General features: G+C 44.8%; 1 long non-coding RNA gene across 1 annotated transcript; it reads right to left on the bottom strand.

Moving 5' to 3' along the window:
* Positions 1 to 20045: 20045 nt before the first annotated feature.
* On the bottom strand, positions 20046 to 35163 carry LOC129337784 (uncharacterized). Its single transcript, XR_008597858.1, has 3 exons — positions 34919 to 35163; positions 31499 to 31580; positions 20046 to 20202 (listed from the first exon to the last, which is right to left on the bottom strand). It is a non-coding gene; the product is annotated as an uncharacterized LOC129337784 (long non-coding RNA).
* Between the last annotated feature and the right edge of the window lie 36926 nt (positions 35164 to 72089).

Below are 72089 nucleotides of genomic sequence, written 5' to 3'. Positions count from 1 at the left end.
GAAGAGAACTTGATTCTCAGAAGCCTATGCCACAATAAAATTGGATAGTTTTAAAGGTGCTATGGGACCCTTTTTGAATTCGCTACCACAGGCTAACACGGCTAACTCCCCTGCATCTATGGCCAGGTAGAGGGTTGGGGCGGGGCATGTGAGCGGGGAGGGGGATCAATCCCCGGTGGGGAGAATAGCTGGCACCCGATAAGCAAGGGAGAGGGTGGTGCGAGCTGCCGCTGCAAGGGAGCGGGAGATGGCAGGGGAAACGGTCCACTCGCGGGAATCCTAGCCCCCACCAATGGAGAATCCAGGGTGGTGGCAGGCGGATGCCATATCCCGGGCAGGAGGTCTCGCGCGCCTGGGGAGGGTCGCCCCCATCGCAGCCGCAGCCCCAGCAACACAGTCCCATGAGCGGCCGCCTCCCAGAGTGGGTCCAGCCCCTCGGGCGTCTGCAGCAGCCCCATTGGTCATTCCACCCCAGGGCGTCCTGCCTCGCATCCAATCCCGTGGAGCAGTTGCCAGCCTCCCACGCCAACAGGCCATGGTTGTTGGGAGGGGTGGGGTGTGTCCGAGGCTGCGCGTGGCTCCGCCCTGGCTCGGCGCCGTCTCCTGCGTTCAGCAATTGTGGCCACTCGCGTTGCCCTGCCGGGGGGGGGAACCACTCCGAGGCTGCCAGCCCCGCCAATCCTGCAGGGAAGGCCGCTGGCCCCGCCCACAGGGGCAGTGGAAGAGCGCATCAGCTGCGCAAAGTGGCTAAAATGCGGGAGCCCGAGGCCTCCCGGCTGGCTGCCACAGCGTGCCCCTTCCCCGGCCGGGCCATGCAGGCTGGGTGGCCACCCCAGGCCCGGGAGGGCCCCCTGATGGCAGGTTGCGTGACTGCCCCAGCTCAGGGCGGCATGCCAGGCAGGGCAGGTGCGTTAGGGCAATATGGAAGACATGCCAGAGCGGCCCCTGGCCAGTCCTTGTGCATCCTAAGCCCCCCCCCCCCCTTGGAAGGGATGCGCTGTCACCGCGGGCCTGGTCATGCACTCATGGTGCCAGGGCAGGATATGGCTGGCAGTTCACCAAACTATCGCAGGCAGACACGGGTCCATGTGTAGATGAGCTTTATTCCCAGTCCCACGGCGCAACGTACAGCCAGGCCCAAGGGTTCACGTCCCGCAAGGATGCACTTGAGCAGCACAGCATCCCCGCAAGGGAAGAGGGCCCTGGGGCCATAGGAAGCCAACCACCACGGCCCCCTCCCCTCCAACCCACAGGTCTGAGACGGGGGGGGGGCCTGTGCTGAACCTATCCATGAACTATGCAGCTGCCAGACAGAAGATAGGGAATTGTTACATCTCAGACCCTCCAAGGTCATGCCGGCGGGCGGTGTAGTTCGGTGGGCAGCACAGAAACACTATACCCACAGCGGTCCCGGCTGCATGGAGGGCGACGGGTGGCGGGAGCAGTGGGCGGCCAGGCTCGGGGCCCAGCTCATTGCCAAGGCTGCCGGGAATGACCTCCTGGCAGATGAGGGTGCAATGACTGCGCGGCCAGTTTACCTGGAGGAGCTCTTCCCTGGCCGTGCGGAGGAGGCCCACCTCATACGAGCGTGGCTAGACACGGCGCTGTGCGAGGTGGAGCATGACCTCCTGGAAGAGGAGGTGGCTGCGGGCCCCGCGCGCAGTAAGTCAGGGTCCTCGGCGCCATCCAGGGAGCCTCCTCCGCTGCCACAGAGGGCAGGCCATAAGGGCCCGGAGGCGTCCCAGCCACTTCCGTCGAGGCGCAGGTTGCAGGTGCTTGCAGCAGATGCCGGGCTGCCACCAACGGGTGCCCCCCCTCCCTCTCTCCCCCCTCTGCAGGGACCATCAATGACAGGTGGATGGCTGCCATGGACCGGGTTCACGGGGCATTCCAGCAGGCGCGGGCAGCGGCACCATGTGAGTCTCGCCAACAGGAGGGGCACGGGCATGTGGGGTGGGGCGGCCTGCGGCCGCGACAACAACCCCAGAGCCCACAGGGGCCCTGACGCTCCCATCCCCCACCTCTTGCCCCCACAGCGGCGCCCGCCCGGAGCCCCTCGCCAGATGAGGAGGAACTTGGGAGGGGCTTCACCGCCTGGTCTCCACCCCGCTACCCGCCACCCGCTGAAGACCCAGACGGTGACCCAGTGGAGGGGCCTGGCAGGAAGCGGCCGAAGCTGGAGCCCGTCCCCGCAGACGGCCGGGCAGCTGCCGATATGCCATCCCAGGCACAGGCATCTTGGACCCCAGCCGGGCCCCTGCTCTGTAACGGGGATGCCGTGGCGGGGTCGCTGGCCTCCCCCTGCTCCGACGCGCTACCTAGCCCTCACCCTCCTGGCTGCTGAGGCCGGGGTTCTGGGTTGGCAAGCTGCTCTCTGGGCGCCTGATGCGGCCCTGGAATCGATTGGGAATAAAGCCAAGTTCATTAACCGCTTTTCCCGTGCAGCCCGTCCATGGGGGGCGGTGGCTGCTGGCCGGGGCGGCTTTCCCATGCTCTCTACATGCAGGGGTTGAGGGAGCGGGGACTCGGAGGGGCCGCCTGGGACACCATAGGGGCGTAAAGGGCGAGTGTTTGGCCGGCCGAGCCCCCCATGGCCAGGCATGGCCCTCAGCGCGCAGCATGCCACAGGTGCTCCGCGACCCTGTCTCGCACAGCTCGGTCATGCTCCTGGGGCTCTGCCGGGGCGTCAGGAGAAAGGCGACCGGCGGGCGGCAGCCAGGGGTCCTCGCCTGGGCCCTCTGTGGCTGGCAAGGGGAGCTGCTGGCGCACGGCAATATTGTGCAGCATGACACAGGCAGCCACGAGCTTGGCGACGGTGAACGGCTGCATGGCCAGGCGGCCGCCCGTGTGATGGAGGCATCTGAAGCGCATTTTCAGCTGACCGAAAGCACGTTCGATCACCATCCTCGTGCGCCGGTGGGCCTGGTTGTAGTTGGCTCTGTCGGCGGGCTCATCCGCAGGGTATGGCGTCAGGAGGTAAGGCAGCAATGGATAGCCACGGTCACCTGCAAGGGGAGGCGGAGTTAGGATCTCCCTTCCCATCCCCGTCCCCTCACAGCTCCCCCACCAACTCCTGACCTAGGAGCCAGCCTCTCCCCTCAGGCCATGATGACAGGAGCCTGTTCAGGCCGGAGGTGGTGAAGATCTGTGCGTCGTGGACGCTTCCCGGGAACTTGGCAACGAGGTCCGTGAAGATCCCCTGGTGGTCACAGGCTGCCTGGACATTGATACTGTAGAACCGGTGCCGATTCCTGTAGACCTGCGGCTCCTCTCTGGGAGCGCATATGGCCACATGCGTGCAGTCGACTGCTCCAATCACATTGGGGAAGCCTGCAAAGGAGGAGAAGCCAGCCCGGATGGGTGCCAACTCTGCCTCCGAGGTGGGAAAGTGGATGTGCTCGCGGATCCGACCAACTAGGGCGTCCAGGAAGGCATGCAGGCAGCGGCTGGCGGATGACTGGGAGACCTCCAAGGCCTCAGCCATGACTCCCTGGAAGGAGCCGGTCGCAAGGTAGCGGAGGGACAGCAGGACCCTCTGGAGGACGGGGATGCCCCGGGGAGCCGCAGCTTGCCCCTGAAGGGCGGGCGCGAGCTCCTCGCACAGAGCCTGTATGGCTGCCCTGTCCAGGCGGAAGCGGTCCAGGCAAGTCATGTCGCCCAGGAGCAGGGATGGCACCCTGGCCTGGAACCGGCGGCGGCGTCTGAGGCGGCGCCGCCTGAGGGCCGCTCAGACAAACACGGCTGGCAGGAGGTGGCTGGTCCGGATGGCTGGGAGCCGCGGCGGCAGTGGCGGGCACCAGGCGGGGATGATCAAGGTCCTGCCTGGAAGGAACGCAGGTTGAGTTTCAGCACCCTGAACCCCCCCCCCCCCACGCACAGCAGCAGGCCTACCGGTCTCAGCGGCCCGTTGCAAGTGGTGCTCAGGAGCAGGTCCTCTGTCCGCTGCATGGGCCGTCCCAGCCACCCTTCCCGGTCCTGCACCCCCTGTGCCCTCCTCCATCTTGCCGAGGGGATGGGTGAGCACATGACTAGGTGGCTGGTTCCCACCACTTATCTCGGGGACCGGACATTCCAGCGGGCACTACCCCCATGTCTGCTGAGAGCACTAGTGGCGGCGGAAGCCAGCGCCAGGCAAACTGGACAGAGGCCGAGAGAGTGCTGCTTTTTGGGCTCGTGGTGGAGAATGCGGAGGTCGCCCTGAGCACGCACAGGGGCGCCTCGTCCCGGTCTCGACGACGGGCATTCTGGCAGATGGCAGCTGACAGGGTCTCGGCTGTGGGCAACGCGCCCCGCACTGCTCACTCGGCAATGAAGCGCTGGAATGATTCTTTCGGGCCCGCGCGCAAACGAGTGCGCCTCCTCATGTCTCAGGGGGTTCCTTATGAGCGGGCCCTTGACGAGGGGCTCCCAGGCCCAGAGGCGGTCATGCGAGCGGTCATCCCGGAGGCGGTGGTGGGCGGCCTGGGCGTTGAGGTCCTGCCCGGTTAGTATTTGTGGATTCAGGGAGGCGAGGGGGGGGACGTATGGATCGTGGCACATGTGTGACAGGGCCTCTCCCGTGAGTAGGCACGGCCCCTGAGGGTCCAGACCCAAGCCAGGCGGAGGCAGAGGCGGCGGAGTCTGTGCCCCCCCTGGCAGAGAGCGGGGCCCAGGAACAGGCAGCCCTTCCACCGCCACAGCAAGCCCCTGCTGCCAGCGACGAGGAGCCTCAACCGGGCCCGTCGGGGGGCATGGATCCGGAGCACGGTATGTATCTGTGGCCCTGCTGCTGGTGGGGCCAGGGACCGGCTCGGCCGCCGGCCTCGGCCACACATCCAAGGCCACTCATGGCGCCGACCGGTCTCAAGACGAGGGGTTGCGGCCGCAGTTGGAATGGGTGTGCTTGGCCCGGCTCGGTGGCCTGTGGCAGCCCATGTTGGGCCGCTGCTCTTCCCTCCCTGGGGCCTCTTCCCACCCATGTCTCGCTCCAGCAGGGACCATGCGCCTGGAGATAGGCGGGGAGGTGATTGCCCAGCTGCGTGAGCTGCCACCCTCCCGGAGGACCTCTGCTGCCGGAGCGGCTCTCCTGCAGTCGCTCGGCTTCCCTGTGTCGGTGGAGGGTGAAGGTGGCCCTGGGACTCCGCCGGTTCAGGACACCTCATCGACAGAGCCGCTCGAGGAGCTGTCCCAGCCTGCAGCACCATCCCCTCCAGCCCCCCCGCCCCCGGGTGCCATGGGCCGTGTGCGGGAAGGACCTGGCTCCGCCTCTGAGGGGGAGGGGCCCATGGAGGGGATCCTTCCAGGCGCACGGGCTCGCGGCCCCCGCCCTGCCCAGCGGCTTCCCCCGACACTAGCCGCAATGTGGGCGGCGATCGAGAGGGAGCGGCTAGAGGTGCACGCTGCATGGGAGGAGGCGAACAACCGCGGCCGGGAGTTCATGGCTGCGGTACTGGAAGTGGGGGAAGGGGTCCGTGCCTCTCAAGTCCGTGCCGAAGCCCTGCTCGGGCGGCTCGTCGCCATCCTCGATCCTCCGGCCCCACCCGCTGCAGCAGCTCCACCCGCCCCAGAGGCACCCCTCCCTCGGGCCCAGTTGCGTGCGAGAGGCCGGGCCCGTGGACGGCCAAGGGGGTCCAGCCGCCGGCCTCGCCGGTGACCGCCGCTGCCGCCTTGGGGGTGGGGTGGGGTGTTTTGCTGCACAGACGGCTCTCCTACACGCCTCCCCTTCCTCACGTCTGCTGGGGGAGGTGGGATGATATAATAATAAAGGCTGATTTCTGTGCAATGGGTGTCTGTGTTCTTTGCCTTGGGATGGGGACGAGGGGGCAGGCCCGCTGTATCTGCCTCTTGGTGGCGGCCTCAGGCCAGCCCTCCCCTTCGGCGCCACTGGGGGGCTGTCCCCTGCTGCCAGAGACTGGCTGCTGACCTGGATTCCTCATGGCAGGGCGCCTGCCAGTCCCATGCCAACCTCTCTGGACGCGGCCGCCAGGGACTTGGTGCTACATTGGGCAAACGGGGGAAAGGCTTCTCAGACTACGCCCACCCCTCTCCTTCCCGACTGCGAGCCCCGCCCGACACACGAGCCGAGGCAGTCTGCCAGCATGGGCGCGGTTTGCCTGCTGCTCTGGGGCCTGGCCGGGATCGCGTGCTGCCCATAGGCTGCGCCTTTCCTGGCCCCTCCCCCTGACGCTTGTCAGGAACAGCGCCCTTTGGCTGTGCCTGGCGGCGGCCGTAGATCAGACCCGCCCACAACACTTTCTGGTTCTCCAAAATTGCATCTCTGCGCCGCTGCAGGCGCCGCTGCGGCCACACTTTGCTGGCACAGGATCCGGCCCGGCGGCGCCGCCACACCACCAGTGCAGCCGCGTCGGCGTTGGGGCCGGCCATAGGATTGCGCTGTTAGAGTCCATTGCACAGTTTCCTTTTGGAAGCAAAACATAGAAGGAAAAAGCAGGTAATGTCTTGAATGTTGGCACTGATCCCAGGTGTGTTTACAGTTTCACATTCAATAATCTAGTCCAAATTATGTTTTGGAGTTCAGAGTCCAAATAAGTCATACATAATTGAGTCTGACTTTTTTCTTTTTTTTTTTTTTAAATTTTTTATTGGGTTAGAATCCATTATTTTTACATTTACATTCAATTTTCCCCAATTTTTTCATCTCTAACCCCCTCCCTTTCCCCCCCCTTTTTGTTGACTTCCAACAGCTTTCCAACCCTTTGTCCCCTTTCCCTTACTTTTATTAGCTTCCTCTATCTAAAACAAATATATATTCTCCATTATTCTAAGCAGTACATCCTTAACTATTTTTAACATTGTATGCCCAAACTGTAAGTCTTTGTTTCCATCTTAGATAAACAATTTATCCCATTTTTCAATTTCAAATATTTCTATATATCATAAACCATATAGATCATACATTCATTTATATCAAACAATTTGACTTATTCTCTATATATTACTCATTCTATCTTTTTGTAATAATTCTATATATCTCTCATCACGTAGTCAATCAATTTGACTCATCTATATCTTCAGACATTCAGTTTGGTACAAAACTTACCAAAAAGAAAGAAAATATTGTTAGTTAATCAATCCTTATATTTAATCCTTATAGTTAATTATTTTCTATCTATGTTCTGTTTGTTAACCTATATGTATCTATATATATATCAATCTATTAATCTGACTGCTTATTAATTCACATTTATCTCTTCTCCCCCCGGTAAAGTCTCCCCCCTCTACTTCAGTGCTTCAGTAGTTCTCAAACTGCCACAGTTTTCCTCCCACCTCCCATTTCTTCTCCAGGTGTTGTTTCAGCTTCTCCCAGTCTGTGTTGAACTGCCCTGAGTCCAGATCTCTCAGTTTTCTTGTCATCTTATCCATTTCAGCCATATACAGCAATTTGTAAATCCAATCTTCAATAGTTGGCACTTCTTGTACTTTCCATTTTTGCGCATACAAAAGTCTAGCTGCTGCTGTCATATAAAATATCAACGTCCTGTATTGGGCTGGAATTCCCTCCATTCCCAAGTTCAGTAGCAGGAGTTCTGGGTTCTTATTAATTTGAAATTGTAAAATTTCACTCATTTCTCTTATTATTTCCCCCCAGTACTGCCTAGCTACCTCACACGACCACCACATATGATAGAGGGAGCCCTCATGCTTCTTACATTTCCAGCATTTATTAGAAGTATTCAAATTCCCTAGCGCAATCTTCTTTGGTGTCATGTACCAACGATAGATCATTTTGTAGATGTTCTCTTTGATATTAGTACATGTCGTTGTCTTCATTGTAGTTTTCCACAAGTATTCCCATGCCTCCATTGTTATTTCTTTATTAAAGTTTATAGCCCATTTCACCATTTGTGTTTTAACTATCTCATCCTCGGTATACCACTTCAACAGTACTTGGTATACCTTGGATATTCTTTTCTTATCTTCTTTAAGAAGGGTCTGCTCTAGTTCCGAATTCTCTATTCGTATACCTCCCTTTACAGAGTCCGAATTATATAAGTCTCTGATCTGTCTATACTGGAACCAGTCGTAGTTAGGTGATAGTGAGTCTGACTTTTTTCATTGAAGAGCTACAGATTTTGCTAGCTGTCTTCATTCAGAAAAATAAAATAAGATAGAAAAATGTAGCTGATTTTTAGTTTCTTGTAGGAGAAAAGAAGAGGTCAAAATAATTCTTGATTGCATCCAGAGACGAGAAAATAATGTAGAGAGATATTTACATGGTGAACTTACTGAATTTTTCAGCTGGTCTTGATGCTGTTCCTGCTTTGATGTTGCTGTGACTGAAGACATAGAAGATCATTAAGCCCTAATTAAAGGAGCTCAAAAATCCTCTGATATTCCCCTTAGCACAAGTAGTTTGTGCATCTTCTATCATTAGAGACAGGCTTTGGGTTTATTTTCACAACCCTGCCTGTCAATTAAGCCCAGGAAACTGAGCCGAAATAACAGAACAAACTGTATGTGGAGGAAAAATAATAAAATTACCAATCAAACACGCAAAACTACTTAATAGTAATGTATTTAAGTACAGTGAAAAGAAAAGTCAACAACATAATCCAAACATAGTCAAAGCATACATTCACACAAAGTAAGCTCTGTTCCAAAGCACTGAGAGTGCAAACGTGCAGTTAAAGTCCACCAAAAGAACTGGTTCTGAATAAAGATCAGTCCAAAAGGAAGTCAATAAGGTAAATAAATGTAGTAAAGCCAATAATAATTCTTCCGTTCTCTTAAGCAGATGTGAAGAATGTTGCAAAAAGCAGAATGTCCAGAAGATGTGCCTGGCTGCCCTACAACCAGGGCCGGTAGTATTGCCAAACATGGAAAGTCAACAAGAAGAAATGTGAATGGCATTTCTTCTTGTTGATTTTCCATGTTTGACTTGCCAAAAAGACTATCTAGGATGTTTCATTGGTGAGATGTGTTTCCACCCCTGAGGAGGTCTCTTGTCGAAACAATGAGACAAAGGCACTATTGATATAGGGAGTACTATCCCCCCCCCCCTTAGAGCAGATTGCATTTAGGCGCAAAACCCTCAGAAGTTGCATGAGAACACAATAGCTTAGTCTGGATAGAAACGGCAGAAGATTACAAAGCAATCAAAGTCTGTCTCTCTCCCCTGAGAAACGGTTACATTTCTGGTCCCAGCTGCAAAGTCAGTGCACCATACTTTCAGAGATAACAGGCTGGTTACTTGTTCTGTGAAAACTTTCAGTTTCAGGCAGGCAAGAATGGCATGACTATGTGGCTACATTACAAAGCACAACTATATGCTCATGGCATGAGGCCAATACATTAGAACAGAGAGATCAATACAGTTCTACAGTGAATACACAAATGGCATGGGTGTGTGCACTCGTGACACCAAATCAAAGCTTCTGGAGCTCTGTCTTGTGTGGTTTCCTAGGGGTCAGCAGCAGGGGGAGGCACAGGTTTCTGTATCTGGTTTGGGGGCCTTTCAGGTCTTCTGGTCAATCACTGCAGGAAACAAGATGTTCCTAGATGGACCATTGGTCTATTCCAGATTGGCTGTTCTTGTTTATATTTTCAGACGCTACAGTGAGTATTCCTCCTCTGCCTTCCTGCAAGAGACCCACTGCAAACATTAAAGAACTAGTTGGAACCCTCTCCATTGTCATGCAGCATCTCTCTCCTAAAGCTAACCTTTCCCCCAAATTCCCTGTTCAGAGAACTCCCTGAATATTTTAGAATGTCTCTATATTCTCTGTCTTTCAGATGCTCCTCACATCCATAATTACTGGGATTTTTTATCTTCCTTTGCAGAATAGGAAGATAAATAAGAAGATAGCAGCACTTCATCCATTGCAGACAAAGGACTTGGAGATTCTCTCCCGCCTTCAAAGGGCTTGTTTACATATTCAAATTGTGGATCAAAGTTGAAGGAGAGTCAACAAGCCCTGACAAAATAAGAAGCACTTGATTTACTTAACATATCATGAAACATGATCAGGTACTAGTAGCAGAGTTATTTGCTAGCAAAGTAGTTGACAAGCGCAAGTGGATGACCTTCCAGAAAACAAAGAAATGTTTAAGTTTCTTCAAAAAGTGTGTAATTGGAAGCAATTTACAAAATATTGGGCACAAGCAAACTTAATTATGCCAGCTCTAGACCTAGTGTACTAGTTCTACTTAAAGAAGTGGGAAGAGAAGTAATATATTATATGACGAACAGATAATTTTGTTGCTGCCTCTAAGCAATTTCCCAGCTTTCTTTCAGCACCACATATTCTTTTTTAATCAAACCAATAGCTGAAACAGATTTCTGAAAAATATTTTGCATCAATTGTGTGTGGAATCAATTGACTCAGCTTCTACACTAGTTCTTCATGCACTGCTCTTTCTACTGTCCTTATTCATCTTGCTTTCCCTCTACTGACAGTAAGAAATATGGTAGAGTTACAAAAGATGATACAGTTAATATTAGAGGTGTGTATAATAAAAATAATAAGCCATAAAAATAATGAAAGTAACTCTTTCTAGGTCTTACTTGTGACTCTCTGGAACAAGAACACTTCTCCTGGCTGCTTAGTAGTTAAAAAACACCACCCTAAAAAATCCATGGTCCATCCCCCCAAGTTCTGGCATTTACCAGCAGTGCAGCATAAGCTGGCATTTCACTTTGAATCTGTATTGATTCCCTAAACCTTTCACCAATTTGCTTGAAAGTTGGGGTTCTTTCAGGGACAGATAGAAGACAATCCATTGCAATTTTGGTGACATTCAGTTGAAAATTGATGACTCCGCCACCGCTCCCAGTCCCCCATAGGGAATAATGAACCTGCAATGATGGCTGGGGGGGGGCTTGCTCAGAGGCCCATAGGATTCAAATGGTTTGCCCAATTTCCTTGAAACTTGGAGGCTCATTGAAGGACAGGCAGAAGACACTGTTCTGAAATTTTGGAGACATTTAGTTAAAAACCAATTACTGTAGCCCCTCCCCCTGAAGTCCGCCATAGGGAATAATGAAATTGCAATGGTGGCTAGGCAAAGGGGTCTGCAAAGGAAGCCTTCCACTTTCTGAAAGGAAACAAACACAAAGCACAATAAGGAAGGAAAATTCAGTGTTTTCGATGGAAAGGTAAAATATTTGTTAATCACGATAAGGAAATTATATTGTCGAAGGTAAGGAAATGAAATGAACACAGATGGGATTGGGATTTTTTAAATGCTAGTGGCTGGCTGGAGCTCTCCTGCTAGCTTCTGCTTAACGGCTATTTTAGAAATTAGTAGAGAGAACTTAGTTCAGTTGCACTGAGAAGAACCTACTTTGGGAGTCTGTAAAATCACCCCCCTTTGTTCAATCTTCTTGAAATGTAGGAGTTCTTTAGAGGGAAGACTGTGTTTTGTGTGGTTTTGATGCTGCCCCAGAGCCCCCAATTTTCCACCTCCCCTTCCCTGTTGAAAGTAATGACCACAAAAATCATAAGAATGGAAAAAATGAATGAATTTCAATACACAGTGATAATGACCTGCTGTGTATTATCACTGATTGGAAGGAGAAAGCCTTGCTGTGAGCACATTAAGTTGGAGACTGTGACTTCGGATGTTATGTTATGTATATAAAGGAGGCTGAGAAGAAGGGAATCCAAAACGAGCAGTTTTAGCTGGCGGGCTCGTTGCCAACAACCAGGAGAACCGGGGAGGGACCCGGATGGTGTACTCCGGAATTTGCCATCTAGATTTTCTACTATGAAATTTGCAGCTATTTGGAATTCACACCTCTTTTGACTATAGTGATTTGTTTCCTTTCAAGCCATTGGCATATGAAAGGATTTAACTGTGCAACAGAATTGGCTTCTGCCTATTACAGCACCTTGTAAATGTATAATATGTGACTGTATTTATGGAATGAGTCTTTGTAATATTGTAACATTGTATGAAATTGTGTATATCTTTGTATTTGGATCATGATAGTGTAATTAAATTTTTGATATATATAGTATATAGTTGAGGGGTTCCTGGGAGTTTTCCCTTTGTATCTTGGGGAAACCCCCAGAAGACAACTGCCCAGCTGCCTCAACAGACAGTTGTCCAGGGTTGAGCAGTCCCGGGACCCCGGTAGTAGATTCAGGGCACCCAGAGGCTCCAGGAAAGGCAGCACAGCCAGTAGCAAGTGCAAGGGGGGGAGAGCCAGAGGGGGAAGCCAGCCAAGGGTGGGCAGCCATGCCCAACAACAAGGGACAGGCAGCCCAGACACCGGCCGGGGTGGCACCTCATGAGCAAGGCCAGGGAAGCACAGCCACGCCCAGCCCCAATGGACAGGCAGCTCAGTTGCCGGCCGGGGTGGCTCCTCATGAGCAGAGGCAGAGACAGCCAAGGCGCGGCACCTGGAAAGGCCTTGCCAGCCCTGTCCTGCAGGAAAGGCTGAGGGTGAAGGGAGAAGGAAGAAAAGGAGGCACACCTGGGGGAATTCTCAGCTGGGATACATTCATATTTAATGTTGCCCTGCTAGAGAGGCAAGGGAGGCCAGGAGGAGTTGGTGAAAGGGAAGGAATACCTGAGGGCAGACACAGCTGGGCAGCATCAGGAGAGGGAAGGCCCTTAGAAGGAAGGGTGGAGGCTGCTAAAGAAAACCCTATAAAATCTGGCTCAGGAGAGTGATCGTGGTGGGTTGTGTAGGAGTGATGGAGTGGAGAGGAGTGAGAGAGTGCAAGGAGGCAAGTTGATGAAGGAGGAGATGGAGGAGGCTAAGAGGGATGACAGGAGCAGGTTGAGCAGGCCAGCGAGTGGACTGAGAGGGAGTCTGGGTGAGGTATACTGTCCCTCCTTCCACAGAGCAGGGTCCTGCAGTATCCCTGACACCCCTTTGAAGTTAGAGCCAGGCATGCTGGCACCCTGCCTAGTGGCACCTGTGGCAAGCCCTGACATTGTTATATTCCTGTGTAATAGGGCCTAACCATGTTAATCTGAAGCCATTTTGTTTAAGAAAACTGCCGTTTTAATCAGGCATCATGTCTCAGACACAAGATGTGTTTTTCCCTTTCACTGATCTGAAATGCTGTGCCCTTTGGTCAGGAAACAGGTAGTGTACTGTTTGCTTATGGCCTGTGGACAGAAGTGGGCAAACAGTTGAGAAGTCACTGTGTCTTGTCAGCTGTCCAAAGACGGTTTTGGACATATTACAGCGGCTAGCAAGGAAGGGTGAGAATGTCAAGCCGCAAATTTAAAATGCCTTTTCTTTCCTGTGACTCTTAAGATTTAAACCATTTAAATTAGTGATTGCTGTACTAAGCCACCTGTTTCTTATAAGAACTTGCACACAGAAAGAAGGAAACAGATAGAGGAATTAGTTCTTTTGATAACGTGAGCTGAAGTTCCTCTTTCTCTGAAAAACTATCCCTTTTGTCAGTGAGAGTCACTAGGATCTGTCTAGAATGAAATAATTAGGCCTGTATCAAATCATATTATACACTATCATTCTGTTGACAGCACACCATATGATTGCTTTTGCTAAACAACACATAGTACATGCATGCATATATTCACATAGGCTACTAGAGATAAAGCACATAGAATAACCTAGTAATCATACAATATATCCTCATATACACGGCTGCAATCACATAGTTATAAGGAATTTAGGACACACTGAACCAAACAAAATGGACTCTGAATGAACCTTTGAACAATTGCATGGAGCAATGAGTATGATTAGAATGGGTCAGAATAACCTAGGGGATTTTTGTTGATGCATGTTGTCATAATTTGAGCAATGATGGTAAATATTGGGGAGTTGAGGTGACCCAGCTATTTTGCAGACTTTATGATTTTTAGGTGGTTTCCTTGCCAGAGATGACTCCAAGAGATCTTATGGAAGAGAGGGGAGAAACTACTCAAAAAAGGGTATAAAATTGAATCTTGCAGATGGCAGAATCAGAAGAAGGGAGGAAGGAATACAACTGCCTTCCTCCTTCTTCCCCTTTCCTTTTCAGACCCAGAAGAAAAGTGAAGCTCTCCCTCTCCCCACCAATATAGACTCATTGGAACATCTTTGGATTGATAAGATAACTCATTATGATTTATTGTCTCTTACTGAGCATCTTTTTAGTTATGTTGCCTCTTTCTCCATATAACATTATAGTCTGGCTTGTTAGAACCTTGCAACATGATTTTTGAAAGTTTTCTCTGTAACCTGTGCAAGTTGATCTGAATAAATCTAGTAAATTCATGACTTGGTTTGTGTTACATCCTTTGATCTCTTCATTTGGGGATACCTTTCCAGTCCAAAATACGCAAGATTCCTCTCTTGCATATTAATGCTGGTTTGACCAAAAGGTTAAGGTCAACAACATGCATAGACTCCCACCACTAGAGGATTCCTGGTGTGGGCACACTATGAGGAACACTAAGCAATCATAATTCTAGTGCTAGTTTAGAACACTTTCAGAACTTCAGGAAATGGTTTGTGGCTTACCTGTAGAGAATCTTATATGCTAATAGCCAAGTGGCCTTGATCTGAAGATACTTAAATCAAGGACTGGAGCCATGAACAGAGAAGACAGATTTTCTTATACACCTAAAAAAGGCCTTAGGTTTATAGAAAAATCTGAAATCTAAAAAAAAAGACACTGGGAAGTTTTTAAAAAATCTGTGTCTGTTGCTATGCAACCATTAGCTAATATTCCAGGCTTGGTTTCTCCTTATAGGTTAAACATTGCTGCTCATTATCAACAGCTCTCGGATCTATTACTTCATACGGAACCACCCAAGAAGGAATTCCATCTTGTAGGTAATTTTTATACTTCTTCCAAATTGTGAAGAGGCTTCTCAGGATATAGTGGTGTATAAACATAGAGTCTGCTTTTACTTTATCGTACCACAAATATGCATGCCATCCAAATGTTTTTTTGTATAATAAAAGCCAATAACTTGCGGTTTTTCAACGTCATCCATTCTTTTATCCATGCCAAACATATTGCTTTGTGATATAGTCTTAGATTGGGCAGCTGCATTCCACCTCTCTCTTTAGCGTCCTGCAATACTTTCATTTTCACACGAGGTTTCTTGCCTGCCCACACAAAGTCCGATATTTTCCTTTGCCATTTTTCGAATTGTTTGGAGTCTCGGATAATTGGAATTGTTTGTAACAAGAACATCACTCTTGGCAATACATTCATCTTTACTGCTGCAATTCTTCCCAACCATGACAAATTCAACTTATTCCATTTTATCGAGTCTCGCTCTATTTGTATCCACAATTTCTCATAGTTATTCTTAAATAAGTCTATGTTTTTCACAGTTAGTTCAATACCAAGATATTTCACCTTATTTGTTACTTCACAGTCCGTTATTTCCATTAGTTCTTGTTGTTTCTGTTTAGTCATATTCTTACATAGTATCTTTGACTTCCTTTTGTTTACATAAAATCCTGCCAAATCTCCAAATTCCTTTATTTTCTCCATTACCTTTGGCATGTTCTCAATTGGGTCATCCACAATTAACATTATATCATCTGCAAATGCTCTGACCTTGTAGGAAAACTCTTTTATTTTTATTCCTCGGATTGCATCATCTTCCCGTATCTGAATCATCAATATTTCCAAAACCAAAATAAACAACAATGGTGACAAAGGGCAACCCTGTCTTGTAACTTTACCTCTTGTTAATTTTTTAGTCACATCATCATTAACCACAATTGCTGCACTCTGGTCCCTATAAATTTCTTTCGCTGCTCGTATGAACTTTTCTCCCATTTGCAGCTTCTCCATAGTGGCAAACATAAAGTCCCAGTTCAAGTTGTCAAATGCTTTTTCAGCGTCCGCGAAGAAGAAACCAACTTCTCTATCACAACGCTTGTCATAGTATTCAATAGCATTTATAACTGTCCTTAAGTTGTCTTTGATTTGTCTATTTGGCAAAAATCCAGTTTGCTCCTCCGCAATATATTCAGACATCCATCCTTTTATTCTCTCAGCCAAAATCTTCGCAAAGATTTTGTAATCATTATTCAGCAACGAAATTGGTCTATAATTTTTAACATTGGTCAAATCCTGTCCCTCCTTAGGAATCAATGATATATTAGCTTCTCCCCAAGTATCGGGGATCCTCTGATCTCTCATGACTCCATTAATCACTTCTTTCAGGAAAGGCGCCAGTTCATTAGCCATTACTTTATAGAATTTAGCTGTTAGTCCATCCGGACCTGGTGCCTTTCCTAATTTTGTTGACTGAATTGCCTCTTTTATTTCCTCCTCCGTCACTTCCCTATTCAATTTTTCTCTCCAGCTTTCAGAAATTGCAGGGAGCTTCATCTTTTCCAAATACCTCATTATAGAGTCTTTATTCACTTCCTTTTTTTGGTACAGCTTTGCATAAAATTTAAAAAAGCTCTACTAATGGCTGCCTGTTTCAAATATGTCTTATTCTCCTCACAAATTTTATTTATGATTCTCTTCTCTTTTCTTTTCTTCAATTGCCACGCCAAATATTTCCCAGGCTTATTTGCACCCTCAAACGACTTCTGGTTCATTCTCTTAAGATTCCATTCCAATTCCTTGTTATTCATTGCCGTCAATTGTTCTTGTAGGATTTTAATATCCTGACATATCTTCTTTTTTCCCGGTCTCTTCTTAAGTTGAATCTCTTTGGCTTTTATTTTCTCCATAATCTCTAACCTCTTCTCCTCTTTTTTCCTTCTAACTCTTGCATTTAAATCCATTAGTATGCCTCTAGTCACTGCTTTATAAGTGTCCCATACCTTATTAGTCGAAACTTCCTTATTCATATTATGTTGTATAAAGAATCTGATCTCTCTTCGTAACAACTCAATGTTTTCTTCTTCATGCAAAAGATCTTCATTTATTCTCCATCCTTTTCTTTTACTTCTTTTCCCAAATCTCCACATAATTGGGTTGTGATCTGAGCCTACCATAGGCATTATTTCCACATCTTTAGTCCATAACGCTAAGTCTTTGGAGGCCCAGCTCATGTCAATTCGTGATAAAGTAAAATGTCTTGCAGAATAAAATGTATGTTGTCTAGTTTTGGGGTTCTGTCTCCTCCACATGTCTTCTAAAGTCTCTTGTTCCTTTATTGCAAAAAAAGACTTTGGTAGTAATCCTCTTTTCTTTTGTGCAGTTCCTGATTTCTTATCGTCATCCAAGTTGGTAACTCCATTGAAGTCTCCAGCTAAAATGATCTGATCATAAGATAGTTCATCCAGTTGTTTTCCCAAGTCCTCAAAAAAATTTTCTTTTCCTCCATTAGGTGCATATATTCCAATCACCAACATCTTTTTTAAATTCCACATAATTTCCACTGCTAAATATCTGGCTTCCACATCGCTCACTACTAATTTTGGCTGTAATTCTTCTTTTATATACAACATTACACCTTTTTTCTTTTTTTTGAAGCAGCCACAAATTCACTTCCCAATTTTGCAAACTTTAAATACTTTATATCTTGCTTTTTAATATGGGTTTCTTGCAAACATACAATGTCACATTTTTGTTTTAATAGCCAGTGGAAGATATTTTTCCTCTTATTAGGCGAGTTAAGTCCATTTACATTCCAAGATATTATTTTGCACTCCATAATCATAATCTTGTTGTTGGTAAGTCCTTTATATTGTCCCTAATGAACTTTTCCATCTCCAATTCAGATCTGATGCGCTTTTTAGCTCCTCCAAATTCGAAGGACAGTCCTTCTGGTATTTCCCATCTATATCTTATCTTCATGTCCTTCAAAATCTGGACTAAATCTTTATATTTTTTACGATCTAACAGCACCGATCTGGGCAATTCCTTCATAATAATCACCACCTTGCCGTCGACCTCCAATGGGTCCTGGAATTGTTTACTCACAATCATTTCTCTTGTGTTTCTAGTCGTGAATTGCACAATCATGTCTCTTGGTAATTTCCTCTGGGTCGCAAATCTTGAATTTATTCTGTATAACCCATCTAGGAAAGCCGCAATTTCTTCTTCCTCTTTCCCCAGGTATCCAGCCAAAACTTCTGTAATCTGTTCTTGGGCAGATTTTCCTTCACTTTCCGGCAAACCACGAAATCTCAGTTGTTTCTCCATATGTTTACTTTCTGCTACAGCCATTCTGCCTCTCATTGCCCTCATCTCAGTTCGTTGTGTGTCTGCTAAAGTGTCCATTGCATTTTCTACTACATTAACTCTTTGCTGTGTGGCTTGCAAATTGTTTTGTATTTTTTCCATACCTTTCATCAGTTCCGCCAATTCCTTCTTAAGTGTCTCTTTAAACTCTTTTGCCATCTCTTGTATCATATCTTTAACTTCTTTGTTTCCTTCTGAAACTTTTTTATCCAAACTTTCAATTGCTGCTTGCCACTCCTTTTTCGACATCGTGGGGCTAGCTTTGCCTCGCTCCCACGAGTCTGCTCTTTTTCTTAACTCCATGGCGTTTAACTTTATATACTTTTACTTTTAAAAGTCCCAAATTTGATCTATTCCTTTAAGAAAAAAAAACACATTTACACAGTCCAAAATGTCAGGCGTCTTTTCTCTATGGTTATTTCAACTATACTTCTAATCCAAGATGGCCTACTTCCTCTTCCGCTGAAGCCACGACCTTTCCCTTCTTCAAAATGGCGATCTTCTACTTCCTGTCACATAGAAAAGGCCGCTTCTCTCCAGCTTCTCTATTGTTCTGACGTATTTCCTGTTCCTCTGCCACACAAAGCAGTTCTCGTGATGTTGAGACTTTCCCACAGTCCACTATCTCTTACTCCCCGCAGGTATGTAAACAATAATCAGCTTTCTCTACTAACTCCGTTATACATAGTCCTTTTTAAAAAAAATTTCTTGCCGGAACTTCCCCTCGTTATAATCAATCTGTGGCAGTTTTTAAATTTCCTTTAGTACTTTATTTCTTAAAGCAATCTGTCCCGTTTCAAGAGATAGTAATCTTTACCTTCTTAGTCATTTTCGCGGGTTGTAATCACTGTTTCTATTTTCAATTCACTTCAAGTCCCCTTGTCCCTGTATGAAGCTTGGGCATGCAGGTCTTATGCCAACCAAATTGGTTCCAAAACTGCTGTAGAGATCTTGGCAAAACCTTTCTTCGGGTGGGACCTCAAGGGACGGGAGAGAGTCCGTTGCGCAGGACCCCCCCCTCGCCCGAGATCAACGTGCCCTCAGGTTCTTGAGCATTCTACACCTGTTCTCCACCTGAGAACAGTTGGCTATGGGCAAATCCTCGCCCCTCTAGCCTCCAAAACAGCAGCCCGGACAGCTCAGCTCTTAGAGCTGCGTTAGACCTTCATGGATCCCAAACCGGAAGTCATTCCAGGCTTGGTTTCTGTTGGGAAAAGGCAGGATTCAGGAAAACAAAAAGTTTGAAAGACATGCTTGTTCATTCAGCAAGCCGCTTCTGTATCCGCACCTATCACTATTGGCCATTTTCCTTGTGGCAGGTGCCGTATTTGTCCTCTCTCTTTAACAGGAAGGACAGTTATTGTTAATCAGGGACGTAATATTATTAACTTGAAATCATGCTTGACATGTCAAACTGAAGGTGTGGTCTACTTAATTATATGCCCATGCAACAAACTGTACATGGACAATATGAGTCATCCTGTAAAGACTCAAATGATCTCAAGGATCAGAAATAAAATAGTAGAGGCCCCTTTAGCTGACCATTTCTTGACCCTCAACCATAAAGAAAATGAATTCAAATGCACAGTTTTGTATGTAGCTCCAAAGGGCTCTCTGGTTAAAGTCATTCAAATGCTGTTGCAATGGGAGGCGAGATGGATTCATTATTTAAATCATATGCAAGCCTCGGGTTTGAACCATGAGTTTAATTTATCATGCTTCCTATGAATTATTGCTTGATATTGATATTGATGTATAATGTTACAGTTACTTGATCTATGTATAACTGTGCCTTTAATATACTGTAAGGGTTTCCCAGGGGATGCAGTGTCTTTAAGAGGTTTCTTTAAAGTTGGTCTTTTTTTAATTGATTTGCACACAGCCAATGTGAGGTGTGCTGGGCTGCCGCTAGAAATTGACAAGGTGTCAGTGTTGGTGAGTTAAATAACTGAATAAGACAGAAGAAAAAGTCTTTAAGATTTTATTAGATTTAATGCATTTCATTGTAGATTCTAGAGATGTTTGGTGGGGAGGTCTGTTGACCCCTGATGCAGTTTGGAAACAAGCGTTTTGCTGACTGGTTCCTTGTCAGGTCTTCGGTCCTTGATGTCTGCTACCTTTCCTTGTTTTGTGCAAACGACATTAAAAAAAAAAAAGACGAGAGCATCATTATAAATTATTCCGTGGGAAAAAGGTACACTACTACTCTTCAAGAGACTGCTATTGCTACTCTTCAAGAGACTGTTATTGCATCTCTACATTGAAAAATTCATTCTTTGGCCATTCTACTTGAATGTCATTCCCTGCCATTGATATATGAATTTTTGTATGAGATTTTTGTATGAATTATTTTATGTACTATTGTAACGTGTAATTGGTTACTAATATGCACTAAGTCACTTTGAATCACTTATTAGATATATATCTTTTTTAAAAATATTTAAGTGTTCTTATTGTGTTCATAAGTGTTCTTATTGGTCTATACTCCCTTAGATGTGGGTGTCCACTTAGGTCTGTATAGCTGTGTTTTCTAAGGGTGCTTCTCTTTTTTCTTCTGTGTAGCTTTGCATCTCCGGCAGGATTCCTAAATGTGGTGGGTGCAGTGGGGTGCACTCATGTAGCACTCTGTGCCCCCCAGGAGGAGCCCCAGGTCTAACAAAATCACCACCAGTTTCACAGCATCAATGGCCAGGCAGCCTGCAACCACTGCTTGAGTCACTGCTGGGTAGTTGGCCTGGAGCAGGGCTGCCCTGGGTGGGTATTGTAGCAGCAAATGTCTCTTTTTCCCATGCAGGTGACTGGAGCTATCCCCTCCTCCCACACCTGTTGGCCCATACCCAGTGGACAAGCTGGAATACATGACATACAACTGAGCCCTCTGGCACACATGGATGGTCATTGAGCAGGCCTTTGGATAACTCAATATGTGGTTCTGCTGCCTATACCATACAGGAGGCTGGCTATGCAGCTGCCTGCAGTTGTGAAGCTTGTGGCAGTGTGTGTGTTGGAAATACAGTGTCTTGTGTACAGAGAAGACAGAAGACACAGAATACCAGCAAAGGGGCAGTGGGTCTGACAGTTAGATAGATGGCAGAGTGGGATCCTTTTTTCCTTCTCTCTTTTGTCCTTCCTGCATGTCTCCAGATTGGTATTCTTAGGCTGCTTTCTGCTTCCTGTTTCTTCCCGGAAGTCCCTCCTCCCTTTTTACTGAGGTAGTTAGTAGCTATTCTGTTTCTCTCCTTTCTGTCAAAGTTCTGTCAAAATTCCTAAATAAATGCTCTTCATTCACTACTTAATCAGACTCAAGATAATTCCTAAGATATACCAGAGCCTACATGGTAGCAGAGGATGGTTTGTGGATTGATCTCTGATTAAAGGAATATGACTCACTAGTGGCTCTCCTCACAAGCTGTGAGAGAGAAGAGAGAAAAAAAGGGCTGCCTATTACATTCATCAAGTAGCGGTGATAGAAAGGTTGAACAAAAGAAACTATGTAATCTGGAAAGCCCACACACAGACCCATCTCATGGAACAAGTTTGGGGTGCAATTAAAGATCCAAGACCAGCAAATGAGGAACCTGAAAAGTAAAGAAAATGGGGTGAACACAGTGACAAAGCCAAAGGGATCCTGTTTAAAGGTTTGGAGGACCAGGATATTTTGTGGGTGATTCATAGTGATAAAGCTAAAAATATCTGGGAAGAAGTTCAAAGACTTTATGTAGATACTTCACTTAAGAGTATGTTTTTACAAAGGAAGTTATTCAGTATTAGAATGGGAGAGCATCAGAGTTTGCATGAGCATCACTCAGCTGGAAAAGATCTTCTTGATGAAGATCAGATAGTACTGTTGCTGATCAGCCTGCCACCAGAGTATGAAAGTTGCATAAATCAAGTAGAAGCTAAGAAAGATTTTACTCTGAGTCAAACTATAAGCATGCTGGAGGAGTGCAATAGACATAAAGAATTCCAGAATTCAGGCAGAGGGTCTGGACTGAGGGACTGTGAAAGTGCTATGGGTGCTGTACAGTTAAGCAAGAAAGCTGAAGCATTTTATCATGAATGTGGGAAAGGCAGTCACTTCAAAAAGATCTGTGCTCTCTCTAAACAAAGGGATTCCTCCAGGAGAGGAAAGGAAGGAGCAGGGAGGAATTTCCAACACAACAAACCAAAACCTGCAAGGAAATGCTTTATGCTAGCAGAAAGAGAACCTAGAGAGCAATTTTGGTATATTGATTCCGTATGTAAAGCTCACATGATAGGGAATAAAGCTTTCTTTGAAATGCTAAAGGAAGAAAAAAAGGAAGTGTTGTGTGTAGCAGATGGTAGGTCTGTAGAAATAGCTGGCATAGGATCTGGAACGTTAAGATGCAAACAGCCAAATGAACAGACCAGGGAAATCTTGCTAACAAAGTGCTTCTATGTGCCAATTTTGGAAACTAGCCTGCTTTCTGTAAGTGTGCTTGCAGAGAAAAAACATGAAAGTATCTTTTGGGAAACAATGTCTCATTATGGAGGACAGAGAAATAATAACTGTAGCTAAGAAGAGGAACAATCTGTATGCCCTGGAAACATGCCAGCAAGTAGCTGACTTTGCAAATGTAAAGGAGACCTGTAAACATAAAGATTTGCTCTTTAATCTGGCACAGGCAGTTTGGGCATCAAGATGTAAATGCAATCAGCCAACTTCAAAACAATAATCTGATGAAAGGCATGAAATTTACAAAGTGTGTTTTTGAAGAAAAATGTATATGCTGCATTAAAAGCAGAGCAATCAGATCCAGCTTGAAAAGGAAAGGAGCTGAGTAAAATGAGGCAAAGCAGCCATTAAATTTAATACACAGTGACCTATGTGGTCCAATGACAGTAGCGACACCAAGTGGTAACAAATATATTATCACCTTCATTGATGCATTCTCCAAATATACAGTAACATATATGATCTGGGAGAAAAATCAAGTGCTGGAAAAATTAAAGCTTATGTAGTAATGGTCAGCAATAGATTCCAGTGAGAACCATTGGCACTCTGCACTGACAATGGAGATGACTATGTAGGACATGAAATGAAAAATTACATGACCGAGCAGGGGATTCAGCATCAAGTCACAGTGCCATACACGCCAGAGCAGAACGGAGTAGCAGAGAGAAAGAATCACTCTCTCACTGAAATGAGTAGGTGCATGTTCCTTGAAGAAGAGCTACCTGAGAAATTCTGGGGAGAAGCAATTAACAATGCTACCTACCTGCAAAATAGACTGCCCACCAAAGGTGCAAGCAGTACCCCATATGAACTATGGTATGAGTACTAACCAAGGGTGAATCACCTGAATGTTTTTGGATCAAAAGTCTACAGTTATGTTTCTAAAGAAAAAAGGTCTAAGATGGATCTCTGAGAAGAAAAAGTAATTGTCGTGGGGTGTGCACAAGGATGTAGAGGACACCAAATCCTTAACCCAAAGACTGAAACTATAAAAATCTGCCACATTGTCTATGTTAATGAAAGGAAGATAGTAGATATTGGTGAAAGCGCACCAACAGGAGTAAATGAAGAACAGCAACAAAGAGCAGTACAACTACCCATCATTGACTGCACACATGACACAGCAGCAGAATCCACAGAGCCAGAAAGGGCTGCAGAGCCAAAAATCAGGTAATCAGAGAGAGTAAACAAAATATACCACCAAAAAGACTTTCCTATCTGGAAAAGACAAGTTGTGTCTGAACCCTCCGCATGAGAAGACATAACAAAATGCCTGCTAGAGAAGCAGAGGAGTGGAGATGGGCTGCAGATGAAGAGACTGAATCTCTCATCAAAAATCAGACATGGACCCTTGAAGAACTCCCTCCAGGGACAAGAACAGTTGGGTGCAAGTGGATTTTCAAGACCAAACGCAATGCAGAAGGCAAAGTGCAAAGATACAAGGTGTGATTGGTTGCCAAAGGCTACACTCAAAAATACAGTGAAGACTACGATGACACCTTCACACCAGTGGTGAGGCACACTTCAATAAGGGTGCTCCTGAGTATAGCTGCAGCAAAAAAGATGCATGTGAGCCATCTAGACATAAAAACAGCTTTTCTGCATGGTGAAATAAAAGAGGAAGTTTACATGGAAGAGCCACCATGATTCAAACAATCCCAGGACAGGTATCTCATGTGTAAACTGCGAAAGAGCTTATATGAGCTCAAACAAGCTGCTAGGTGTTGGAATGAAAAACTATGCCAAATGTTTTAAGCAAGGCAAAGCTGAACAACGCCTTTACTCAAAGCACCAAGACAATAGATGGTCTTACATTCTGGTTTATGTTGATGATCTGATTTTGTATTATGAAGAGAAGGACTATGATGAAATAGTCCAACATCAGAGTCAAGAGGTTGAAGTGAAAGAGTTAGGAGTTATCACCTATTACCTGGGAGTCCAAGTAGAAAGAGAAGAAGATGGGAGCTATCTTCTCAGCCAAAACCAGAAAGTCCTAGAGTTTCTGGAAAATATATGCAAATGAAATATTGTAAGCGAACAGTTACTCTTATGGAGATAAATTACCTAAAGCAACAAGGAAATGATGAACTCCTGCCCAACAATAAACAATACAGAGAAGCAATTGGAAAATTGCTCTCTATATAAATATAGTAATACGTCCAGATACAGTAGAAGCAGTTGGCATGTTGTGCAGGAAGGCTGAATCACCAAGCAAAAGAGATTGGAATGTAGTCAACAGACTGCTCAAATACCTGTATGGGACTACACATCTGAAACTGAAGTTGCCAACATGTGATAATCCCAGATTGGTGGGATATATGGATGCAGATTGGGCAGGAGATACCAAAGACAGAAAGTCTACCAGTGGACATTTATTCTTTTATGGCAATGGAGCAGTGAGCTGGAGCAGCAGAAAACAAGAAACTCTGGCTCTGTCCTCGACTGAAGCTAAATATGAATCAGTAGCAGAGGCATGCAGACAGCTGAAGTGGATGCTGCAACTGATGAATGACTTTGGAATAGAAGAATCCTAACTGATAAGGACAATCAAGGGTGCATAAAACTTGCACAAACAGAAAAGATGAACTCTAGAACCAAACATATTGATGTGAAACAACATCTAATGAGAAATATGCAAGAGGATGGGCTTATTGAGTTGCAGTACTGCCGCACAGAAGAGATGATCGCAATATACTAAGCCACTCCCTAAAGATAAGTTTGAAAGTCTACACAAGAAGTTAAACCTTGTGGACTCTGTACACTAGACCTTGAGAAGGGGTGTTAGCAGGGCTTTTTTCCAGGGAAAAGAGGTGGTGGAACTCAGTGGGTTGCCCTAGGAGAAAATGGTCACATGGCTGGTGGCCCCACCCCCTGATCTCCAGACAGAGGGGAGTTGAGATTGCCCTCCGTGCCGCTCGGAGGCATGGAGGGCAATCTCAACTCACCTCTGTCTGGAGATCAGGGGGCGGGGCCACCAGCCATGTGACCATTTCCAAGAGGTTCCGGAACTCCGTTTCACCGCATTCCTGCTGAAAAAAAGCCCTGGGTGTTAGAAATACAATGTCTTGTGCAAAGAGAAGGCAGAAGACACAGAACACCTGCAAGGAGCAGTGGGTATGACAGTTAGATAGATAGCAGAGTGGGATCCTAATAGCTATTCTGTTTCTCTGCTTCTGTCAAAGTTGTATTTCCTGAATAAACTCTCTTCATTCACTCCTTAATCAAACTCAAGGTCATTCCTAAGATATACCAGAGCCTACAGTGTGATGCTCTACAACATGGACTCTTGCCAGCAGCTCCACATGCCCCTGACAGAGGGCTCAGTCATGGACCCGTGGGAGGCTACAACTCTCTTGAGCTGGCAGAGGCACAGCAGGACAGGGCCATGAAGGCACACAAAGAGGTGTGCAAGTTCCTTTGAGGGCCACTGAGCGGGAGCACACGTCCCGGGCAACATCAGAGGCCCAGACCCTGACCTGGCCCGCACCATGGCCTGCATACTGGGAGGCTGGTGTGGCCTTGTCCCCCCTGCCTCCCAGCAGCCTGGTCAGGATGCCCTTCTGTCACACCCGCAGCTCTGTCTAGCAGAGCCACATTGAGCCCAATTGAATACATTGGTTCAGGCTTCTAGGATCTTACAGGCCCAGTTTTGGTTTGTTACCCTGGGAGTGGAATGTGCAGCTCAGTTAATTAATTGCACCTGTGAGCTGTTTCCTAGGCAAGGTGTCCTTGAGAGACAAGGGAGTCTTGGCTCCACATGCACTCCTTCTCAGTTCTCAAGCTAACAACGCTGATTGCAAGTGTGCCTCTGATTGGCTGACAATCATAGAAAAGACGGCTCTTCTCTGCTCTCACAACCATGCTTCACACTCTCACTGAGACTTCATTGGGCCTGATTCGGGAATCCCGAATCTTTACAAATAGGGTCTGATTCAGGTATTTTACCCGAATTGGACACCCGAAGCGCACACCCCTTGTCTTAACAATCAGCTGGACTTTTCTTGCTATCTGTAAAGAAGCACTTTCCCTTTAGAGAAATTGGGCTGCTGTCCCTTTAAGTGATTTTAGTTTTTAAACAGTAAGAGGAGAGGAGGCACTCATGGTGTTAGACCATCCTGGGAATGCCAATATGGTGGTATGTTTATGAATGAAGCAATTGCTGTGAGTATGAGTAATTGAATTGTATAAACTTTTGGATTAATTTGTTTTATGAATAGACAGTATAATGTGGTGTGTTGTCCAATAGATAAGGGAAAGAATGCCTATGAAGAAGTGAAAGTACGAAATGGGACTGGACAACTTATGCTGGCAAAACCCATAGGAGTGGCACTTGTAAGCTTCACAGCTCTACAGACATCTGCAGGCAATCACACAATTCCAATTTGAACTTCATTACTTGGGTCAAGTCATTGTTAGACATTGTGCACTTTAGAGAAGACTTTTGATATTGTTATGCATTGTATCTGTACTGCTTTATATTGACTGTTTCAATCTTTCATGCGTGTACATGAGATTCTTTCCCACCAATTGGATTTTTGATATTACATGCTATGATTATTATTGCTACTGATTACTAATTATTGTGATATAGACTGTTGATTCATATTGATGAAATTGAGCACTGGTTGCACTTTATATAAAGTTTATTCTATTGTAATGGTCCTTGTTGAATGAGTACTCCGGAAAAGTGGATTTGAGTTGGAGTCTTTAGTTCTGGAATAGCTCTCGCTGTTGTGGGAATCCCCAGGGTTGGGCAGCCCCTGATGGGGTATGCCCTCTGCCAAGTTCCAGGCAGTTCAAAACTAACAAGGGCAACCCTAGTGCAAATTAGCAGGAACAACAAACCAGGGCTACAATATAGTCTGAAAATGTAATTTATGTCATCCAGTGCAAATGCCCTTTACTGTATGTAGGGAGCACCACCCGCCCTTTAAGAACCAGGATACAAGAACACCTATCTAGAATTAGGAATCTAGTTTGGGAGGCACCCCTCGTTAGCCACTTTCATGAGCTGAAACATCTTTCCCATGATTTTAAAGTCTCAGTAATTGACATGCTGGATTGTCCTTTTGCTTCTAATCAGGCTAAATTATTATTACGTTTGGAATCCAAATGGATCTTTCAGGCACACTCTCTGTCCCCGCATGGTTTGAATTCGGATATCAACCTTTCCTGTTTTTTATGAATTTTTAAAAAAACCCTGTAAGTTTTTCGACCCTTGCAAAGGTTTTCCCTTGCCACTCCTCCTCTGGCGGATATATCAGTAGCAATAGTTACCCTTATGGGTACATGTCCGTGAATCACGTGTTGGAGGAACGGTGGGAGAGTCTGTTGTGCTACCTTCATACTGTGAGTTTTTGGTTTGTTGTGCTACCTTCATACTGTGAGTTTTTGGTTTGTTGCTTAAATATTTTAAATATTTATTTATTAAAATTGAATGTATGTTTGTTTATTGTTTATTGTTAATTTTCAGTATGTGCAGTCCGAATTGTTACATGCCCAGGAGGAAGTGAGGAGTGATACTCACGAAACGGGTTAATGTTATTTGCCTGCAAGTCCCCGTCGGCGTTTTCTTCTATATATGTTTTGACTTCATGGACTGTTAATGTACCATTGGCACAAGCTCCCACCTACCGATTCTTCTTTGTTAATTTTGGCATTTGCACTTTAATTGATAAGATTTGTTCCGGACAGTGACATTTTCACAATTATTATATACTTGCTACTTACCTGAATTTTGTATCTATGCACTTAAAATTGGCTTGTATTTATGTATGTATTTATAGCACTTTTGCACTTTGTATTATGAGTAACTACACTCAAGTTTTGACTATATTGTAGCCCTGGTTTGAAGTTCCAGGCAGTTGGCAGTGCTGGTATGGCCGTGTACTGCAGGAATGCATCCCGGGGCAGGGGCTATGGAGGTGCCCCAAGGACACCCCAACAGTGCCCGGGTTGCCCAGTGTGTCCAGTGTGTGAGGAAGTTTCAGCGGTCCCCTGAGGTGATGGCACTAGACACATAGAGAAGATTAAAGAGGTCTTTATTAGAGAAGTTGGAAGCACTCATGGGGTGGAGACCTCAGCCACAGCCCCCTGAGGGATGTCTTCCATCAGCCTGGTCCCCACCATCGGCAGTGCCTCCATGCCATCTCGAGGTGTGCCAGGGGATGGTACAGAGCCACTGCCACTGCCCAGGAGGTCCTAAAAGGTCACCCCATCCCCATCAGGAATGACGTAATTCCCAGAAAAACAAGGAAGAGAACGCCTCTGTGTGCAGGGCTGATTTGATAAAAACTAGCCCCCAAATAAGAGTTGGGGGTGCAATTTTATCAAATCAGCTCCACGCAGTGGCCTTCACTTCCTTGTTGTGCTGGGAATGACATCATTCCCAGAGCAACAAGGAAGTCCTCCAGAGTGTGCAGGCCCTCACTGCGGGGTTCCCTGGGCCTATTCCCCACACCTCCCCCCCATCTCCAGCTAGGTGAGAGGAGGCAGAGGTACAGGCTGGAAGCAGAGAATCCCCTGCCCCTACCAGGTGAATGGGATCACTACTGCACAACCATATTGGTTGTAATTTTCAGAATATGCTTCATTATTCTGGAGGCTCTGCTTGAATCTAGGCCTGAAGGATGTGGATAAACTGGAAATACCTTTAACTTGAACAGGTGTCATAATCATAGAAGGAACTCAAATATAGTTACCAATTCCAAGGCAGACTGGGAGTTCTTCCAGAATTACAACTGTTCTTCAGTCAACAGAGATAATTTCCTTTAGAGGAAATAGCAGCTTCAGAGAGTATGCATTATGACTAGAGATGGGCACAAACAGAAAAAAAAACCTGAACATGATGTTTGTTTTTCATTGCCACCCACAAACAGGGACTCACGAACAACCATGAACACGGCCCTGTTCATGAACATCTTCAAGGTTGGCTGTTTGTGAGGGCCAGCAGGCTCTCCTCCAGCCATCATCCAAGTTTGGTCAAGATCCCTACTGCGCCACTCCCAGAAACCTGACCTCAGCAGGCACCAGGAAAGGTACCAATAATAAATAATAGCTTGGCCCAGAGCCTGGCAGCAGCCCTGGAACTTAAAGGGGTAGATCCCTACTGCACCACTCGCAGAAACCTTACCTGAGGAGGCAGCAGGAAAGGTACCAATAATAAATAATAGCTTGGCTCAGAGCCTGGCAGCAGCCCTGGAACTTAAAGGGGTAGATCCCTATCCCACAACACACAAAGAAAATTCAAGCTCCAATGCACTCTCTGTATCAAAATGCCAACAGCAACTATCTCTCCCTCTCCACTGTCTGCAAACTAAGCCAGAGCTGGGAGCCCCCTCCCCCCTGGTCTTTGCTCCCTTGTAACAAATTTGGAGCTCCAAACTCGAAAGGAAGACCTGCCTATCAAGTTAAATTGGTCTTAGATTGGGGTTTCCAGGGCAACAGCAGAAGTTCAGACAGAGTTCAGACAATCCCTGCCTAAGTTGCCAAGGGAATTGATTGCAGGTGCCAGACTGTCTGGCTTGACGAACAGCAACAAATGAGGCTTGCAATGGCTACCTGTTCATTTAGAATGGGGCCTCACGAACAGCTTGTTTGTGAACAGCAGATTGGGCTAATCGTGGCTTTTTTTGGTTCATATTGCTGTTCGTGCCCATCTCTAATTATGACCATATGCCTACTGAGCTTCCTCCCTCCCCAATTTTCATCCTGTCTAAGCACTACCCCCAGTTTCCAAGAACTTCCTAAACTGAGTAAGCAGGCCTAAATTCAAACATTTCTTGAACAGGTGCATAGTGGTGGTGGAGAGTACCCTCAAGTCATAGCTGACTTATGGTGATCCCTTGCAGGGTTTGCATGGCAAGAGACTAACAGAGGTGGTTTGCCATTGCCTGTCTCTGCAGCTCTGGTCTTTGTTGGAGGTCTCCCATTCAGATACTAACCAAGGCTGATCCTGCTTAGCTTCTGAGATCTGATCCAGGGCAGGGCAGGGCAGGGCAAACAGGTGCATGGAGGAAAGCAATTCTAGGGAACACAAGCAGAGGACTGAAAACTAAAGCAGCCATTTTTTAAGATTAACCATAGTGAGACTTGCACTAAGTAAAGTTTGTTACAAAGCTTTCTGCATTGCACCAGAAGAAAAGGTAAAACAGTGCAGTGAAGAAAATGGATTAGCTTAAGCCTTCAGGACATTTGCTCTTTGAAGGAAATGCTGCAGAGAACTGACAAAAGTGGAAACAAGGATTCCAGTTGCACTGAACTGCAAACAGAGCAGATAAGAAAGATGAGAGACTTCCATCAGTACTATTTCTTCATGTGGCAGGTGATAGAAGCGAGAGAGGTATATAATATCTTTCTTGTCTGATGACAGCAGATAAGAAGAAAACTTTCTAATTTGATTAATAGATTTGAAGCATACCATACATCCAGAAGAAATGTTACGTATGAGAGGCATACATTCTTCAATAGAACTTGGAGCAGAGCCGAAAACAGACCCATATGTGACTGATTTAAAGCTGCTAGCACAAAACTCTTAAATTTGTGGGCCTATGTGAATTATTAAAGAGTGCATCAGATTGTCACAAACTCAAGCAAACTGAGAGCCAGCTTACTGAGACAGGCTGGTTTCACCCTAGTGTGTGCAGTTATGCAAGAGTGGCTGCAAAGTGTTTGAAAGGGTCAGGCATTGAGAAATGCCCTGCAATGCAAAAGTACTTTTTTAAAGCTTAAAAACCAGCCAAGTAGTAGCCAGAAAAGAATGTATTTGGACTTAGCAGATAGGAACAAAGCAATTCTGTGAGAACAATTGCCTGCTGTAGAAATCATCTGTAAGTTAGCAACAGCAGTCCTTTATGGTGTATGTAATTTTTGACAAATGAATAAATGTACCTGACAGTATACTTTCCATTCATTTTTGGCAAGTACAGATGTGCAAATTTACCATTAGGTATCTCCTCAGCGCCAGAGATGTAACAAAAGATAATTCCAGCAGATGTGTGAGGGTCCTCATGGTGGTGTCATATCTTTAAGTAGAGAAACATCCAACAAGATAATTTTGAAAGTCAAAAGTTGTTGTTGTTGTTGTTGTTGTTGTTGTTGTTGTTGTTAACAAGATATCCTATTTTTCTGACTTCACAGGGCTTCTTGAAAACCATTAATACCAACACATTATCAAAACAATTTTAAACCAAAACTTAAAATGAATACTCAAGCCATATCTTAACCAAAGAAGGGCTAAAACCTGATGCAGCTGAACTAAGGAGACCAGAACAGATATACCTATTCTAAAGAGCTGATCTTCAGAGATTTCTAGAAATATCACTTACCCAACAGGCAGCACAATCCGGGAGGGGGGGGGTTGCTGATATATCCCAGACTTACATCAGTGTAACCTCCTCTACAATGGCACAGCAGCCCAATGCCACTCCTCCCAAGTCCTCTGCCAGCACACAGTTATGGGTGGGGGCATAACAGGGGCATAAGTCCCTGTACTGGTAGGCCAGGAGGTGGGCTGGAGGGGCAGGGTATGAGTTAGTCCACTCCCTAAGCCATTTCGGGCATGGGAACGCCCCTTGCAGCAGCAGTTACAAAAAGTGACAGCATAGCCCATAGGTGCCCATTGTGGGGGGGAACCCTCCTTCACCCCATGCCTGGCCCCGCCCCACCCATGTGACTCAGCAGAGCATAGGATGTTGACTACCATGGCACAGGTCCAGTCCAGATCAAGGGAAGTGGGCAACACACAACCAAACATCCTCTTCACTGTTGGCAGTTTAATAAAATCTATGTCAAACAACTAGTCCCTCCCTTCATCTATGCTTGCCTGTGGCTGATATTAGCTCCTCCCCCTCCCCCATTCAATCCTGGGGCATCCCTACAGCACATCCCCAGGGAGGATCCACCAGGTGCCTCTGCCTCATTGAGTGGCTCAGCCTCTGAATGGAGCAGGATTCCATTGATCCTATGGGGGCTGCCACTGCATGGTGCCTCCATCCTGCCCATCTACCCCCCTTACATGGTGGCTAGGCAAATGGGGTGGGATGCAGGGGAGGACTATCAGCCCTTCAAAGTGCCTCTGGGGTCTGAGAAGCCAAGTAGATGGCCACAGCAGCCAAGGAGGCAATGATGATCAGTGGCAGGGTAGACTGGCCAGTCCACATGTCTCATAAACACAGAGGGGTGGATGCTCCTTACCACCATAGGGTTCTTCTCTTCACCAGTGAAAGTGGGTGGCTGCCCACCATTCCCGTTCTGACTGGGACTGTTAACCCAGAGAATACATCAGGTTAACACTCCCAAACCCAGAGAATACCTCAGGTTAACACTCCCAATCAGGCCCGCATAGGTAGCCCAAGGGCTGCCTGAGCTGGATGAGTCCCCCCACTTGAGGTCCCCCCCACATCTCAGGAGGATCCTTTTGGCCACAGCAAGCAGCCTGCTCACCCTGACATGGAGAAGCTAACAAGCAGTTGTGGGAGGACAACCCCACTGCAGGTGCTGTGGCTGGGGCATAGCCCCCCCCCCCCACACACACACCAAGAGCCCAGCTACCCAGGCTCATGGGGCAGCAAGGCACCCCCAGCAGAGCTGAGGGTTACGGGCCAATGACTTGCCTGATCAGTGACAGCAGCCATCCCCATAGCGGGGGGAGGACTATCAGCCCTTCTCAGTGCCTCTGGGGTCTGAGAAGCCAAGTAGATGGCCACAGCAGCCAAGGAGGCAATGATGATCAGAGGCAGGGTATACTGGCCAGTCCACATGTTTCATACACAGAGAGAGAGAGAGAGAGAGAGAGGGGTGGATGCTCCTTACCACCATAGGGTTCTTCTCTTCACCAGTGAAAGTGGGTGTTTGGACAGGTGGCTGCCCACCATTCCCCTGTTCTGACTGGGACTGTTAACCCAGAGAATACCAAAGAAAAGGAAGAGGTGGAGGGAGGGCCATGCCCCCCTCCCCCAGATTGGTGCTTCCACATAGAATACTGGTCTGGGGAGAACAGAGCATGTGTGTAGTGGTGCAAGCATACACTAGCTCTCTCGCAGTACTCGTCAGGTTAACACTCCCAATCAGGCCCGCCGAGGTAGCCCAAGGGCTGCCTGAGCTGGATGAGTCTCCCACTTGAGGTCCCCCCCATCTCAGGAGGATCCTTTTGGTCATAGTGAGCAGCTCACTCACCCTGACGTGGAGAAGCTAGCCAGCAGCTGTGGGAGGACAACCCCACTGCAGGTGCTGTGGCTGGGGCATAGCCCCCCCCACACACACACACCAAGAGTCCAGCTACCCAGGCCACGTGGGGCAGCAAGGCACCCCCAGCAGATCTGAGGGTTATGGGCCCATGACCTGCCTGATCAGTGACAGTGGCCATCCCCACAGTGCTGGGGCTCCCCCCAGCTCCCCCCCCCCCGCTGAGTGCCCCAATGTGGATGCTGTGATCATGAAAGCGTGTGGTCCCCAGCTGCCTGCTCTCTAGCAGGAGGGAGGGCAATGGAGGTGTTGACAGGCAGCAGGAATTGCAGCTTGTTCATTGGCTGTGCCTTTGCTTCCTACTTGCACGCCTGTAAGGGGAGCAGTGTGGCCATTGGAAGATGCTGGCGGGGGTTGTTAGGGAAATAATGGAATGTGTGCCTCCTGCTACGGCCTTGACATGCCTTGCCATGCTCAGCTGCCAGTGTAGCTCTCTGATAAAGGTCATTCAGGAGCAGATGAGGGTTACAGCGGGCACTAGAGGCACAGTGGGCCCCTAGATTGCATTGAATTTTTTCCAAATATTGTGACAGTGGCAATAAAGTAAGCACAGTTACACTCATAGAGCTAAAAAAAAATTCAGTATTACAGCATTATCTGCCTAAAATGTTCAGTGTTACTAGGTGCAAATCCATGAAACAGCATTAAGTGGTTAAAGGGAGTTACTAATAAATCCATATGTGCTGACAATTTTAAAATATGAAATAACTAGTAACTGTAGATATCAATAGATATCAGGTCTACAGTATTTGATATGTATTGTTTGTTGCATAAAGGTGTACTTCTTTTTTGGAGAAAGTCCTGCCTTTCAAAGCATGGACAACTAATCAAAAGAAGTATCTACAAATAGAACAGGAAAAATTGGCAATAGTCTTCAGATTCATAAGATACCTCCAGTGAATTAGGAAAACACACCATAAACGATTGGTGGCAATTTTTAAAAAATTACATTACACATCAAGAATCCTAAAATGACTACTATTTAGTACAGGAATATCAGGTCAAAGTTTAATATAGGCCAGACAAAGTGTTAACAATTGACAATGCTAAATACATTGTACATAGGGTTATGAAGTTCCCCTTAATCTCCTGGCCGGGGGTGAAACCTGGCACTTACCTACATGATCTTCTCTCTCACACGCACTCCCAGCAGGTACAATAACATCACTTCTGGAAGACCATGGCGAGTATGCCCGCTGCTCACTGGCCCGGGATTCTTCTTGCCTCCTGGGCCCATTCCCCAGGGCCTTTACCCCGCACTGTCCAGGTGAGTGGGGGGGCAGAGGCTGGGAGTGGGGGATCCCTCACTGGGAGAGTGACGGCCCTAATTGTATATTAACAAGAAGGAGTCAGTTCGAGGAAGACCATGCTACTCTTCATGTCATAGTGTTTTACTGCAGATCTCAAAATTGAAACTGAAGGAGTTTTAAATACTGCATCCCAGTATTTATAGCACATGTTATTTTTAAGTAGCAGTCACAGAGAGGCAAAAGCTGATGAGTCAATGTTGAATTAATTATAAAGGCAAGTGTAATTGGTCATATAGAACAAAAGGGCATGGCTGAGTATGACAACTGTTATGCAACGTGCATCATAACTCCCAAACCAATTTCACTTAATTGGAGGTCAGAAAGGGAGAAGGTGGCAATGCCCGCTCCCCATCTTCACCCAGCTGGGATCAGGAGGGGGGAAGGTGGCAAAACTTGCCCACCGCCTTCACACATCTGGGATCAGGAGCAGAGCAGGTGGCAATGTCCACCTCCAGCCTTCATCCAGCTGGGATCAAGAGCAGTTAGCTTTAATAGCGACAACGGACCACGGTGTAATATTCCCAAACAACACAATAGAGTCACCCACCTTTGATAGATTGACAAAGCTTTTGCTGATTTAATTAAGAGTGGCAATATTGGCAAAATGAAGCTACAATGAGAACACTTTCAAACTGGTACTAATATATGTAGACATGCATTGTCCTTTGTTATTTGGCAACAATTAATGACTGAAGATGTTTACATGAGAGGAACTGAATGCAATCTGTTGAAGATTTCTTTACACTTTACCTGAAAAAGGAACTTGAATTCAGAAATGGGATTAATACCGGAAGCCCATTGTATTTTCATTTGGTTGTGTCATTAATTGTTTGTATCAGACTATTGTGAACATACAGTACTGTAATTTACTTTGTTAAATTGGCATTGACACCTCATTATAACATTTTATGTTTTAAGTACATTGATGTAGTTATGCTTTACTACCACACAGTGGCTCTGTTGTGTTGTTTGGGATCAGGAGCAGAGCAGGTGGCAATGCCTGCTCTCCACCTTCACCCAGCTGGGATCAGGAGTGGAGTGGGTGGCAATGCCCACTCCCGTCTTCACCCTGCTGGGATCAGAAGCGGAATAGGTGGCAATGACCACGCCCTGCCTTCACTCAGCTGGGATCAAAAGTGGAGCAGGTGGCAATGCCTGCACCCCTTCACCCAGCCAACATCAGCCATGGAGCAGGAGGAAATGTCTGCCCCCCTTCACCTAGCCAGGATCAGAAGCGGAGCAGGTGGCAATGCCCACCCCCTTCACTTGGCCAGGATCAGGAGCGGCACATGAGGCAATGTCCATCTCTCTTCACCCAGCCTGGATCAAGCACAGAGAGGGAAGTAATGTCCACCCCAACTTCACCTGGCAGGAATCAGAGCAGGTGGCAATGCCTGCCCCCCTTCACCGTGCTGGGATCAAGTGCGGAGCAGGAGGCAATACTTGCCCCCCGTTCAACCTGCCAGAATCAGATACAGGGCAGGCGGCATTGCCCCCCCCCACTTCACCCAGCTGGAATCAGGTGCAGAGCAGGCAGCAAGGCCTGCCCCTTCACCCAACCGGGATCAGGTGTGGAGCAGGAGGCAATGCTCACCCCCCTGCCTTCATCTGGCTGGGATCAGTGACAGAGGAGGAGGGAATGCTTGTCTGTCCACCCTCCCCTTTCTAGAGCCCATTGTATTTTTTCCCACAACGGGCTTTGTTGCTAGTCTTGAATAATTACAACAGCAATACACAAGAGGCAGTCCCTGAACCAACAGGAGCAACAAGAGCTGACACCAGCAAGGAACCTATATCAACTGAATGACACAATTAGTATAACTTGAGATAAGTAGAATATACATTTTAGTCAATATCCATGTACAATGAAAATAATGACAATGAATAAATCAATAAACAAATTCATACAAAGGAGATGATACATAAATATGTCCACAAAAGACCGCATTCCCTCTACCAAGTCTCTCAGTGATGCATGCAGTCTCTCAGACAAAGTCCATGCAATAAATAATTTTTCCAATGATGCTACACACTGAGGACCACCGCCAAGAGGCGGAAGTGGGATCCAAATAACAAATGGAGAGAGGTAAAGGAGCCCCCAATGAGGGGGTGCAAGGCCGGATGGTATGATGTCACAAGGTGGAGTGCAGAAAAGAATGGAGGACCCCAGCCCCCCCCCCCCTACAAGCGACCAGTGAACTCAGCTTGTTTCATGCAATCCACTTCCTCAGGAGACAGTGCACAAACCACCATAAACATGTTTTTCTTCAACTCTCATCAAAGGGAAGAGTTTTTTCATGCATACATTTCAGCGCACAGACAAGAACGGTCAAATACAATTTATTGACTAAATTGTATATTCTACTTATCTCAAGTTATACTAATTGTGTCATTCAGTTGATATAGGTTCCTTGCTGGTGTCAGCTCTTGTTGCTCCAGTCTTGAATAATTAAGCAATTTCTTCTAAGTTGTAAAAACTGGCCAAGTGATCGGTTGTTTTTTATATGTTTAGGGTGATGGCTATCATATCTCAAAAGGGAATTCCTGTCTGCTTTTTTAAAATAAAGCCTTGTATACAGTTAATCATGTTCCCTTTTGACCACATCTAAAAAGTTGATCTGTGGATCATTCATTTGAAGATCAAATTTAATATTCCTGTCTTATATATCTACCCATCATGAAAGTCTGGAAGGCTTCTACAATCACCCTTTGATAATAAAAATGCATCATCCAGGCATCGCCATTTAATAATATAATAGAACTGTAACTTGTATTGGTAGCATTAACAGTAATATTATTGGTAATATTTTTCTCCTTTGATGTTTGGCAGGAATGAGGCAGGTTGCTCGCAATAAAAGGGGTAACTGGCAAGCACCCTGAGGCATCAGACATCTCCTGAACAGCCCATCACACATCTGGTGATGGGGTTGGTTGCAAGGGAACATGCTTGGTATTGAGCAGCAGCACCTAAGCCTGGTGGTGGCTCACAGCGCATCCAGGGGAAGGTGATGAAATTTGGCATTTCTCCACACATGACATGTAGGTGATGATAAATGCAACTGCTGGTCAAGCTTGGAGGCAGGGTGGATCTGTCCAAGAAACGCAGCAGTGGTAGGCTTCCTAAGGCAGCCTGCCCCAGAAAATATGTTAGCATATTTTAATGAATTATGAAGTGGACCAGCCATTTAAATAAACTAGTTAAACCCATATAGTTGTCTCATGACTTCATGGGGAGAAGGGTTGGAACAATAGTGTTTTGCACAGTTTGGCTGGTGTCATTTTAGATAATATTTTGTGTTTGTGGGGAGTATTTCTTTATGCTCTCTGAACTTTTAAATCATGCAATACGTTTTGGTCTCTTTTTTGGAAGAATAACACATACTGCATCATAGCTTGCTTTGAACCGCAACATGGTTGTTAACGAAGATAATGCCTCTAGCCTTGTTTTGTATCAGAATAGACTAAATGTCATAAATGGACTTTAAAGAAACGAAACAGCAATATCACATCCTCATGTCAGTTTTAAAAAACTGCTGGCATGCATTCAAGGGCAAAAGACTCCCAAGTTCTCATTCTCTCAAACTCATTACTCTTGCTTTTGACCTTAATGAGTTTTTTCTCCCAATTCAGTCTTTAAAGGCCTCTGATGAATCTAGGGGCAAACATTTCACTCTTCAATAGGAAATCAGGCTAAAAACACAGTATGAGGTGAGCAAAATTGAGGAGTGCACCCTGGGACTAATTGTAAAGACCATTAATGGAAGCTCTGAATCACCTGGTGTTAGGCTTTTCTAGCAAATGTCGTTGCTAAATCAGAACTCTTTTGTTATTGGAGGTGAGGGACTGCAATGAAAATCAAATTCCAACAAAAGCAACCATTGATTTTGGAAGACAAGATGAAAACCTATTAATAATGAACCCAGCAAGTGCAGACCTGACAAATATTTAGCAGTATCAGCCATATACTTCTCATGTCCTTGGAGTAAACACAGCCAGCCAAAGGTTAGCCTCAAGACCTTTCGTACTATTAATAGTACTCATTTAATTAAGGAGCTGTTTCTCCTAGAGCATGTTGATTATATTTAGAACCTGGCATTACTGAAACAGCAGCTGGAGCATGTGGAGTTGTGATTGACCCTGTCCCTGGCTCAAAACTTTGAAACTAATTGGAAGTTACTTGTGCAATTTATTTGAATATTGTTGCAGTAATCAGGAGGATGGTTTACTAGGACCAAAACAGCCTTACCATGTTAAATAGGAAAAGGCATTTGTATTATAAAGGTGCCTTCCAGTGTGTTTTAAGTATATGATGGAATGAATACCATCCATTTTATGAGCATTTACCATTATCTGTTACAACCTTAGGCTCAATACATATACTTGCCCAAAGCTGCTTCTCCCTGCACATGTTCAGGAATGGCGACCCTGTATGCTTCTGTTCCATAATTTCCATCACCCCTACAACATAATGGATGACTTAGGTGCACTGACAGACAAGTTCCACCATTCTCAAACTTCAAAAGAAAAAGAATAGATTGCTCAGGTTGTCCATACATAAAGCTATGTGCTGTAACTGGAGTCTGTGAGCATTTCCTGCTATGGAAAGCCACTTGGGATTGGGTCATAGACCTGCAAAGGGCCAAGGCTGTTCTGGTTCAATGGCAGAAGCATAAAACTACTTTTCCCCCACCCCAAGATCAATTTCTGCTATCTGAACTAGGCTGCACCTGTTGTGATTAGAGATGGGCACGATCGGCATTACGATAGAAAAATACCCACGATAATGACGTTCGCGCGATCGGGACCCGGTGGATTGGTTCCGTTCATGGCAACCGATCCAGCATTTGGGGGGGGGGGCTTCATCGTGGCTTGATCGGGGCCATCGGGATCTGATCGGGGATCCAGACACTCAGGCGCCAGTAATCTATTCCCAGGGAAACGGAGCCAGGGGAATGCCTGAGCTGTGTTTGCCCTCCTTCTGTCGCCCTGGAAACCTGAATGGAAGCCCAGCTTTCCTTGATCAGCAAGGCTTCCTTCCAACCATGGAGCAGCAACGCACTCACCAGTTGGGAGAAGAGACCCAGGGGAGGGAGGGGGAAGGGGGTGTTCTGTAGCCATGGGCACTCCAATCTCATTCCTGCAAACCCTGATAGGCAGCTCTGACAGCCAAACACAGTCCTCCTGCCCCCCTATCCTTATCTGTCTTGTTTGTCAAAACAAACTATGGGGATCCTGATGTTTGTGTGAGTGTGCGTATAGGAGAGAACAAAAAAGGGGGAGGTGGCACAGTGAGAGTCGAGCCACCTTCCGTCCCAGATTTGTACTAATTGTGCGCTTGGTGAAGGGATTTCTTTGTTTTGGTTTGGTTTTTGGCTTTTAATCCACATCCATAACACACACACACACACACACCAATTCTTTATCCCCTTTGTCTTGGCACAGAATTTTTGTTTTGCTTATTAATATATGTGTTAAAAGGAGAAACAGTCTGGGGAGAGACCAGGTCTAAAGAGTAAAAGAAGGTGTTTCTGTAATTAAGGAGGAGAGAAACTTGTTTTGTGATTTGGAATAGGGAAAATCAGGGGTTAAAAAACCTTTGTGTCTCAGTACTTGTTGCTTGAGCTAGGGAGAAAAATGGGCAGCACGCAGTCTGGAAAGCACATGGAGGTTTCATACTGCAGCTTGAGGTTAACTTTTTAGCAAAAGAAATTTAAGGCAAGAAACTTGATAATATTTCCCCTAGGAAGGAAAAGCAAACAGTTGTGAGTGAAAAGGTGGCTTCCTGAGAAAAATATAAGCAAAGTGATTGGGAGAGGAAGGGGTTAAGAGAGAGAGAAAACAAAAACCCCTGGCTTTGAGAGCGGCTATCAGCTGAAGCTGTTTTGCGCTCCTCTCTGAGTTCATTCAGTGCGTAGAAAGAGTTAACACCGAAAAGAGATCTCTCTCTCCTCCTGGCTTCTCAGCCCAGCGACTGCATCCCTTTTGCAAGCAGCTGAGAATGAGAAGGGGGAGAAGTTAATGTGCAAAAGAAAATACAGCTGCCTTTAAACTCTCAACTGGTTGGAACTCTAATTAGACAGGTGGTACAAATGATTTGGCTTTTTCATGACTAGAAGGGTAATACTTAGTAAATAGAGGGCTCAGAGGAGCTGAGCGGGAGTGTTTGCACGCGCCCGGCGGCCGCCACCACCCACCTTCCCACATAGCTGGGAATAGCAGAGCACCCCGCTTTGGCCTCCCTGATCCACGGATCGGAAACGGGAGATGATCGGTGTGGATCGGTGATTTTGGGGTTGTCGCTGGCGCGGATCCACGATCAGCTTGATTGTTAATTTTTTTTGGATCATGCTCACCTCTAGTTGTGATGCAGGCAGGGAGGAATACAAGGAAAACTTTCTTGAAAAAGACAATCTGGGAATCAAGTTGCCTTATATAGAAGACTCCTTGATGTATAAATATACCTAAAAGCCCCAACAGTTCCCTAAAAGCAATCCTCTTCCACAGATTACCTATACTTCAAAGAGAAATAGTGTGTCCTTGGAAAGAGTGTGTGCAGGGCAGCCTCACCATTAGTGGAATGATTCCACAAAATCCAACTCCTTATTTCTTCAACCAAAAAATGTTTTAATTTCTTTTAATTAATATTATGTTGGAGCACTGATTCACTCTGGCAGAAGGCAATATAAAACGAATAAGTCAAAATATTTTCTTGCAGGGAAACAAGGGCTTTTAAAAAAAATACTCTTTAAAAACTCAGTCTTTTTCTGTTGAGATAGTTTGTGTGTATACAAAAAAGACCTATTATCAGCATTTAGAACTTCTTTCTGTCTGTAACAGTGCATAACCCAAGATATAATAAAAGCATAATAGGAAAGTGAGACAGGGGGGAACTAGTTAACCCTAGTATATTTACTTAGGCATGGGCAAGTATATGCTTCTACCACCAAAGCTTAATACTAGGCCTAATAAGAAAGAGTACTACAGTTGTAGAGTAGAGGTGGGTACAGACTGGAAAACGGACCAAAATTTTGCACGGACCTGGCTGCAGGCCAGCTGGAGTTTAAAGGGCCCTTTCCTTGCCACACAAGCTGCTGGCAAGCTGACTGGAGCAAGAGGGGGTTAGAGCGCTCCCGGCACCACTGGCATGCAGCACCAGGACAGCTTTAATATTTAAATCTCCCCTTACTCCAGCTGACTGGCGGCCACCAGTCAGCTCGAGCTATGGGAGGGTTAAAGCCCTCCAGCCGCAGCCCAGACTGACAAACCAATTAGTTCATGAATTGGGCTGGACCAAGAAAAGTTCTTGGTCCATGGGTCCATGAAATGTTGCGGACCATGGACCTATGGCCCGTAGCTTTTTCCCAGTCCGTGCCCACCTCTACTGTACAGCCAGGTACACAATTTTATAGTTGCTATGTGTTCCATTGCTATGTGGCATGCCAGTCATATTATAAACTGCACTTATAGTGTTATTATTATCCCCACAATACAGATTTGGAAGCTGAGGCTAAGAGGAGTGGCTTATCCAAGGCCACCTACTGAGCTTATGGCAGTAGTGGGATTCGAACCAGTAGAGTGCTGATTCACAGTCAAACCACTTAACCACTGTGCTATAGCAGTTCTCTGTATGCATGGAAGCACACAAAGAATGATTATTATGTGAGGCAACATTAAGTGGGGATGGTTGTTGGGGGTTTTCCGGGCTGTCTTGCCGTGGTCTTGGCATTGTAGTTCCTGACGTTTCGCCAGCAGCTGTGGCTGGCATCTTCAGAGGTGTAGCACCAAAAGACAGAGATCTCTCAGTGTCACAGTGTGGAAAAGATGTAGGTCATTTGTATCTACTCAGGAGGGGTGGGGTTGAGCTGAGTCATTCTGTAAGAGTTTCCCAGGGTGTGGAATGCTAATGGCGGGAGGCTTCACTGTATCCTGAGGCGGTTCTTTTGCATATGGATTGGTGCTTGATGTGCTAATCTTCTCTGCAGGGCTATTGTCGGGTGTGGAGTGTTTTGTTGGCCTGGTGTTTTTCAGAACTGGAGCCCATGCTCTGTTCATTCTTAAGGTTTCTTCTTTCCTGTTGAAGTTTTGCTTATGCTTGTGAATTTCAATGGCTTCCCTGTGCAGTCTGACAAAGTAGTTGGAAGTGTTGTCCAGTATTTTGGTGTCCTGGAATAAGATACTGTGCCCTGTTTGAGTTAGGCTGTGTTCAGCCACTGCTGATTTTTCAGGCTGTCCAAGTCTGCAGTGTCTTTCATGTTCTTTTATTCTTGTCTGGATGCTACGCTTTGTGGTCCCGATGTAAACTTGTCCACAGCTGCAGGGTATACGGTATACTCCTGCAGAGGTGAGGGGATCTCTGCTGTCTTTTGCTGATCGTAGCATCTGTTGTATTTTTCGGGTGGGTCTGAATACTGCTTGAAGGTTATGCTTTTTCATAAGCTTTCCCATCTGATCAGTAATTCCTTTGATATATGGCAAAAACACTTTTCCTGTGGGAGACTGTTTTTCTTTGGTTGTTTGATTCATCCTGGGTTTGATTGCTCTTCGGATTTCATTTCTGGAGTAGCCATTTGCCTGAAGTGCGTGGTTTAGATGATTAATTTCCTCATTGAGAAAGCGCGGCTCACATATCCGTCTTGCACGATCCACTAATGTTTTCATTATGCCTCTTTTCTGTCGGGGGTGGTGATTGGAGTTTTTGTGTAAGTACCGATCAGTGTGAGTTGGTTTCCTGTAGACCTTGTGACCTAACTGAAAGTTTGCTTTGCGGATGACCAAGGTATCCAGGAATGAGAGTTTTCCCTCACTTTCTTTCTCCATTGTGAATTGTATGTTCAGGTGGATGTTGTTGAGATGATTCAAAAACTCCATCAATTCTTCCTCCCCATGGCTCCAAATGATGAATGTATCATCCACAAACCGGAACCATACACTGGGTTTGTGGGGTGCTGATTCTAGAGCTGTTTTTTCAAAATGTTCCATGTAGAAGTTTGCTATAACTGGGCTGAGTGGGCTCCCCATGGCCACCCCATCCATCTGTTCATAGAATTCGTTGTCCCATTGGAAGTAACTGGTTGTCAGACAATGATGGAATAAGGCTGTTACATCCTCTGGGAAAATCTGATTAATCAGTGCAATAGTGTCTTTTACTGGAACCTTGGTAAACAGGGATACAACATCAAAACTGACAAGTATGTCTTGTGGATTGAGTTTCAGAGAACTGATTTTGTTGATGAAATCTGCTGAATCTTTGATGTAAGACGAGGTTTTCCCGATGTGGTCCTGCAGGAGATCTGCCAGATGTCTAGCTAATTCATATGTCGGTGAACCAATGGCACTCACAATGGGTCGGAGTGGGACTGAATCTTTATGTATTTTGGGGAGTCCATATAGTCTAGGTGGCTGTGCTTCTGTCTTGCATAGTTTGCTGTGCGTGTCGGGATGTAGTGAGGAATTCTTGATCAGCGCATTTGTTAGCCTGGTGATTTTGCAAGTGGGATCTCGTTTTAGTTTTTTGTAGGTGGAGGGGTCCAGGAGTTCCTTAATCTTCTTTTTGTATTCCTCCGTTTTCATGATCACTGTAGCATTGCCTTTATCAGCTGGTAGAATGATGATGTCTGGATCAGTCTATAAAGGTCATCAGCACTGTCTATCCTAACTAGAGATGGGCACGACCAGCAATACAAACAAAAAACCCCCACGAACAGGCCAATCTGCTGTTTGTGAGGCCCCATTCTAAATGAACAGGTGGTTGTTGCAAGCCTCGTTCGTTGCTGTTCGATAAGCCAGACAGTCTGGCACCTGCAATCAATTCCCATGGCAACTCAGGCAGGGATTGTCTGAACTCTGTCTGAACTCCTGCTGTTGCCCTGGAAGCCCCAATCTAAGCCCATTTTATCTTGATAGGCAGGTCTTCCTTTCAAGTGTGGAACTCCAAATTTGTTACAACAAGGGAGCAAAGACCAGGGGGGGAGGGGGCTCCCAGTTCTAACTTTGCAGACAGTGGAGAGACAGTTGCTGTTGGCATTTTGAGAGAGTGCATTGGAGCTTGAATTTTCTTTGTGTGTGGTGGGATAGGGATCTACCTCTTCAAGTTCCAGGGCTGCTGCTAGGCTCTGGGCCAAGCTATTATTTATTATTGGTACCTTTCCTGGTGCTTGCTCAAGTCAGGTTTCTGGGAGTGGTGCAGTACGGATCTTGACTTGGATTATGTCTGGAGGAGAGCCTGCTGGCCTCCACGAACAGCCAACCACGAACATGTTCATGAACAGGGCTGTGTTCGTGGTTGTTCATGAGTCCCTGTTCATGGATGGCAACGAACAACGAACATCATGCTCGGGGTTTTTTTTCTGTTCGTGCCCATCTCTAATCCTGATGGGCAGCAGATCACCAGAATCTCAGACAGAGGTATTTAATATCACCTCCTACCTTTGTCCTAAAACTGACTACAATTATGGCCATTCTAGTCTGTACCCTACTTTGTGTAACTACTGGTGGTCTGCTTGTTGCTATTGCTATGCTGCATTCTTGATTGGACTACCAGAAAAGTTCATGTAAAAACAAAACTAAAGAAAAAACAGAGTAATACTTTTATTGAGACGATAACATCACAACATATTATGCAATCTATGCGTGACATCTGTCCCTAATGTCTTCTGTGGCTCAAGCTTTTCTTTGGATTTATTCTTGTCAAGTTTTTCTGGCTCTTTGTCCATTTAGATCAAATGCTCTTTGTCCTTTTTCTTTGGGTTATTTTTTTCTTCCATCCTCAGAGTCTATGCTAATTGTTTCTTAGCTCAGGCCCCTTGAAGCCTGCCTGCCTCCTGTTTTCCTCTGTGCATCTTCTGTTTTTGTTCTTCTTGTCTAATTTTAATTAATTAATTAATAATTTGTATTAATTTTTGCCTTGGTGATCCTTCCTTTGATGTTGTATGTTATTTTAACTAAGCCTCATGCAAGATCTTAGAGGTTGGAAGTGGTAATTCTCTCTAGCTGATGAATGAGAAACTGTACTGTAAATTGGCCCTATTTTTGTTCTGTGTTGCTTGTAGTATGGTTTGGGGTTATTGCTTTTATTATTATTCCTGTATACATTGGTGTTGAATTACTAAACATCTTTATACTAGACGCTCATAAGTTTTTCAAGTGGTTCTTTTAAGTTGGTCAGGTGATGTTAATTCCCCAACAGAAAATTGCAACTGGAGAGTTATGAGATTTTTCTCTCCTTTCTAAATGATGAGGGTTTTTTTTTTTGGCCCTAACAACCAGGGATAGCCCTTCCATTGGACCCTGGTATACACAGAAACGATCCCAGTGTAATAGTTCACCCAGTGGCGTTGTATTGGTTTGCACTTTGGATATGCTCAGGGAGACGTCTCTAGAGGCCAGGGGACAAACATGAGTAGCAATTTGGGTAACATATTCCAATACTCTGCTTTAGGCTAGACGTTCAACAAAAGGGAAAAAAGAGGGGGATGTGTTTCAAGATGTTGAGAAAGCCTGCAAAAAATTAGAACCAGTTTTTAAGGAAGAATGAAATATAGTTTGTGAATAATGTGATGCATTCAAGAGCTCTAGAAATGGTAGCCTCTGTTTTTGATCTTAGTGAGCCCATTACATTTCCATTCAACATTTTTTGCAGCATTACAAGCATACAGTTCTACATAAAAAAGGGAATAAGTAAAGGCAGTGGGAAACAAATTAAAAACAAGCCAATAGAGAAATGAACAGCTGGATGCTGGCAGGTTCTGCTCTGATGACTTTGTGTCAATGTGATAGTGTCGGAATAAAATTTTCCTTTGTGAAGATCACTAACCTAGAGCAATCAGTCAAGCCAGTTAGTGCCACCTGCTACAATCAAGGTTGTCCCATTTATGTGAGTGATGCCTGTAATAGCATGGGAGGAATAGTTTATAGTGCAAAATGAGATACTAGACTGGAAATTCCTACGTGGACTCCTCAAAATGTTAGCAGTCAAACTTGCCCTCACAATATTAAGAAAGCTTATGAATATGGTTCTGCCATAATCCCCTTCTCTGGATGTGTTCTGAACACAAAATTCTGCCCAAGCAGGCAGAAATATGGAAGCAAGATCCTGGCTGGGAGATGGAACATGCTAGCATGTGAGCTGTCAAGTGAGGCCAGCTCTCAGTCCCCGTGCCCCGGAGTTGTGCATAGATCCTAAGACAAAGGGTCCTCCTGGAGTTCCTGAATTAATCACCACAACACACCCTACTGACCTTCCCTGATCATTCACCTATTCACAGGCAACTCAGGGCTCTGATAGCCTTACCCACCCATACTTTGTGGGTTGTCAATCATTGCTGACAACTTTAGTTCCACCCGGGAATACCTTATCAGACCTTCCCAGATCATTTTCTCACCTGAGACAGTTTCCCAAACCTTTGTCCCACCCTGGGAACAACCATTAAGTCATTGTTTGGAGGCAGTAAATGCAATCTTGCCCCTAGGTACATTCCACAGTATCATTGGACTACTCTTCTGCCATAGCTGTGTGCATGCCCTTGGATCCACCCTCGAAATTCCGTTCAAGTTCTTCCGCTGGTTGCTCAATGCTCGCTGTCTCTCAGACACCCTCTTCTGGATGGGAGCTATCACCCAATCCCTCAAACTCTATCCAGTTTTCACCACTGCTTTCTAGTTAGCTCCGAGTGTGTGTTGTGTGTGTTTTGCATGTTGTTGATTTTATTATTTTCAATACCCACCCTTTTTGATTGAAACATCTGTCTCGTCATTGAAAGAATTCTATAGCCAGGACAATCCTCATATATACAGGGGGAGATCCTGAAGTTACCCCCCTGCTGCCTCTCATTGCATGCTACTTTCCCGAACTCACAAGGAGTCCTCTTCATTGGGTAACAGATTAATGGTGAATCCACGTGGGCGACACCCTAAGTCTCATGAGTCACAACACGTGTCTTACAGTGCAGACGTAAGGAAAACTTCCCTAGAGAAACTCTCAGGAACATGTGAATGTGTGTACAAACCTTGTGTGCTTGATGAAGAGCAACTATCTGGGTGGAAATCTTTTCCCCTTTTCACCACTTTGGGTCCGTGCTGTCAAGAAACCCTTACATTCCACACATCCCCGCCCCAGGGGCTGCGAGTCTAAGTGGATTGCATAGTGGGCAGCATGTGGCTCACTTTTGGGAGCTCATACTTGTTCCAGGGCTATCATGGGTTAGTTGGAAGTTAGGACAGGCTTCCCGCAGCCCCCCTTCTCAGAATCAAATGCAAAATAGGTGGCTGTACCTGTAATAAACTGGGAGGAAAAAAGGGGGGCAAAACCCTACAGGATACAAAAAATGATTCTTTATATAATATTTTCAAAATTCCAAAAGTGCTATGTGCTCATGACACTCCATACATGATTCAATACATATTACATAAACAATCTTACAGGGTAGGATGAATTAAAGATGATACCATTTAGATAACCAGTTCATGAAATGTTTTCTGGGAGAGAATAGCCTACATAGGCTTGAGTCTTTGTTTGAAGTCAGTTTATCTTTCTATGTTGTCATAACTTAAAGTAGAAATATCTTAGTTGTTGTTTCATTCCAGCGTGGTGCAGATGTAATTGCCAGTGAGGAAACAATCGCTGGGGGATGCTTCCTCCTGGGATAGCACACCCTAGAACGCTCTCCCCTGGAACGCTCTCAATCTCTCAATCTGAGGCCGGCTGCGAACAGATTTCGCGCCTGCTTCTTCAGGAGTTTCTGTTTCTAAACCAAACATAGGGCTTATCAGCTATACAGCGAGCAACATTCTTCAAGTTTGTTAAACAGAGGAAGTTATACTCACATAACCACCAAGTAAAAGTAAGCACCAGCCATACATTCATTCATCCCAGTGTGGGCAGCAGTGTCCTTTACACGCACGTCCTTTCATTCAAACCGTCCCCTTAAAAAACCAGCAGTCCCCTCCTTTCCTTATGTCTTAAAGTTACAGCACAATCCAAAAATCCATTACATATATCTCATAGATAACAATTCATCAACAATTCATTGTTAAGGCCATAAGGTTTGATGGAATTGAGCCTGAATATCCATAACACTTCCAGGGGAGCGTTCCAGGGGAGAGCGTTCTAGGGTGTGCTATCCCAGGAGGAAGCACCCCCCAGTGATTGTTTCCTCACTGGCAATTACATCTGCACCACGCTGGAATGAAACAACAACTAAGATATTTCTACTTTAAGTTATGACAACATAGAAGGATAAACTGACTTCAAACAAAGACTCAAGCCTATGTAGGCTATTCTCTCCCAGAAAACATTTCATGAACTGGTTATCTAAATGGTATCATCTTTAATTCATCCTACCCTGTAAGATTGTTTATGTAATATGTATTGAATCATGTATGGAGTGTTATGAGCACGTTGCATTTTTGAAACTTTGAAGACACTGTATGAAGTGTTATGAGCACATTGCACTTTTGGAATTTTGAAAATATTATATAAAGAATCATTTTTTGTATCCTGTAGGGTTTTGCCCCCCTTTTTTTCTCCCCCTTCTCAGAATCAGCTGCAAGCCACCATTTTATGCCTGGTACCAGGAGGGACCTTCCTGAGCCACTGATTTAAATTTCCAAGGTTAGTGTTCCTTGGAAGAACAGTCCTGTGTGCCTTCCATGGCAACAGGCTTGTTGGGGTTTAGCAATTTGCTTGGTCATGGAGCTAGGGACCCCTCCTTTCCAAAAAAAATTGGCTTTTTACTTGACCAGTTGGCTCAGTTTGGTTCCTAAAATCTCTTCCCCCTGCTGCTCAGCAATCACCAGCTTAAATTCCACCAAGTTTGTCCTCCCCTTTGCCACCCTACCAGATAGTAGAACCAAGGTCTTTTAAATAGGATTAGGGAAAATCCTCCCCGTCCCTGAGTCAAGATCCAACTGTGGTGCATGAACCATTAAGGGGTGTCTGGAGTGGAATGACCATGTAGCAAAAAGTAGGAACTCCTTGGCCAGGAGCAAAAGTCCCCTCCCAGCTAACCCTCTTTTTGCAGAAAGCCACCAAAATGTTCAAGCAAAGCCGCAGCTTGGATAAAATAGAGAAGTGGATAGTTAAAAAGGATCTGAATCCCTGCGAGTTGGGTTCCTTCAGATGCCCAGATTCCTGCAAACACTGCATGATGCCTTCCAGGTGCAGTGTGTGAATAAAAAGTTAAAAGATTCTAACCGAACCTTGGCAGGGCAAAGGCTCCAGAAGGGGAGATACCAGAGGCAGTGGAGGGCTGTGAGAATCCATCCCCTCTAGAATGATTTCTGCTGACTCTGTCATTTAAAACAATGCTTCCCAACGAACACTGCATCTCCCGACTGTGACGTCTGAAGGACACGTGTCAAAATTATTGTGTAGACAGACTCTTAGTCTCTCTCTTAATTAGTAGACTCCAGAATCTGCCAAACACTACCACAAATTCAACAAATTCCATCTTGACTCTACCCTGTTTGCCCCTAGTAAGGGATCTGGTATTTTTAAAAGTCAATTGGTATTCCTGCTAGTCAGAAGGTAGCATTTTGTTATGAGTAGAATCTTTTTACAAAATCCCCTCTTTAAAATATAGCCACAGACTCCTCTTATTCTGTTTCTCTTTCAAAAGAATTTTTCTTTGACTTCTCTTTGCAGTGTTTGACTTCACCTCTATGTACCGCTTTGTAACTTCCATCCTTGCAGAGGGTTGCAGGGGTGGGGGAAGCCATTGTCTGCCTCTGAGCATTTACAGAATGAAATTCTGAAATGTTGTAAAACCTCCCTTCATGCCCCTCCTTTATCAAATTTGTCTTTTGATTAAAACTGAATTGATTTGAAATGGACTCCAAATTTATAAGAAAAGAAAAAGAAACAGATTGTTGGATTTCAGGAGAGCTATGAAGAGCTCTCCCCCTTCCTAGTCATGACTTTATCATTACTGTCTATATAGTTAAGCTGTTAATTGCCATAGATGGAGCATACGTGAGGTGAATCAGATCAGAACATCCAAGAGAATCCCATGCCATGGGCCCTGCCCACGGTAATCCTGTTCTCAAACAATATATCCTTTTCTGTATAGACTGATTGTTATGGATGAGAGCAGTGGAAACCGTTTCATTTTAGGAAGAGCTGACATTTATGGAGATTAACTGGTGTTGATGGAGACAGCTAGGCTGGGAAAATCCCATCCCTCCCAGATCAGTATGTTTTCACATTCTACAGGGAAAATAACAAATCCTTCTGATGTGAATTGTCCCTGATCATTGGCTGCTACTTTCTGGTGGGCTCCAGATTTTAGAGCCCAGGACACTATCCTATCAACCACATAGATAAGTATATACGTATTTTGCATTCTAGATTAGGGTGCACCACAAAGATTCATAGTGCTGCAGCTTGGCTTCTTAACAACATGGTTTGTTTCCTCTGACCTAACACATATTAATGCATGCTTGTTGTCACAGTGCCAGTTTTTCAAACCGACTTTGTGCCAAAGTTTCCAAAGAAAAAGGCTTCCAGATAATTTTTTGTTGAGTGTTTGCCGCATTCCCTAAAATCCTGCCAAAGCATCCCTTTTCCTGGCCATATACATTTCCCCATTTCTCCTGATAAGTCTTCATTCTCCCTCAATTTTTTTAGTCTCATTAGCAGTCAAAATACCAATATAGCAAGATAACTTTCCACCATTTGCACTCCCTATCTTCTTATGTGTGCCAAATTACTGATTTAAAGTTGTTTTGGGGGGCTGAGGCATAGCAGAATTCATCCTGCCTCCTTTTTTGTAGATTCTCCTTTCTCCTGTAACATACATTCATGTTCCTCTTCAACTCTTCCCAAGAAAGAGTGGTGAGTGGTCTTTCTTGGCATATCCCAGTCTTGCCCTACCCCCTCACTGCAATGGATCAATATTTCGGTATGTCTACCTGTGCATGCTCTGTCATCTCCACTTGAAGCCAGCTGGGTGACCTTGGGCTAGTCACAGCTCTCTGGAGCTCTCTCAGCCCCACCCACCTCACAGGGCATTTGTTGTGAGGTAATAATGACATACTTTGTAAACCACTCTGAGTGGGCATTAAGTTGTCTTGAAGGGTGGGATATAAATCGAATGTTGTTGTTGTTATCATCTCATTGTGTTATTCTCCATCTTAAAATGGCAGACAGGAGCCAGAGCAATGAATCATTCTACTGATTGGACTTGGTAGCAGGTATTGGGGGGGGGGGGGGTCACCACTATCCTCACTAGAAATCACAAAGTACAAAGCAAAGAATAAAAAGTGAGAAAGTATTTGGGAAAAGAGAGAGAGAGAGTAGGAGAGTTTTCCAAATCCACAAATCCACCAAGCCAAGGGAGCCTTTCACTCCTGTGCAGCATCTCCTCCCAAAATGATGGTGTTGGCACATCTGCTCTGCTCTCTCACCCAGGGGTAAGCAGAGCTTTCTGCTTACTATGATGGATTGAGGCAGACTGTGGGGTTTGAAGGTGCCAGTTATAAAGCCACACAGCTAGAAGAAAGATCACAGAGAGCCGCACAAAAGCTCACTATGTTGCTATTCCAGTGGTGCACTTGTGTGTGTGTGGGGGGGGGACTGGGGCCATGTGCTGCACAGTGCAGATTCAGCAGTGAAGAGATAAGCTGTCTTTCACTGGCCCCAATTCATCAGTTTTACTACGGTCCTAAGACAAGCATATAAATTAATCAAAGAAAAGATACAATTAAAAAGAGAGTTACGAATTTTTAAAATGCAAATCCTGTGGTTTAAGAATCAGTGCACAGAATTTAGCAACTTGATATGTAATCATAACATTTTTATCAAATAAAAACCAGTGGAGCCTTGCTTTATTGGTGGTTATATGCCCAGGGATCATATCACATAAAGGTAAAAGTAAAGGTAGTCCCCTGTGCAAGCACCGTCATTACTGAAAAATGAGGGGACATCGCATCATGACATTTTCTTGGCAGACTTTTTACAGGATGGTTTGCCATGGGGTAATAAATCTAAGATGAACCTCTCCATAAAATGAACAACTAAAGATCCTATGTTCTACAGACTTGACTGGCCCCAATTTGTGCAGGAAAATCCAACTTTTAAACTTCTAAAACCCATGAAAAAAAACCAGAGGAAAGCTTGTAGTATGGAATTAACTTCTGAAATCAATTCAAAGAGCAGCAAAAACAGATGAAATACAGAGCAAAAGTGGACATGCCTATATAGAGCAGTAACCTTTTCACAGGCTGTACGTTATTTAGAGAAAGAGAGGGCAGATGTGCAGAGGGGGTGATTCCCTTGGATTTAGATATTCAGGTGAGGGGGATTCTAAAATACATATCTTACTGCCCCCATAATACTGCACAGGGTTCGAGCATAGCCCCTGGATCCAGCATAAGCTTGTTAATGGACATGACTATGTTGCAACAGCCATTTTCCCAGTGCCACCACCAAGTGTAGGATGCTTGGTATGTTTAAATGTGCCAAAAAACACAAATGAGCACTGATACAGTGAACTAAATTCTTCACACAATGTTCACAAAAATAATTTAGTGAATTTGAAAGTAATATACAGGAGTGAATACAACATGTGAAATTCTAAAACATCATAATCACTATAATATCATCACAATCAATCACACACAGCAAGGTGTTACAACACCGAGTAACATGTGTATCCTCAGAAAAGGGAAGAATCCCAAGAGTTCTCTTATGAGCTGTCTTCAGTCAGTACACTGAGGATTCCCGCTGAAACTGCGGGGGCAGATGAAAAGTCCCTCCGGACAAAGTGGAAAGGAGCTGGAAGACTGGGAGGAGAATGGAATGTGCAGGTGGAGAACAGCAACCGGGAGCCCCCGAGGGGGACCTCCCCGCTCGACAAGCCTCCGGGTATCTCAAGCTTGTTTCATGAGCACTTCTTCACGGGGCGTGGTTTCTCCTACCATGATGGTATTTCTCTATACAATAAACAAAGGCAAAATGCAGCATCTGCCATCATAATCCTTACCAAACCACCTCTCCAATTCCCAAACACTCACCCGACTCTCCCACAAACTCTTTCACGTGCTGAAACTCTGCGCACTTCCAGGGACCCGCCTCAATCGCACTACACCAACCCCAATTATATTCTGAAATGACTGGTACACTTAAAGCAATATGCACATGAAACTCATACCACAGCTCACTATGAGAGAGAGAGAAAAAAAGGGGAAGGCGAGGAGAGGGAGGAGGAGGAGGGAAAGAGGGAGAGGAGGGGGAAAGGGGGAGGAATGAAGGGGGAAAGGAAGGGGGGAAGGGGGGAAAGGAGGGAAGGGAAGAGGGAGGGGAAAGGGTGGAGCCTAGTGAGGTTCTGAATTATCCCACAAAGCAGTTTAGATTAAGATCCAAATTGAGTCCATTAGGCTGTAATGTCTGGAGGCGGAAGATCCACTCCGCCTCTCTTCTCAGAAGATCTCGTTGGACATTGAAATGTTCGTCACGTCGTGCTACATGCAAAACTGTATAGACCAAGGAAACAGAGCCGCTGTGCTGGAATATATAATGTTCTACTAATGGTGCTTCACTAACACTATGGCGAATCCTGGAGACATGCTCACTGATCCGGACGCGTACTGGACGATTAGTACTGCCAATGTAAAGTTTATTACACGGACATCTAATAACATATACTACCTTGTCTGTTTGACATGTTGAAAATTGATGGCACTTGAAGTCCGTCAGTCTCCCATCAGTTCTGATATCAGCCTGTGGCCAAACAAGCGCACACGCCTTGCAGTGTCCACAGGCGAAATGCCCCTTGGGAAGATCGTTGCTTTCCACTCTCCGATTAAATGCAGTATGTACCAAACGATCCCCTATGCTCTTGGTTTTTTTGAATCCAATGATGGGTAGAGATTCGCACCCCCTTATATCCGATATAATGTGCCAATGTTGTAAGATAGTCCGCTTGATATCAATGGCCAGGGTCGTGTATTCTAAGGAGCACGCAATGGTGGGTCGTGAAGATCTAACTCCAGATTCTAGTAAGCTTTCTCTCACAGCCGAATCCGCTCTGTTCTTTGCTCGTTGAACTATCCTGAGGGGATAACCCCTATCCTGGAAGGCTTGACACATTTCCTTACTTCCTGTTTGATAATCACTATCCCGGGTGGAGTTTCTCTTTAAACGTAACAATTGGCCATATGGGATGTTCTTGACCAAGTGTCTGGGGTGGTGGGACTCATAATTTAGGTATGAGTTTCTGTCTGTATGTTTCTTGAACGGTCTGACTCCAATCCTACCCGATGTATCCCTAAATGTAACAACGTCCAAAAAAGGGTTCCACCCTTTCCCCTCCCTCTTCCCTTCCCTCCTTTCCCCCTTCCCCCCTTCCTTTCCCCCTTCATTCCTCCCCCTTTCCCCCTCCTCTCCCTCTTTCCCTCCTCCTCCTCCTCCCTCTCCTCGCCTTCCCCTTTTTCTCTCTCTCTCTCATAGTGAGCTGTGGTATGAGTTTCATGTGCATATTGCTTTAAGTGTACCAGTCATTTCAGAATATAATTGGGGTTGGTGTAGCGAGATTGAGGCGGTCCCTGGAAGTGCGCAGAGTTTCAGCACGTGAAAGAGTTTGTGGGAGAGTTGAGTGAGTGTTTGGGAATTGGAGAGGTGGTTTGGTAAGGATTATGATGGCAGATGCTGCATTTTGCCTTTGTTTATTGTATAGAGAAATACCATCGTGGTAGGAGAAACCACGCCCCGTGAAGAAGTGCTCATGAAACAAGAGATACCCGGAGGCTTGTCGAGCGGGGAGGTCCCCCTCGGGGGCTCCCGGTTGCTGTTCTCCACCTGCACATTCCATTCTCCTCCCAGTCTTCCAGTCTTCCTTTCCACTTTGTCCGGAGGGACTTTTCATCTGCCCCCGCAGTTTCAGCGGGAATCCTCAGTGTACTGACTGAAGACAGCTCATAAGAGAACTCTTGGGATTCTTCCCTTTTCTGAGGATACACATGCTACTCGGTGTTGTAACACCTTGCTGTGTGTGATTGATTGTGATGATATTATAGTGATTATGATGTTTTAGAATTTCACATGTTGTATTCACTCCTGTATATTGCTTTCAAATCCACTAAATTATTTTTGTGAACATTGTGTGAAGAATTTAGTTCACTGTATCAGTGCTCATTTGTGTTTTTTGGCAAGTTTGGGTGGGTGAGCATCTTTGATAGCCTCTTTTGGTTTGTGGTATGTTTAAATGGCATCTATACATAAGCAAATGCACTACATGGCATGCACAGTACCTTTGAAATGGTGACTGCCATGAAATGTAAGGGTCAAAGAGGACCTTAGAGAAAAGCAACATGCAGGGAGCTGTAGCTGGCAACTGACGGGAGCAATCTGCATCGCTGTTTGAAAACAGATGGGGAATTCAGAAGTGAGACTTAAATTGGCCCAGTATGGGCAATTTGGCTCTTATCTAAAGGTATACACACCTCCCTAGTATGCATTTGTTTCCCAAACACAATTACGTGTAACTGAAAGCTATCTGAGCCTTCAGGCTGCTAGCAGAGTTTTAAATCCTTACATAGTTAAAAAAAAGAAAAGAACAACCCTTTCCCCATTCTTAAATGGTTATTTAGGTTAGGTTAGCTGTTAATATATAAATGCAGAATTATAATTACAACCCTCACAGTGCTTGTTCACTTGCTCACTTAGCTGGGTGCTCTCATGCACACTTTTTCCTCTCAGCCTGCAGCTTAATGGATCCTCTGAAGTATCTTGAATTGAGATAATGCTGCCAAGAGCTAGCCGTTAGGGTTCATTGCTATATCTTATCGTAGAAGTTCCCTTTATTACAGTTTGGAAATTAAAGTTAGTTTTCCCAGCTCCCTTAATGATTTCCTCCTCATTCTTATTTCCCCCTTGTACTTGCTACAGTGAGCTAGTTCTTGAATGTCAGGCTCACATTTGATGCAAGACACTTGGAGAGTGTTTGCTTGCTTCATACTTCCCAACTTTTAATGATCTGAACCAAATACCATTGAGAAAAACTGATAAGAGAAAAATAGCGTCAGCTGTGCTGTGTAAATAATTAACCACCATACTATTTTTTTTATTGCATTACGGGGAGACAGAGATCTAATTTATCTGACGTGGCCATTAAATATTTCATGAAATCTATCATACAGTTGTAAACTCAAATGTCCTTCTATCTCATTTCTTATGAAGTTTGGCAGTTAAGAATAATTACCTATGCCTCCAAGGGCTAGTACAACCATATGTTTGCACCCTCCCCAACACTGTCCCAACCACCACCCCATAACATTGGTCTAGCCAAGTTATGATCCTCATAATTGCTAGCATTTAAATGCTGAGACAATCAAAATCACATATAACTTGTTCCTGTGGCACTAAATCAATATATCTAATTCTCAGCATGCTCATGTCTGTGGATACTTACATCTGGAGACTGACACTGTGATCAAACCTAAGAAAATCCACACATTAGCAAAAAAAAATCTGAAACCTAAAAAAATATACTGGAGGGTTAACCCTCCCCCCAATAATAGAAAAAGCAGATACAGCTATTTACTTATGTATTTATTTCATTTATACCTCCTTTTGTCCACAATTAGGACCCAAATCAGCTTGCATCATTCTTCTCTCGTCAATTTTATCCTCACAACAACCCTGTGAGGTAGGTTAGGCTGAGAGTGCGTGATTGGCCCTGATCACCCAGTGATCTTGCATGACAGAGTAGAGATTAGAACCTGGGTCTCCCAGATCTTACTCTGATGCTGTATCCACTACATCACAGCGTCTCTCAAGAAACTGGCTTTAAGAAAGGCCCTAGGATTGCCAGTCCCCCAGTGGGGGCAGGGGATCCCCTGCTCCCAGCCTCCACCTCTGCCACCACTCACCTGGCTGATGGGGGGCAAAGGCGTGGATATGGGCCACCCGGGGCATGCTCTCAGCACAGCATGATGACATCAGTTCCAGGATATCATCATGCAAGCCACAGGAGTGCTCCCACGCTTCATGCTATGTTGATTTGGTTCCCAAATCAGCCTGGCATGAAGCGCAGGAGCACTTCTGCAGCCTGCACAATGACATCCCTCCTGGAACTGATGTCATCATGTTCATGCCAGATGTTCTAAAGGTGAGTGCCATAAGAGTAAGGGGACCAGGCAACCCTAGAATGCCCTCTGTTGCTGTTGCTAGGCAACCACAACAGTATTGCCATTTCAAGCCTTGGTTTCTGTCAGAAAAAGGCAGGGGGAGAAGGCAGGGCCATTTTCAGGGCTGTTTTGGCCTTTGAAAGAGGACTCATCAAGACTAGACATGGGCACGAACAGCATTATGAACAGAAAAAATCCACAAACAGCCTAATCTGCTGTTTTCAAACAAGCTGTTCGTGAGGCCCCATCCTAAATGAACAGGTGGTCGTTAAAAGCCTCGTTCATTGCCTTCAGCAGCCTTTCAGCAAGCCAGACAGTTTGGCACCTGCTGCAATCAATCCCCTTGGCAACCGGAGACAGGGAGGGACTGAACTCTGTCTGAACGCCTTCTGGCTTTCCTTCTGGCTTTAACCCTTCAAAGTACTTCCAGCAGAGAGTCCCGTTTTTGCCACTGTGAAGAGAAAATGACGGCCAACGGGGAAACCCGTGGATCATGCCTTTCCCAGGGTGCAATCTCTCTGAAACTTGGGGGGGGGGGTCTTCAGAGGACAGTGAGGACTATGTCCCCTGAAAATTTGGTGGGTATTGGACATTGGGAAGGTCAGTTTGTGGGGTGTTGAAAGGCCCTGCCCATTGCACATGGCAGGAAAGGGCCCTTTCAACTATCAGCTGGCAGGCGGCAGGGGGGAATCCCCTCCAGCCACCTGCTGGCTGATTGTTTAAAGGTATCTTTAAAGGGCCAGGTAAGTGGGTTTGAGGGGAGGGGGGCTAAGTGGGGGTTTGGGGTGGGGATGGGGTTCTGGCCCCCAAGAACAATGAACAATGAACATGTCCGGGAACAGTTCATGTTCGTCCATGTTCGTTGTTCATTGTTCATGGATGGCACTGAATGACGAACAGGGTGTTTGGGGTTTTTTTTTCCGTTCGAGCCCATGTCTAATCAAGACTAGGCCTAGTATCAATCACCAGGCAACTTGATACAGTGCAAGTCAGTATGATGTAGTGGTAACAGTGTCAGATTACAATCTGGGGAGACCCCAGTTTGAATCCCCATTCCGTGATGGAAGCATGCTGGGTGACTTTGGGCCAATTCTTATTCTCAAGCTAACTTACCTTCCAGGGTTGTTGTGAAGATAAAATGGAAAGGAATTGTGTAAACTGGTTGGTGAGTAGAAAGTAGAGAAAGAAGCATGGAAAGTTGAGAATATGGGGGCTGACAGGAGGAAGGAAAGAGAAAATGGTGTGGGGAGAGGGGTGCAGAGGAAACGGAGGTGACTTTGCAAGTCCTTGTGGTTCCACACCATGCAACTGGGCCTAGTACACTAGCCAGCACAGCAGAACTTAGCCAGACTTTTCCCAGGGAGAGGCTACTAGGAGCAGAGAAGGATGAAAAACTGAAGATGGGAAGGAGATAAAGGTAGGTTGGCTGGTGGGTGGAAAGGAGAGGAAGAGGCAGGAAAAGAGGAGATGATACGGGAGCTTTCAGGGAAGGGGGGGAAAGAAATTGTGTGTGTGTGTGTGTGTGTGTGTGTGTGTGTGTGTGTGTGTGTGTGTGTGTGTGTGTGTGTGTTAAAAAAAAATCAGAAGGTCCATCATCCATCTCTTTACTCATTAGTGGCAGAATCCTTTTGGCCAGTTGATGCAGAAAAGAGAAAAAGATGCCATTAGGTGGAATTGTGGTTTTGGCTCAAAAGAGCAAGTGTTCTTATTTCATATGGCATCTGAAAGTGGCAATATGCACTCCAGGAACAATTCTTTCTGAGGTTGTCACACCTGCCACTCAAGTCATCCTGTCACCCACAGGGTTCTCTACATCAGCAAGAAGGAAACATGGTGAGCTGATAATGTTTTTAAATTTCTCTACTAGTCTGCTTTCAGTCTAGCTGTGCTTCCATAGCCTTCTTCCTATCTTCAGACCCTCTTCCCCTAACTGTCTGTTCTCCCTTTCTTGTCATGTTCCTCAATCTCCCTCCTACATCTGTACCCAAAGTGTGTCTCACAGCATAGCTTTCTTCTCTCTCTTTCTAAATCTATAATTTTCACTCACTCTTTTCATTTCCAACATATCAGTATCTTTTATAATGACAGAGACTTTTACTTCCACATCTTATATGGCTCTTTTTATTTCCCTTTATAAATCCCCTCCCTGCAGTTTTGACCATTTTCTAACCTCCATACAGTGACCAGTTTGCAGTAGTGAGCAATCTCCAGGGTATGCTTCGTCTCCATGCCTGCAAGGATGTTTAAAAATAGAATGGAAACCAATGATGTGATTATAACTGGTTCATGACCTCATGGTAGTGATAGCTTGCAAGATGCACAGCAATGCCTGGTCTATACATGCAGCTGAAAGAGGCAGTAGAATGAGTGTAGCATTTCAGATGGCAAATTGCGGAGGAGGGGTTCACTTTAGTATTCCTCAATGTAGATTTTTTTTTTTAAAAAACTTCCCTACCGAAAGCCCCTGACATGTTGCTTTGTATTTAAGGGAGTTTCATGGAGGAACATTCACAAATTGTATCTTCTGCGTACAGTATGAAGTGGTACATCTCATTCAACTATCTCAGGATTCTTTAAATTCTGTGTGTTTTAACCTAGACATTTCTTAAACTTGCTAATTGGGCTATTTTTCATACATTGTTAGCTGTCTTGAGTCTGAGGAGATATGGTGGAATATAAATTTTTAAAATAAATTAGCCATCCCGCTGTAAACTTGGTCTAACTGCTGCTGTTCTGGAATTTGTCTCTATAGAATATTCAAGGGCAATCTATTTTTGTTTCTCTGCTCTAATTTTCCCACAAAGTTCCTTTCCTTTTAGCCTGAGAAGGGCAGTGTTGGTATAGATGAAACTGTGCTGCCCAGCAAGGGTTAATTAGCTCCAACTGCTGGGCTATTTGTGTCAAGAGAACAGTGCTTAACTTTGGAGATGTTCCCCTGTCTACATAGACAAGGTAATTCTGGTAAGTATTGCTCTTACCTCCTTACTGCAGCACTGCCAAGAGACATATTTTCTAGACATCTCCCTTCCATGCAGGTTATCTCTTTAAAAAAAAACAAACTAAAAAATCTGATGGTTAAGAAATCAAAAAGAAAAAATGACAACAAAGTTTTCCAACAATCTCTGGAAGCTTCCGAGCACGGATTTGCACTTTAGCAATACATAATGGTAACATCAGTTTCATTTTGCAAATAAAATTGTAGAAGCTTTGATCAAATATCTGAACTGTTTGACTAACCCAGGTATTATGGGGGAAGGATTATTTTCAGGATTATTATCTTACAAATGGATTCACTTTCTGTTTGTTTGAGCATGTGGAGATCACCCATTTGAATTGTGATCATCTGACTTTCCATTCCAATTACAACTCATTGGACAGGGTGTTAAGACCATTAAAAAGATGGCATAACACTGGAAGGTCATATGGCTGCAGGGAGTAAAGCAATCCTTTTGGGCATTTATCCTTTTACTAGTAAAAATGTGGCTTACACACAGGATATCAATGGATAGGAATTATTGTAGTAGATGTGTGTTTGTGAACACCCTCAGGAAATGTCATTTGCATTATTGACATTATTTTGTCTTCCCTCAATATTCCTCACATTTTATTTTGGCCAAGTTTGCTTTCAATTAAATTTTTGAAGAAATTCCAGAGCAATTCTAGTCTCCCAAATTTTGTAAAACAATTTGCTGAAACCCATACCGGGACTATATGACAGGCTATAAATCAAAATCACACAGATAAAATTAGGGATGCATATTGAAATCCACTAGACCATGATCTGCTGTTCATAATTTAAAACTTGACATAAACGTAGCTTGTTTTTCATTTTCTTTTCCTGTAGTCATTGCAGGCAGCTGCAGTGCTCAAGCCGTCTAATAACTGAAAGCAAAAGCAATTTGAATTCCAACCCAGTCAAGAGCAACTGACTCACTTTGTAACCTTGGAAAGTTACTGATGAAATTTTGCCTTAGGCAGCCAAGTTGTAAACTAGAAAAGAGGGAGAAGGAATGTATTTTTTAAGACTTTTTAAACTCCTGACACTACATCAGAATGTAAGTTTTTGAGGTAAATGCATCTCAAAAAGACGAGTCAGAACCCTAAGTGGCATGACTCAAAAACATTACATTGATTTTAAATATCATTTTGAGGAAACTGAACATTGGTATTCCAGCTGATCCACTGAATTTAGCAGTCATACCGTAGCTAAGACAGTATATTATTTGTACAAGGCCAACCAGCCCCATAGTGGAACTGAAATGTTTTATTTTTACTGTTGTTTATTAATTTATATAGTGCCTTCAATGTTTGTGATACTTTACAAAATATAAGAAGGCAGGTCCCCAAGTGCCTAGGAGTTTATATTCTCACATGTGGCTTAAGGGAGACAATAAAGGCAAGGTGAAGAGATGAAGGCAGAAATAAACAGCAGAAGGATACACTTTCGTTTCCATTACACATGCTAAGGCTTTGCTTCAGTAGCAAAGGGAAACTATGGGGTTATGCCAAAGGCTTCATTTAAAAATGAGTTTTGAAGAAGGACTTGAAGGAAATGAGAGGAGTGGCACCATGCAGGTTTTATAGGTACAGGTGCTAACAAAGACATTTGCCACTGCTTTCAAGATATCATCAGTGGGAACCAGGAACAGGAGAAAATGTGTGAATGTGAGAAGCCAATGGAAAGTTCCGTGCCCTTCCATAGGAAAAAAGGTTAAGAGCAAAATATATTTATTTTATTTAAATATCTTTACTTTCAAATTCTATTCCTTCTTCCCAAAATATTCCAGGCAGGTTACATTCATATGAATATAAAAAACATAAGCAGCAAAAAGCAATCACACAACCTACCACCAAGAGAACTTCCAGGCTCTTAGTTCAAGGGTTACTATCAAGCTTTGACTGGGAAGACTTCCAGGGGATAGAATGTGCAGGGAGTTGAATGTTTCTAGTTAATAAACATATTCTGCTTTTAGTTACTAGCAAGTGTTCTCATGAGTTAAAAATTGCTTAAGCAACAGCCAGTAGAGAGTAGAAATACAATTCTAGCTTTGAAGGAAAGTAGGCAATGGAATTCCACAGGGATAGGTATTGGAATCAGTGCTGTTTAATTTGTTCATAAACAATCTGCAGTTTGGGGTGAGCAGTGAAGTGGCCATAAACACAGGAACTCGCTCCCCAGGGGGATTCGCCTGTCCCCTTTTGTTGCTATCTTCCAATAGTGAGTGAAAACTTTGTTTTGTTTGGCCTTCCTTCAATGACCTCTGGTTGGTGCCCAATGTTTTAGTTGCTTGAAATGTTTTAATTGCTGTTTTTATGTATTTGTGTGTTTTAACCTCTGGTTTCTGTTTTAATGATGTGTTGTTGTTTTAGTTGGCTTTAATATTTTTAAAATGTGGTTTTATTCTATATATTTTAACTTGTTAGCCTTTTGTTTGTTTGTTTGTTTGTTTGTTTGTTTGTTTGTTTGTTTGTTTGTTTGTTTGTTTGTTTGTTTGTTTGTTTGTTTGTTTGTTTGTTTGTTTGTTTATGGTCTGGATTTTTCACTGAGACTCAAGGCAGATTACATAGTGTGAGATTAGTACAATCAGTATCAAGGACATTTCCATACAGTGTCAAGGACATTTCCATAAACAATGTCATAGGACTTTACAAAGACATAGCATTAGCAAGGATCCAATACACAGTTGAAGAATTGCTGAAACAGATCATAATAAATTCTAGGACATCAGATAACATGAAGCAAAGGTAGTATATAGGAGTACATATTCAAAGAAATGGATAATATGCAAGACAACATAGTGGTGAAGTCTATGATCCCTAACTCATTAGCGAAGCATCTGAGACCCCCTACCTACAATACTTTCCCCCATCTGAGTAAAAAGCCTTTTTGAACAATTCGGTTTTGCATTGTTTGCATAAAGCCAGTAGAGTGGGGGCTCTCCTGACCTCCTGTTCCACAGGGTAGGGGTCACCACAGAGAAAGCCCATGTGCGGGCTGCTGTTGATTTTGCCCATGTGCAGGCTGGCACCTGCAGGAGGCCCTGTTCAGATGAACGAAGCTGCCGTAGAGGAACATAGGGAGGGAGGTGGTCTTGTAGGTATGCTGGACCAAAGCTGTGAAGAACTTTGTATGTAATAACTAATACCTTGAACTGAGCATGGTAAATGATGGGTAGCCAGTGGAGTGACTGTAGGATGGGAGTGATGTTCATGCTCCTGCTCGCTCCTGATAACAGTCAAGCTGCAACATTTTGCATCAATTGGAGCCTCCTAGTTAGCTTAGGTGGGAGACCAATGTATAGTGCATTACAATAGTCAAGTTTTGATGTTACCAATCCCATAGCATGGATCCAGGTGATCAGGTCAGCCGTGTTGAGGTAAGAAGCCATCTTCCAGGCTAGAGTGAGATTATAGTAAGCATTTTTTGTGGCTGCCTTAACTTGTTTTTCTAGTAGTAGTGAGGGCAGGATATACATTTTGTTAATTAAATACATAAATAAAATTTGCCAATGACACCAAATTATTCATGATGAAAATGAAAGTGAATTGTGAGGAGCTCTGAAAAGATCTCTTCAACTGTAAGACTGAGCAACATGGGTTTCAATATGGGTAAATATAAAGTGACGCACACTTGGGCAACCCCCTCCCCCCAACTTTAAATGTACACAGACAGAATTTAAAGTGACAGTGACTTACCATGAAAGAGATCTTTGTGTTAAGATGGATAGCAAAATGAAAAGTTCAAGTCATGCAGATGCAGTGACAACAGATTCTATGATGGGATTATTAGGAAAGGGATGGAAAGGAAGGTGGCCAGTATCATAGTGCCCAGTTGTATAAATCTATGCTCTGGCTACATTTGGAATACTATGTACAATTCAGTTGACCATAATCTAAAAGGATATTGTAGCAGTGGAAATGGTTTAGAAAAGGGCTACTCAGATAATCAAGGGGGTTGCCGAACCTCTCATACAAGGAAAGGCCAAAGATTTTAAGGTTTGTTAGTTTAGAGAAAAGACAGCTGGATTGGGGCATGATACAGTTTCTAAAATTATGTATGAGGTAAACAGGGTAGATAGAGAGAACTTCTTCTCCCATAATACTGGAACTTGTAAGCATTCAATGGATGATGGGCAATAGATTTGGAACAGACAAAAGTAAGTACTTTTACACTCAAAGAGGAATTAGCTTGTGGAATTGGCACTCCAGGTTTGGAAATTTCTGAACATTTGAGGGTATGGAACTTAGGGAGGGCAGGGCTTGGGTAAGGAAGGGAAGGGACCTTAGCAGGGTGTAATGCTATGAAGTCCACTCTCCAAAGCAGCCATTTTCCCCAGGAGAACTGATCTGTCATCAGGAGATCAATTCCAGGAGTTCTCCAGGCTCCTTCTGGAGATTGCTCCAAAACAATCAAGAGGCTTCCCCAGGAAGAGATAAGGAAAATACAAAAAAACACTTGGGAAATTGATCCTAATGATACCTAATAAACAATCAATAATTTCACAATCAGTTTTATAAGAAGTGCTCAGTGAATGACAAAATTCAAATATATATAATTCAAGAATCGATCATACCGAATCAATACAGGAAACAACATATACCTCTTACAACAGACGGTTGCCTTCAAATGCTCTGTCAACATTGAATATAGTATCTTGTTAATAAGGTGAAATGTCCACAATCTCCAAATGAGTCAAATGTTGAGGAGCCCCACGTTGCCATCTATTCAAGGGAAAGCGGGTATCTTGAAAGGTGAGAGAAGTCCATAAAAGGTAGCAACAACTTCTGATATGCTTTTTCTCTTTATCTCTCTCAGCAGGTGGAAAAGGTGGGAAAAAGTGGAAAGGGGGAACTCCAAGGAGTCCCCAAATGCCCCTACAAGCAGCTGGAAAAGTTATTCTGCTTGTTTCATCCCACAAGGGCTGTTTCCACACGGCTTACCGCTGCTTGTAACAACCCGGAAGATCGCGCAAAAAACACGGAAGATCATGTTTTCTCACGCGAGATTTGCGCGATGTCATGTGACGTCGCGCAAATCTTGCACAAGAAAACACAATCTTCAGCATTTTTTGCACGATCTTCCAGGTTGTTACGAGCAGCGGTAAGCTGTGTGGAAATGGCCAAGAACTTCCTCAGGAGCCAACAGAGAATGACCGACCTCTTTGTGCACAGAATGAACTGCTCATGAAATTCTCTGTTGTTGTAATTGAATATTGAGTGGTGGATCACCCCCATGTCCTCCTCCCCAACCTTCCTGCCAGTTGTCAGGCTCAGCCTAGTCATGGCAAGAAGCAGCTGACCAGTGTTCAAACTGCCCTACCTATTTGGCTTTTCTCCATCCAAGGGCAAGAAGTACAGTGACTCTCTCACACACACATAAGCAAATGGATTTGGGCAAAAAAAAATCCTATTTATTCATACTGAAACAAAGTTAAGACTCACCAAAACAGTGTTTTTGGGAAAGTGCCTTGACAACTGCAGGCAGGCACAATTGCCTTCCTTGTTGTACCATCTGTTTCCCCTTTTCCCCAGCCTTGCTCCATGCTGATCTCTTAGCTTGAAGCCCACACTTAATGCAGTTGCCTCACAGCTAACCAAGCTTCAGACAACATTAATATACAAAACAAAGTAACAAAACCTCCTATGTAATACCTATCAAACCTTACCCGATCACCACTCAGCCATAACTAATATGTCTCCCGGGCAAAGGAGACACATTAACACCTAATGAAATATCAGTGAGATGCCAACTGCCAACCAACCTTAGAGAGCCCATGTAGAAAAAGTTTATTCTCACTCTGCAGCATTTCCATCTATGGGGATTGAGGTAATGTGCCTGATGCTGATATTCTGTAACACTGCATAATTCTAAGCACAACCTTGAGATCAAAACAAGGAGGCAAGAAACTGGAAGGCTTCCCAGAAAGGTCTCTGAAGGAGACCCACCATACTTAGCAACTGCTTTGCAAGTAACATACGATTACTACTGATTAGAGAATTAAAATGTGAAGCAAACTGTTTGCTACAGATTCATCTACTTTTTGGTATCTCTATTTCCCCTGATAAAGACCTGAGCGCAGCTTGAAATGTGCTGTCTACATAACAAAGTTACCTCCACAGCATTTGTTTTTAATAAATAATTAAGAAATGGAGGCATTTAAGAGTAAATGACATGATGGGAAATCTATGATTAGATAAACAAATTGTTTAAAAGCTTCAAAAAAGCCATACGGACCAAGTCTTTGTTACAGGGTTATTTCTTCTTCACATCATTTTTATGATTTCACTGCCTCCTCCACAAAATTGCTGTGGCCATCAGTATTCCACAACAGCACTTGTCATAGGGTTACCAAAAGGTTTGCAGAAAAATGCCCTGTCCCTTTAGTAGAAGCTTAATATGTGAAAATAGACAACTGAAGTTTTTCATGGCATGGAGAAAAATAGTATCACCTGATAAACAAAATCCCATTAAGCGTCTAGTATATGGACATGACTTTTTTTTTCTCTAGGCACTTAACAAGCCTAACTTGCCAACTTGGTAACACCAAAGATGCTTTTCATCTTGCAGAATGCAATTTAAGGCAAAGGAATTTGCTGCATTACACCTGCAAGACCTTCATAGCATGAGACTTGCAGCTGATTTTTGCTTTCATTTCTAGCTGAGGCCTTTTTTGTGTCTCAACATTAGTTGGCTTGTGCTGCTCCCTCTACCCTTTCTTTGCAGATAATCAAGTCAGCCACAAAGAGGGTGAGTGCACAGTACCACTCTACAAAGAACCCAAATTCCCCTGGGGTTTTTTGCTATGAACCAGATAAGAAAAGTGAGTTCTTTTATTTAAAAAATGAAAACAGATTTATTGCTGAATTCTCCTAAAAAGCTTTTCCAAACCAAGTCAGGGAGTTTTAATAATGTTCAATCTCATCATATGCATATTTATTCAGAGGTAAGCCCCACTGATTATAATGGGCCTTACACTCAGGCAAATGTGCATACGAAATATGAAACTGACTTACTCTTAGGATTGCCATTTGCCTGTGGGCACTCCCCCATCCAATGCAGGCACTCAGTAGGGTGGCAGGAGGGAAATGACATCACATGATGCTGCTTCATCATTTTTAAATGGTAAAAACTATAGCAATCAGGAGGAATCCCAGCATGTTGCTTGACACAGTGACATCACCTCCAGTTTTTCAGCCAGAAAAAACATATGGCACCCTTGACACCTGCCTTTGCCCTCCTATCAATCCGCCCAACCAGATGCCAGCCAAGGGAGATGAAGGGGGGGGGGGAATGAAAATCTACTAACACTAATTATTGACACACACTCTCCTTTTTGAATGTGCTTTAGTGGATAACCTTGAAGAATGCTGACTTAGATTTAGTGGGTATGTAAAAAGAGTAACAGTAAGCTTGATAAACAAGTTACAGTTATGTTAGAAACTAATTTACGCTATAAAAGTTATTTAGTAATAACATTCAATTTATATACTACCCTTCAGGACAACTTAATGCCCCTCAGAGCGGTTTACAAAGTATGTCATTATTACCCCACAACAATCACTCTATGAGGTGGGTGGGGATAAGAGAACTCCTGGAAGCTGTGACTGGCCCAAGGTCACCCAGCTGGCTTCAAGTGGAGGAGTGGGGAATCAAAACTCGGTTCTCCAGATTAGAGTCCTGCTGCTCTTAACCACTACACCAAGCTGCCCAACTAGATAGAAATGCTGTTGTATTTTCTAAACTTGAACCCGTTAGGTTTAATTAGTGCTGACCAATGATGTATCACTACTAATAAAGAGACATCTTCCATATCATTCTGCCTCTTCATTTAGACCCCTTCCCAAAAAACCCTGGATGGGTAAAAGGAATTTCTCCATCAGAAGCAACCCTGCTTACTTTGGCAACCCTGTAAACCCTGAGTCAGAGCATTGGTCTATCTGCTGCAGCATTGTCTACTCTGTCTGGTAACAGATTTCAGGGTCTCAGCTATAGATCATTCCAGCCATACTAGCAAAGATCCTTTCCCCAAAACATACAAATATCTGAACTCGAGGGCCAGTATGTGCTCTAGATTAACCTATGGCCCCTGTCATTATATGGAAAAACTGTATAACAATTTGCTTAATAATGACTTTCTGCTTATATAGCACCTTTCTGGACAAATTAGTGCCACTCAGAGTGGTGAACAAAGTCAGAGTTATTATTATTCCCACAATAAAGCTGGGGCTGAGAGGAGTGGCTTGCCTAAGGGCACCTGCAGCGCTTATGGCAGTAGTGGGAGTTGAACAGCTGAGTGAAAATTATTTCACCAGAAAATGCATATGTTGTCCAATGTTTAAGTTTGTTATAAAAAGTACATATTTGTTGGCAAAATATGGAAAGGGCAAGCAGGTCAAAAACTACAAAACCAGTTTAAAATTAAAAATAATTTTATGTGTTCATTAATTTCATGAAAATTGAAGTTGATGAGCACTGAAAATGGTATGGGTTTTTTTGCTTTTAAATAATTATTTCCCTTTTATTAACACATTTAGTATAAGAACTATCTTTTTGATGTATTGTCGAAGGCTTTCACGGCTGGAGAACAATGGTTGTTGTGGGTTTTCCGGGCTGTATTGCTGTGGTCTTGGCATTGTAGTTCCTGACGTTTCGCCAGCAGCTGTGGCTGGCATCTTCAGAGGTGTAGCACCAAAAGACAGAAATCTCTCAGTGTCACAGTCTGTGACACTGTGACACTGTGACACTGAGAGATCTCTGTCTTTTGGTGCTACACCTCTGAAGATGCCAGCCACAGCTGCTGGCGAAACATCAGGAACTACAATGCCAAGACCACGGCAATACAGCCCGGAAAACCCACAACAACCAACTATCTTTTTGTTATAAGTAATATTGTGGTAGGATTGAATTTTACAGCCGGCTAACTGAAAATAATAGTGGGCTGTGTCGAGCTCAGACACAATTTGTGGGTGCCTGTGCAGTAGAGAAGAAGCTCCAGAATTTGCTAGTCATAAGGAAAAAATTGTGGGTTTTTCCTCCCTGGAGGCAGGAGTTTGGGGGAAAAACAGAAATTCTTGGAAAATTTAAAATATATGCCAGGGGTGGCCACAATTGCTTAATGTAAGAGCCACATAGAATAAACCTGACATGTTTGAGAGCCACAAGAAGTGCATTGAAGTGACTTCAGAGGAAGAGGTGGGCTTGGGGGAGTGCCCTGAGAGTGACATCACAGGAAGGGGTGGGGGTTTGGCACAATAAACTGGAAGTGACATCATCAGAAGGGGTGGAACCTGGGAAGGACTACCAACTGACATTTGACCTGGAAGTGACATCACAAAAAGTGATGTCATCCTTGCAAGGCACCTCCTCCAATGTATTCTGGTTCCAACCCCAAAGACCCCAGGTATTTTTTGAGTTGGACTTGGCAACCCCGATGTTTTATTGAAAATAGGAAATACATGGAAAGAAAGAAGGAAGGAATAAAGGAAAGGGAGGGAGGGAAAGACATGGAAAGACAGAAAGGAAAAAAAGACAGAAAGAAAGACATGGAAAGAAGGAAGGAAGGGGCATGGAAAGATATGGAAAGAAGAAGGAAGGAAAAAAGGAAAGAAAGAAAGACAAGGAAGGTATGGAAAGATATGGAAAAAAGAAGGAAGGAAAAAAAGAAATACAAGGAAGGAAGGCATGGAAAGATATGGAAAGAAGTAAAAAGAAGGGAAGGGAAAGAAGGAAAGAAATACATGAAAGGAAAGAAGGAAGACATGGAAAGATATGGACAGAATTGAAGAGAAAGGAAGGAAGGGAAAGAAAGATTTGAAAAGGTATTTAAAGATATGGAAAGAAGTAAAGAGGAAGGAAGGAAGACATGATAGTGTCACCCTCCGTATCTGGAGATCCAAAACAGATTAGCGTCAGAAGGGAGTGGTGGTACAGCTTGGCTCCTGTGCGGAGATGGAATTGTGTCCGGTTCGTGCCTTACATGCATACATGGACAACAGGGGAAGTGCCAATGGGCTGCTGTTTCACCATTGTGATGGGACCCCCCTCACCTGGTACCAGTTTTGGTCAGTGACCAAGAGTGGACTTGCTAAATTGGGGCTGGTGGGGGTCAGATTGGGGCGGCTTCCACGGTGGCTGCAATCGGCTATCTGGAGGTGTCCATTCGAAATGTTGGCCGGTGGAGGTCAGCTGCATATCGGGGGTATGTGCGCCCTCTGCCGTCATTTTAATAGACCAATGTCTAATTGTTTCTTTTCTTCCTGGTTCTGTGGTTTGCCATGGGATGCGTCGGATCCTCATATGCGGACATAGCATGGTCTTTTGGGCAGCCCATCAGGCCAAGAGGACGCCGATGGGGTCCCAGCTTGGTCTCAGTCGTTGGGCCCAGGTTGAGTGGCAGGGCTGTCTCAGGTGGCTGGGCTTGCTGCCACTCCTGTTCGAGGGGAGGAGTGCCGCTCCCCCTCATTTTCTTGTCATTCATTTCGGTGGGTATGACTTAGGATTAGTTAAGGGCAAGACCCTCTCCTTGCAAGCCTACACTGATTTGAAGTATATCACTGAGCAGTGGCCTGGGGTTTTGATTTTCTGGTCCGCTATTCCTCCACGCGGGGTTTGGCAGGAAGCTCTGGACCATGAGGGAATTGAGTGTGCTAGGTATAAGGCCAATAAGGCCATGTGGAAGGCTTTGGGTTCAGGGTTGGTGATTTATTTGCCCCACCCTCAGATTAGGGACACATTCGCTGACCTCTACAGGGGTGATGGTGTGCGCTTGTCGGTAAAGGGCAACGACATATTTTTGGCCAACTTACGCAGGGGTTGGGGTTAGCCTTGCAGCCTAGGTGCAGTGCAAGGGCCTAAAC

The sequence above is a fragment of the Eublepharis macularius genome, chromosome 1, assembly GCF_028583425.1.
Source record: "Eublepharis macularius isolate TG4126 chromosome 1, MPM_Emac_v1.0, whole genome shotgun sequence".
NCBI lineage: Eukaryota > Metazoa > Chordata > Lepidosauria > Squamata > Eublepharidae > Eublepharis > Eublepharis macularius.
The sequence above is the reverse complement of the archived record's forward strand: the minus strand, read 5'-3'. Positions and strand labels throughout refer to the sequence as shown.